The sequence below is a fragment of the Meriones unguiculatus genome, chromosome 17, assembly GCF_030254825.1.
Source record: "Meriones unguiculatus strain TT.TT164.6M chromosome 17, Bangor_MerUng_6.1, whole genome shotgun sequence".
NCBI classification, from domain to species: Eukaryota; Metazoa; Chordata; class Mammalia; order Rodentia; family Muridae; genus Meriones; species Meriones unguiculatus.
The window spans coordinates 66,990,754-67,062,842 of NC_083364.1; the positions used below are offsets into that span (position 1 = coordinate 66,990,754).

The window sequence follows — 72,089 nt, forward strand, 5'->3', positions numbered from 1 at the left end:
CAACTGAAGCACCATCTAAACCTCCCAAGTAGAGCTTCTTTGAGATCCGAAATAGCAACAACAAAAACAAACCTTTTCAATAACAGTTGATGTTAAAATGCACAAAAAACAATTTAGTATATTTAGGACTAAACTATTAGAAAAGATCTAGCAGAAGTTCAAAGTCAACAAGAAACTGAAGGTGCTTTGATTGGGAAAAGTTTTAAAGCCAAGGGAAATGTATAGTTTTGATAACTCAAAAACATATATGATTAAGTTGTTTCTTTGTGAAAGATCACTTGCCTAGCATGTATGAGGTCCTGAGTTTGATACCCAAAATTAAAAAGCAAATGTGAGTGGAAAATAAAGCCAAATAGTGGTAAATTAAAAAGGGTAAAATATGAAATCAGTTAACCAAGTCATAGATATAAATAGTTACTATAAATTTGAAATGATAGTATGTTGGCCACTCACAATGTAAATTAAAGACTTCCAATTCTATGGTCTCATGAGGTCCGTCAGGCCTACATGTTCATAATTTGTAATGCCATTGAGAATGTAAGGTGGCTTTCAGTTGTATGCTAACACACAGATGGTGTTTCTGTGTCAGCTACATTGCAGAGCTAATATTCTGTATCTTAATGCATCCTTCATTGCTTAAATGCTTGTGTATTTTCTAAGCACACTCACCCATGCATAAGTGTAGATCTTTCTGAGCCATGAGTGCATGCCTTGTCGAACCAATAGCACTGGTGAGCAAGAACACTCTCCTAAATGTAAATGCAAAGCTTGTAAGTGGTTCTTTGACTACCTGAAAACACAGGACATAGGATGTCTAATCAACCCAGGATGCTTTTTTGAGTCTACTTCTTTTTAAAGTTTTCCACATGCCCTGAATTATTTTTTAATTAACCTCTTCATGATGTCTGAAGCCAAAATTGTGTCATTATTTGAACTTTTTGCTTGTTTTTAAAGAAAACTAACTGTTCATGAATATAATCTCAATTATCACACTTCTCAGAAGTCCATCATATCTATGGGGATTGTCAGTAATCTTGTCGACATGTAATAAAAGTGTAACAGGGAAAAACATTTGAACAAAAGTGTTGATTGCATTATTGTTTGCAAAAGTGAAAAGCAGAAAGATTTGCAAAGAAAGAACATACAAATAAAATTAAATTACTTAAATTTAATTAGGGTTAAAATTTAATAGCTCTATACAAGTCAGTTTGATTTTGAGCTGGTTCAGTTGTAAAATCTGGGAATGGCAGCACACCCTTGTATTTCAGAAATAAGGCATGGGGACAGAGACAGGAAGATCTCAGCAGCTTGCTAACTAGCAATTCTAGCCAATCTGTGAGCTTCAGAAACTTTGAGAGACCTGGTCTTGAAATATAACCTAATATAGACCAATGGCCTTTACACATGCAAAGATGGGCTGGTAGACACACACACATTTATATGTGCTCATGCACACACACACACACACACATACACACACACACACCAATATACATGCTAACTTGGAAGGGGAAAAGCTGAAAAGGCCTCAACCCTAGACAAAGAACTACAGTCAAGAAAGGAATGCTGAGAGCGGGAGACATAGTTTTGAAGAGCTTATTGAATTAAATGAGAGACTGTAATGAAGACATCTATTTCTTAGCTTGCCTAATTTACATTTTATAAAAGTTGTATTACACTTAAATTTTATTTTCCTGATAATTATGTCTAATATTGTAATTTTGCAATAATAGCTATCAAAATTATTAAGTTTATGTTACTTGATAAGCAGAGTTTAAAATACATTTTTATTATTATTATTATTATTTTTCAATGCAGTTTATTCAGAAACCTTGAACAATAATCTGACCCTGGGGAAAGCCAGCCCACAGCTTAAATAGCCTCTGGGTAGCCAACCCCAGCGTGCCACGTGGGCAATGCAGATAGGTCCACATACATGGAAGCAAGCCAGATCCTCAGTCTTAGCCAAATGTGGAGTTGTTTGTGACAGAGAGCACTCACCATCGGGAAGGTGGAAGGCGGAAACCAGCTCCATCTTTAAGGCATAGCATTCCGCAGCTCTCTACAGTTCCCCCTTTTTTGTTTTGGACGCATCAGGCAAGAGTAGAGGTCTGAGCCACTCTCAACCGATACATTCGCATGCCTACAAGCAATGACATTCAAATGATTAAGGTTGATTTTTAAATTCTCACTATATGTCACTCACTATAATGTCACCTGGTATAATCATTTTGATGCATCATTTCCCCTCAAAAGTTATTTTTAATTTCCTTAGTGTACTCTCTCTATAAGTACACTCAACTGATCTTGTCTTTTTCACATCTAAAAAAAATTAATATTGTCTGAATTTTTAAAGAATGAAGTAAATAATTTTGATTACCAAAAGCTGTCTTCTATTACTAAAGACTAATGGTGCTTCATATCCAGAATGAGAAATATTTTATTTTTAAAGATAGTATTTTTCAGGTGATATCTACTATTTAGGCACTTTATTTTTATTTTATTTTTTTCATAATCAAGTAATTTTATTTATTTTCTTTTTTAAATTATTTATTTTTTAATAAATTACAGTTTATTCACTTTGTAGTCCCCTCCCTCATCTCTTCCCACGCCCCCCCACCAAAGTCCACTGATAGGGGAGGTCCTCCTCCTCTTCCTTCTGACCCTAGCCTATCAGGTCTCATCAGGACTGGCTGCATTGTCTTCCTCTATGACCTGGTAAGGCTGCTCCCCCATCAGAGCCAGCAGCCACTGAGTTCATGTCAGAGACAGTCCCTGTTCCCATTACTAGGGAACTCACTTGGACACTGAGCTGCCATGGGCTACATCTGAGCAGGGGTTCTAGGTTATCTGCATGCATGGTCCTTGGTTGGAGTATCAGTCTCAGGTGCCCTGTGCCCAGAATTTTTTGGTTCTGTTGCTCTCCTTGTGGAGCTCCTGTCACCTCTGGGTCTTTCTCTCTCCCCCTTTCATAAGATTACTTGCACTCTGCCCAAAGTTTGGTTATGAGTCTCAGCATCTCCTTTGATAGATATCTTGCTGGGTAGAGTCTCTCAGAGGCCCTTTGTGGTAAGCTCCTATCCTGTTCCCTGTTATCTCCCTCTTCCACTGTCCATCCTGTTTGCCTTTCTGACTGAGGATTGATCATCTTACTGAGGGTCCTCCTTCTTGCTTAGCTTCTTTGGGTGTACAGATTTTAGTATGTGTATCCTATATTATATGTCTAATATCCACTTATAAGTGAATATATACCATGTATGTTTTTCTGCTTCTGGGATACCTCACTGCACTCTAATAAATTTTTGTTCAAGATACCTGCTTGTTACTGATAAAAATGTCCAAGATGCTTGAAGATGTAGTCTTTTCAATATTAATAATAAATTTATCATGAGGCAACCAATTCAAAGTTTTCTCTAGATATTCTTTAATAAAAGCTGATGTGGGTGTGGCTCTCATTTCAGTACTTCCAAATACCTCCTATTACTTCTATTTTCTATAATGCCTTTGTTTTCACTGTATAAATAATAATGAATTCTTTCACTGCTGTGGTTTTGAATTAAATGGCCCCATAGGCTGGGTCCTTAAGTAACAGTTTTGGGACTTGATGAAAACTTTAGGAAGTGGGGCCTGGTTGGACAAAGTAGGCAGGCCTTTTGGGGTGTGCTTTTGAAGGTCTTGTTGCAGCCTGCCCTGTCATAACTGTCCCTCTGCTTCCTGTTTTGGTGAGAGTGTACCCTGATCCATCACACACTGACCCCAGTGACATCTTGGTTAACTTCAGTCTAAGCAACAGAGCCAAATGACCACCCACGGACTAAAACTTCTGAGTAGACACTCTTTATCAAAGCTGTTGTTTCCTTCAGGTGTATGTCACAGTGACAAAAATCAAACATAGCGTTCACATCTAAAAACAATCTAAATTAAAATATTTTGAGGCTAATATCTAGGTTGGAATTAATTGCGCATGTGTATACTTTCATTCTCATAAAATGTCCCTAAGTTTGTGTGCGAAGTTTGTGACCAGTACTAACATTGTTGCATCAAGTCCTTTGAAAGAACGGCTCAGATCCTAGCCACTGTCTCAGACTCGCTTCTTGAGAGGACAAGGTACATCACTTACCGAGATCGGGGTCTGCTTGATATATCTCTAGAAAATATCACTGAATTCCGTCCGCAGCTACAAAGAACTGCTAATTCTTGATGAGTACATTGAAATCAAGGAAAGCTGGCTCCACCATGCTTGTTTTCTCTGCACATTATCATGAATTATTAATACTCTTTCCACTGCTTTCTTATAAAAAACTTTAAAACGTTCTTATAGTTTTTCAAAAATTATGTACTATTGCATTTAAACGCATAACTGACAAGAACATGCATTATCATAGTTCACTTTGCAGGCTAGTCTAAATGCCAACTTAAACACTTCTTTTCTTTCAAACTCATTTCTATTAGTGGGAGCAGGGAGGGCTTCCATGCCATGGCACGCATGTTGAGGACAGAGGACGACTTTGTGGAGTTACTTCTCTCCTTCTACATTTACATAAGTTCCAGGTACAGAGCTCATATCACCATGCTCATGTGGCCAGTTCCTTAACCACTGAGCCATCTGACAAGCCCTTAAATACTCCACTTCTTAAAATTACATAGTGTGCTATTTGTAATAGCCAGAATCTGGAAACAGCCCAGATGCCCCTCAGTTGAGGAATGGATACAGAAATTGGGGTACATCTATGCAATGGTATACTACTTAGTAATAAAATACAAGGAAATCATGAAATTTGAAGGTAAATGGTGGGAACTTGAAAAGATTATCCTGAGTGAGGTTTCCCAGAAGCAGAAAGACACACAGGGTATATGCTCACTCATAAGTGGATATTAGACATATAATATAGGATAAACATGCTAAAATCTGTATACCTAGGAAAGCTCAATCCCCATTCAGAAAGTCAAAGAGGATGGACATCAGAAAAGGGAGAAAACAGGAAACAGGACAGGATCCTATCACAGAGGGTCTCTAAAAGGCTCTAACCTGCAGGGTATTGAGGCAGATGCTGAGACTCATAGCTAAACTTTGGGCAGAGTGCAGGGAATCTTATGAAAGAAGTGGGAGATAGTAAGACCTGGAGAGGACAGGAGCTCCAAAAGAAGAACAACAGATCCAAAAAGTTAAGGCTCAGGGGTCTTTTCTGAGACTGACACTCCAGCTCAGGACCACTCATGGAGATGGCTTGGAACCCCTGCACAGAGGTAGCCCATGGCAGTTTAGTGTCCAAGTGGGTTCGAAGTAATGGGGACAGGGACTGTCTTTGATAGGAACTGATTGGCCTGCCCCAATCAGTTCCTCTGATCACCTCCCCCTGAGGGGAAGCAGCCTTACCAACCCACAGAGGAAGACAATGCAGCCACTCCTGATGAGACCTGATAGAGGAGGATCAGAGGGAAGGGGAGGAGGACCTCTTTTATCAGTGGACTGGGGGAGGGGTACAGGTGGGACAGAGGGGGGGAAGGTGAGATTGGGAAGGAAGGAGGGAGGGAGCTACAGGGGGACTACAAAGTGAATAAACTGTAATTAATAAAAATAAATTAAAAAAATAAAATGATGTAATGTGTAGTTCCCTAATTTTTATTGCTTAGAATATTGTGTAAGAAGTTAGCAAAATGGAAAACATCTCATATTTAAGACTTTTATTATATTAGAAACCAAAAGACACCTATTTTTTTCTATTCGTTGTCATTTCATTATTTTGGGGAAGTTTTTTGAAGTTCTTGATTCTTCCCCAAAGGTCTCATTTATTGAAGGTGTAGAATACCGTCTGTTTTTGCCTTCCCCTCAATTCACACCTGACCACCAGGTTCGTGCTTGGGCACAGGTAATATTTGGGTAAGAAAGACAGTTCAGGCTGACAAAGCAGCACTCCTGGGAAAAAAACTATTAACATGTATAAATGGATTTCCTCACAGTATAAATGCTCGCCTGCACCCTCCTGGTGCCTCAGAGCCGTCCTGATGTATATATGCAGGTAGCGAGACGTGAATCGGCCCTTTGATATAGTAATATAATAAAAGTGATCTGGCAAGCGGCGGGGCTTCTTTTTCCTCTCTCTTGCGGGGATGAGTTGCCAGTCCTTCACTTCGGCTGATACCTTTATACCTCTGAATTCTGATGCTTCTGCAGCTCTGCCTCTGAGAATGCATCACAGTGCCGCTGAGTGTCTCCCAGTCTCCAACCATGCCACCAACGTGATGTCCACAGGTACTGACTTCCATGGCTGGGCCTACAGCTTTCAGAATGGATGCGATGAATCCTGTTAGTGAATAATCTCTTTGTTCCACCCCCCCCTTTAGTTTGCTTTAGTTAAATGTTAAGAATATTGTAAAAGTCCAGTTGCCTAAGAATTAAAAAAAAAAAAAAGTAAGGGAAATCACCTGTCTATTTATTAGTTTTACTTTACAACCTGGAAGAACTATTTTCTACATAAGCAAATAGTGAGCTAGAGTAGTTTTCACTCTGAAAAATGATTTTAATAGAAATGTTTATGGATAAAGATCAAAATGAAATATTCTAAACTAGTTTAATGTTAAGTAGGTACTGCTACTTTATATTAAAATGTATTTCATTTTTGAATTATATTTGTTACTATCTGTAAACAACCTTATAAAAATAAACTGAAAAATTCCTAGTAACAACTGAAGTGCACTTTAATGAATAAAATAATTAAATGCTTTATTAAACTCACATTAAAATGCATAGTCTTAAATGTAGAAAACAAAACAAGAGAACATTTAGAGCTGAGAGAGTTTAATTTTCTCAAGACTGAGTTCTAGAAATAACTCTATAAATTTGTCTTTACTTAACATTCCTAAATGGAAGTTAAACTGGGGATCAAAACAGGCAAGTGTATGCACTTTGCTAATACATTTGTACTTAATGCAATAACAATTGGTCTCAAAGACAATTTACAGACAGCTGGAGCCTTGGACTAACTAAATTTCTTCCATGAAACAGTATTCACCTTTCATTTGTTTAAAATCTAATTGTCTCACATGTAAAAATGAAATAAGATTTTATACTTGTGGAAATAAAATTTGGGGTTTATATTATAATTTAAAACAATCAAATAGCTTTTATGATACCTGGGTAATTTCCAAACACATATAAAGGTTTTTCATCTATCTCTGGCTGAATTTTAAATAATTAAAAGATTATATATTTGGACTCTGGACACACCACTTAATCTACTAAAGATTCCCATAGTTTAATGTAAAATGTAATTTTGGGAGTGTACTGAAACATATTTGATGAAAATATAACAAAGTAATTTGACCCTATAATAATACTATAAATGATCACATAAATAATCTAAATAATTAAAGTGCAATCATACTCTTAAAATAGTATATTTTATTGATTGAGACTTCACAAAAACTATATTTTGTTTCTCTAGTTGACTGTAGAAAAAATATTTGATCAGTAGGAATGTAAAATTTAAGATTAAATAATAATGTAGCAAAATGTCTAGCTTTAAGTTTTACTGATCTATTAAAAAATATGTAACAATTAATTTAATAAACTAGCCTGCCTTTTATACAACTTTCTAAAACCAAAAAACCTCAAATATTATATAGCTGTTATGAATAAAAATAATCTGTGACAGTTTCTTTAAATTATTTGTAAATGATTTATAAATTTTTTATAAAATTAAAGATATATAGACATCTAATTAAGTAAGGAATTAGAAATGGTTATTTTAATGAAAACCCTTGGATATTAAATGTGGTTAAGATTCATTAGTTTTTTTAAATAGATACTGAAATAGTTCTATGTAACCATTACATGGTAAAATCATGTTGTGTCTTTCTATATTAGTTACCTACTAGAAATTTATGCAGATACTTGTAATTAAGTATTGTTCTATATTTCGACAAAATGTATTGATTCTATGAAAAGATCTCATGTAGTTAATAACTACATCATGTGTTAATATTCTCAATTACTATTAATAATATATTCTATGCTCTTTATTTAAAAACATTTGTTATGTTTATTATAATAACCTACTTATAATATTATTATATTATAGTATAACTATTTTAATATAGTATAGCCTAATATTTAGGATATGAAAGAAATATGAAGAAGCAAATACATAGGGGAACTTTTTCTAGTAGTTTTACTGTTGAAAGTCTCTGCTGTTATAAAATGTTGATTTGTGTTTGAAACTTCATATATGTTTCATAGTTCATACCTTATTTATAAATATACACTAATTGTAGGAAGTATATCTTTATGTGTGAGATTATGTATATACACAGCCTTCAGCAATGAAGAAAATTACTTCTGACTGGCTTTATTATTAAGTTTGTTCTGTCAATGCATAGAAAACCTACAAGCCATGGTTTCAATATCGACATAATTGCAGTAGATATGACCACAGCGTTTTCATAAAACCCTGAAAACAGCAAGATTTTATGATCGTATCTAAACAAGAATGTGCTTACTCTGGCATTTTCTCCTTAGGAAAAGGAATTTATAAGGAAAATAATCAAATTTCTCAGCTATGGCTATTTAGGAGTCAATTTAGGTATTCACTGTTGCAGAGACACCTTCCGTAAAATACTGTGCTACACAGTGGTGTTCAGAGTGCTCTTCAGTGGCTGTGGTGAAATATCTACTCTAGATGGAACCTTCAAGAACCTTACAAATCCCAGAGAGCTGGGGTCCAAGCTCCCCTCACATCTTCACGAGATACTTGTAACCAGAACACAGACCCCACAATAGTCTTCTTTGATGATTTAGTGTCTCATCACTTGAGACAACCTTTGATTGCTTGTATTTGCTCAATAGGAAACTCCCAGTGAAGAAAAAAGTCCATATTGTTCTATAAGTTAAGAATCAAATAAGTGTGTAATTTTGGAATGAGTTGAATGTGTCTTGAATCCTCATGCATTTTCTTACCAGTCCCGTCTATTTTGTCTTTGATCCAAACTCCTAAATGTTTGCACACGTATTTCTCGATGACAACTATGGGAAACACAGCGGCAGGACTTCACTATTCTGTGCCTTCCTGTCATTATGGAAACCAGCCATCCACCTATGGAGTGATGGCAGGTAAGAAAAGTTGTCTTATGTGGTATGGAATTGGAGAAAATGAGTTGGGTTTCCTGGGCCGAAGGGTACGGTGACAAGACCATAACGCGACATTCTGACCTTTCTGCTTGGAAGTTAGTGGTGCATCTGCCACTTTCAGAAGAGTCCCCAGACTCCAGAGGCCCTCAGACACCTAAAGGTGTACAGATCTGTATGCCTGAGCTCCTGACACTTTCATGAGCTTTGTATGATTTTGTTGTTTGCTCACTACTGTTAAACTGCTAGCTGCCATGTGTTACTGCCTTTGTGGGGTTCCCCGTGGAAACACTCTAATGGCTGCTAGAGCCATTTCACATTTAAATGAAAGTTAACAAGAAAATTAACAAGAGCTTAAAACTCAGCTTCTCTGCTTTATCAGCTTCGATTCCAGTAGCCAATACTCTCCTGTATTTGGTGGTTACTCCATCATATACCACAGTTTATAGAACATCATTTTATTTTTCTCATAATATTGCTTTTCATATACTTGTTCCACAAAGATAAATATAAGATACATACTGAATGTATGGCCTGATGTTCAGAGATTTTAGCAATGGCTGTTTCAGGCTTTGATAATCCTTTCTGGGTTGTGTCTGATGCCTCACTAAGGTAGGTGACATGGCATACACTTCAGGAAAAATGGGCTACACATCTTTCATGTATAAAGCCAACACACTGGTGTCTGTGTAAATGCATTGGTAATATGGCTTCCTAGAAATGGGAACACTGCCCCATGAGTTCCACTCGTGCCCAAAATTCACTGCTTAATTTCAGGGCATGGCTAAAGAAAATATTTCAGTGGGTTAAAAAAAAATAAAGACACGACTGCTGTTCACAGATTTTCATTTTTCAGTTTGTTCTTACGGAAATTTTCTAGTAGTCTATATTTGTTATTTCAGCAGGAAAATAACTCTCATCAGGGATGAATCAAGACAGATGGAGGGATGGAGAAGAGAAACAAAGAGAAATTTTAGATAAAAGAATCAAATACATGGGAAATCTTTTGAAATTTACTCATGCTTGTACTCCAAGTAAACAATTACACAAGGAAAAATACAGTAATGCTTAGAATTTTGAAATGAAATGGAACAAGTAATTTAGTATATTAAACTCTAACTTCACAAAATTTTTCAGTAAAACATTATGATTTTTAATTTTAAATAAAATAGTGAGAATATTAGTCTTTCTTACACTTGCTCAAGTATCAGTCTAAGTAAATTACCATCCAAAGTAGTTATGATAAATGAAGGTTGGTATATCCTTTCTTAAAAATTATTTTATTTAAACTTTTTTATCCACCTACTTCACAGACTGGTTTTCTTAATGGTTGCTTATAAACCTTGATATTTTTTTTCTTCTTCTTAAAAAATATATACATGTTTAAAAAATTGTATTTGGTGATGATCCTTTCCCAGTCTGCAGGCTGTCATTTTTTTTTCTGACAACAGTGTCTTTTGCTTTTCAGTTTCAGTTTCATGAGGTCCCATTTATTGATTGTTGCTCTTAGAGTCTGTGCTGTTGGTGTTCTGTTCAGGAAGTTGTCTCCTGTGCCAATGAGTTCTAGGCTCTTCCCACTTTTTCTTCTAATATATTTAGAGCATCTGCTTTTATGTTGAGGTCTTTGATCCACTTTAGTTTTGTGCAGGGAGATAAATATGGATCTATTTTCATTTTTCTGCATGTAGACATACAGTTGGACCAGCGCCATTTGTTGAAGATGCTGTCTTTTTCCCATTGAATGGTTTTGGCTTCTTTGTCAAAAATCAAGTATTCATAGGTGTGTGGGTTTATTTCTGGGTGTTCTATTCGGTTCCACTGATCTTTCTTTCTTGTTTCTGTGCCAATACCATGCAGTTTTTATTACTATTGCTCTGTAGTACACCTTGAGGTCAGGGATGGAGATACCTCCAGATGATCTGTGGTTGTACAGGATCATTTTGGAGATTCTTGGTTTTTTGTTTCTCCATATGAAGCTGAGAATCTTACTTTCAAGGTCTGTAAGAATTGTTTTGGAATTTAGCGCTGATATCCAGTATATATAAAGAACTAAATAAGTTAAAAAGCAACAAATGAAGCAATCCAATTAAAAAATGGGGTACGTAGCTAAACAGAGAATTCTCTGTAGAGGAATATAGAATGGTAGAGAAACACTTAAAGAGATGCTCAACGTCCTTAGCTATCAGGAGACGCTAATCAAAACGATCCTGACATTTCACCTTACACCCATCAAAGTGGCTAAAATCAAAAAACTCAAATGACAACACATGCTGGAGAGGTTGTGGAGAAAGGGGAACCCTCCTCCATTGCTGGTGGGAATGTAAACTTGTACAACCACTTTGGAAGTCAATCTGGCACTTTCTTTGACAATTAGGAATAGCGCTGCCTCAAGACCCAGCTATACCACTCCTAAGCATATATCCAAAAGTTGCTCAAGTACACAACAAGGGCATTTGCTCAACCATGTTTGTAGCAGCTTTATTTGTAAAAGCCAGAAGTTGGAAACAACCCAGATGTCCATCAAGGGAGGAACGGATACAGAAATTGTGGTATTTTTACACAATGGAATACTACTCAGCAATCAAAAACAAGGAAATCAATGAAATTTGCAGGCAAATGGTGGGATCTAGAAAAGAACATTCTGAGTGAGGTTTCCCAGAAGCAGAAAGACACACAAGGTATATACTCACTTATAAATGGATAGCAGACCTATAAGATAGGATAAACATACTAAAATCTGTACATCAAAAGAAGATAAAGAAGAAAGAGGACCCAGAGTAAGATGATCAATCCTCACTTAGAAAGACAAATGGGAGGGATATTGGATGTAGGAGAAAACAAGTAACAGGACAGGAGCCTACCACAGAGGGCCTCTCAAAGAGTCTACCCAGCAGTTTATCAAAGCAGATACTAAGACTCATAACCAAAACTTCGGCAGAGTGACAGGGAATTATATGAAAGAAGGGGTAGTTAGTATGATCTGGAGAGTAGAGGAGCTCTACAAAGACCAAATATATCTGGGCATAGGGGTCTTTTCTGAGACTGTTTCTCCAACCAAGAACCATGTATGGATATAAGCTGGAACTTCTGCTCGGATGTAGCCTGTGATAGCTCAGTAACCAAGTTGGTTACCTTAGTAAGGGGAACAAGGATTATTTCTGACATGAACTCAATGGCGGGCTTTTTGACCTCCCCACCTCCAAGGGAGGAGCAGCCCTGGTAGGCTACAGAGGAGAACTTTGCAGCTAGTCCTGAAGATACCTGATAAACCAGGGTCAGATGAAAGGGGAGGAGGACCTCCCCTATCAGTGGACTTGGAAAGGGGCAGGGAGGAGATGAGGGAGGGTGGGATTGGGAGGGAATGAGGGAGAGGGATACATCTGGGATATAGAGTCAATAAAATGTAACTAATAATAAAAATAAAAATAAGTGCTGAGTAGTTAAAAAAACAGGGAAAAAAAGAAAATTGTATTTACAAACGTATGGTGCTTTCCTTGCATGAATGTCTGTGCATTATTTGCATGCACTGCACACAGATAGCAGAAAAGACTCTCAGATCCCGTGGAACTGGTGGTACAGACACTTGTAAGCCATCCTGTGCGTACTGGGAATCAAATGCGGTTTCTCCGGAAGAGCAGCCAGTGCTCTTGACCCCTGAGATGTCTTTCCAAACCAGATTTATTTTTCAACAATTAAGGAACGTCTAAAGCTAAGGCTTTTCCCCCTCTGAAAATTCATCACTTGTATACCATCTAATTAGTCAATATTGATATACAACAAAAGCAACTTTCTTGTTGATGAACAATATTTGCTGTGAATTAGTAATATTCATTCAAATTGCTGATGGAGGTGGGAGTGGAATGCTCTCTCTAGCCTTCACAGAATCTTGAGGGTGTGAATAGGAAGTACCAAGTGTGTGGTCACACACTGCTTTCTGCTGGAGGGGAACTCTGTCACAGGAATTGCCAGGCATCCCTGAACATCTTTTGTTTCCATGTTTCCTCAGGTAGCCCTTTGACCTGAGTTATCACAAAAATCAAACCAACGAATACACACACACGCACATGCACACACACACGCATGCACACATACATTGACTCACACATACACACATGCACACATACATACACAAATGCAGACACTCATATACATACAGACACAAGTGTACACTCATATACATACACATACAGACACATGTACATACACGTAAACACACACCAGCCACGTACCAGTGGTTAATGATGTCTTGTCCTAATTCTTTTGGGTACCATCTCCCTTGTACTGAATCAATGTGGCCCACAGTTATCTAGGAAATTTATAGCTAGCCTCAGAGTCCTGAACTAGCACTAGGGCAACAGCCCAGGGTCCCATTAAAAGGAAGCTGACAGCACTCTCCACACCCTCTCCCATCCTTTTCTTTCTTTCTTTCTTTCCTTTCTTTTCTTTCTTTCTTTCTTTCTTTCTTTCTTTCTTTCTTTCTTTCTTTCTTTCCTTCCTTCCTTCCTTCTTTCTTTCTTTCCTTTTCTTTTCTTTCTCCTTCCTTCCTTCCTTCCTTCCTTCCTTCCTTCCTTCCTTCCTTCCTTTTCTTTAATCTCAACAAAGTTAGTTGGAAAGGGCTGAGAGAGGCTTTTTACCAGATCCAAAGTCTGCTTTAGTGTTATCATGAACACAATTGTCATACCAAGATTTAGAGGTATCATTGTAGCCATCGGATTAAATTATATTTTGTCACTAAAATGAAATCTCACCATGGTGAACAGAGACTATATTTGAATATTTCTGAGAGGGATGTCATTAAAATATTATGTGCTTTATAATTCGTCAGCACGTCTGGTTCTTGACATATATTCAGCATTAGCATGCACCTCTTGGCAGATTAAATCTTAGACAAACTCATTTTTTTTTCTTCTGCTTTCATTCCCAGGGAAGCTGCACAAATTGAGTCATAAAATACAGCCATTCAAAAATGAGGAAGGAAAGGTATAAAAGGGGCAATAGAAACCTAGTTGTGTTGTTTGAATTTTCTGAAATGTTAGCCACTCCCTCAAGATCCTAAGAAGCATCTTATGGACAGGTTTGGTGTTATATAGTTTTTGAGGGACAGCTGCTAGAATAACTGTTTCAAAGACTGTGGAATCCTTTTGATATGGCTATGACATTGCCGTATTAAATGATGCTTCCATTTTAGTATTTTGTCAAATTAACCCACAGTAATGGAGGGGCTATAGCGATTTTTGTCAGGTATGTGAGGAGGATTTAAATCTTTAGATGAATTTCCTGCAGCTCAGCCCAGGCACCAGCAAGCTGAAGAGAATGGCTGGATGCACCGTTAACTATTGAGACTGCTCTACACTTACAGCCTGTTTGCATCAGCTCAGCATTCTTCCTTAACCCTCCTCAGCCAGACGTGTGGCCCTTTACTTCTCTCTCTACTGAGTATTTAGATATAATGTCATCATCAGTCTACAGAGTACAATCACAGGAGTGAATTACAAATGTCCTTCACAACCTCTGCTGGAAAATACAAACTCAAGCAAAAATCCAGGAAAAATAAAAACCCTCAATACTCGGATTCTGGGGTCTCTGAGGTTGCTTCTGCTCACGGCTTCTAAAACTGAGTTGAGTTCAGGAAGCAAATGTGGGGGCTTTTTCTGTCCACAATGGGAACTAGGCAAAGAACCAGACTCACGGCAACGAGCAAGGAACCCAGCACATCCATGTGCATAGTAGCTAAGCTTTCCTAGAAATGGAGGGCAAGTCCTAGTTTAAAAGTACGTTTTCGAGAGGAAAGAAAAAGAAAAAGATTTCTGTTTGGGAATAAAACAAGATTATAGAAACCTTTTCATTCATTCTTTTTGTTTTTTTTTTTCTTGTAACTTTTTATATTTTTCTCTCTCTCCATCCTTTCCTCTTTTTCTCCTCTCTGTCATCCTTCTTGTTTCCTTTTTCTTTTGTCCCAAAATGATAGGTTGGCCAGAGAAGAGCCTTCTGAAGACAGCTGGCTTTTCCTCAGGAAAGGCCTTCCAGCAACACTGTGGTGCCTTTGCCCTTTTCTGTGAGGTCACAGATTATAAACACCCTAATCTTTTTCTGCTTTAGCTACATAACTGTTCCTATTTCAGGAGAGCAGTATGTGTAGTCCTCAGAGAAAGGGAAAAAGACAAATTTGAGCAAATTATTTGCTTGTCATGTGTGTGTGAAAGGGAAGAATAAATAAATATTTAAATATTTCTTCTCATGCACAGTTGCAGAGCAGGCATGTGTTGGTGTGTCCTGCTTCTCTTGTTTGTTCTTTGTTTTTGCTTTAATTTTTAAAATTTCTTTTACAAACCCCAGAAATAAACAAAGTTGGTTTTTTTTGTTTGTTTGTTTGTTTGTTTTAAAGGTACAGGTCTTTAACATAATATTGCCCGCTAGCCACTTAAAAGAGAGCAGCTTGCCACATGGCATAAAGGGTTGAGTCAGCCTCTTACAGGGCAATTTCTACCTCTGTTCCCCATACCTGCCTTGAAAGATTTGTCTGTCTTCTGCCATAAAAAGACATAAAGACACATAAAGGCACACAGAACAATTCAGAGTGGCAAAGGTGGATCATTATGCATTGTGAAAAACTAAGGGAGTGTAGAGGTGGATCAGCATTTCAAGCTTTTCACATGAGTCCTTGTCCAGGCTACCTACGGTATTGCTTTATCAATGTTCTGAGAAACATGTGAGATTTCTGCTCTATGGGGTCACTAGGTTCTTCAGCAGTCCAGGCTTGAAAAGATTTGAAAAACAGTCTGTTACTCATTCCATACCATCATGCCCTATGCACCACAGAGACTGAGACAGACACTGGGAATGGAATTCTGTCTGATTATACTGATAACTCTTATGATGAATTACTATGAAAAACTAGTTGTATGAAAATCATGACCTTGGAACTTACTATTTCTTGCTCATTTTTCACGGACTCCATTCAATGTCTTTTCTATATGTCTGCTTTCTGAGAATATTTGTAATAAATACACTGCCTTTGAATGTCCCTGAAGTGACACACTGCTAATGAACTTTCTAAATTAGAGTTTTAACTTAAAGAGTTTGTTTAGAGACAAACAAATGTGTTTAAATTCAGGAAAATTTTGAGAGTTTTATTTACCCAAGTATAGAAGACTGGAGAATAAAGTAGCATTTGTTCTTGTGGAATTCGGTCTAGTTAAGACAGGTACTCATCTGAAAGGGAGTTACAGAGTTCTCTTTACAGAGATTTCTTACATTGTAAACTGTGGGGGAAATGCACATCCTTTTATCCTTTTCTTTCTTTTTTTTCTTCTATGCAAGAGGTTTATTAAGTGGGTATGGAGGGAGTGGGAAACAGGACATAGTGGGAAGAGAGAAAGAAAGGGGAATGGGGTGCCCTGAGAGAGAGAGAGAGAGAAAGTAAGAGAAAGAGAGAGAGTAAGAGAGAGAGAGAGCATGTAAGAGAGAGTAAGAGCCATCCTTTTCTTTCTAACCCATTAATTTTATATGGGAAAGGAGCCTGACTAATGTGAAATGGACAGATATATCTTGTAGAGGTCTTAAAGTACCTCAGGAAAGTGATGGCATGAGGAATTGAAAATAATGGGCAGGATGGTTAATATTCAGACCTTATAGTATTATTTCTTATTAAAGGATAACCAGAAATTTATTTAACTGAACAATTACAGTTTATAAAAGTAGCATATATTTTTTAACAATAAAAATAGTTTCTTTCTTCGCTTGAAGAAATGGGTCAATAGTTAACAGCATTTGCTGTTCTTGCAAAAGACTCCAAGAGTGGTTTATAGCGCTCACATGATGGTTCACAACCATCTCTGACCACAGTTCCAGGTTAGCCGATGCCCTCTGCTGACCTCCACAGACAGCTGTACACAAGAGACACACATATACATGAGCATAAACATTCATACACAAAAATTCAATAAATCTAAAAAGAAGAAATAGTTTATCTTAAACCTTTATCTCATTTGTGCAGTAGCTGAATTTATTTTATGCTATTTCATGTTTAATCTTTATTGGAAAAAAATAATTTATTCTTTTGAACAGAGATGAACTTTATTATTACATATTCTTATATAAATAATATAAACTAATAACTTGCTGAATTATATTACTATTGCTTATCAAATATTTATATATTATTAGAAGATTTACATTTATATTATTACTAATTTTTTAAACTTATGAATGCAGTTATGGAATATTGGTATATTTTTAAACATGTTTTGAAACTTGTTTTTGTATGCTCATGATACTGGTCAATTATTTGATTATTTTGCTTATGCATGGCAGCATTTAATGTATGCAGAAGTGAAATCTTCAGTAATAAAAATAATAATTTGTCAATGAAGAAAAAGTGAAATAAAATATGTTGACGTTTTTCTGCTGTGCCATCCTGGCAATAGGTTCCCAAACTGAGGTAGAATCTACTTTGCAAATGAACATTGAAATCTGTAAAGTTTTCAGACAATCCTGTTTACTATGATATACTACAGAGAGGTCAAGCCAACACAACAACCTTCATGGATAATTCCTTTTCATGTCTAGCATTGTCTCCTCCTTTGTGTTTTATTTTTGCTTTTCTCTAAATGATTATGAAAAAAGAAACTGGTTTCATTATATTGTCTACTTTTCAAGAGAGTTTGTCACAATATTTTAATAGAACATCTAAGGTTAACTTTTGTTTCTCTGACTCATTAAATTGACTTAACTACAATTATGTATTTTAATCTTATGCCTTTATCATACTTAAAAACATGCTTATTTTTTAATTGAAGTTAGGCATTTACTGTCAAAACTATATAGTGCTGTAAAATTAATATCCCAGTTATAAAAAATTCTCAGCATCATATAAAGTACAAGAATACATATATTTTTTTTTTGACAAAAAATCTGTCAGGAATACACATCTTTGTTTGTTTGCTTGCTTGCTTGCTTGAGACAGTGTTTCTCTGTGTAACAGAGCCCTGGCTGTTTTGGACTCACTTTGTATACCAGGCTGGCATCGAACTCACAAGAGATCTGCCTGCCTCCGCTTCCGGAGTGTTGGGATTAAAGACATGTGCCACCACTCCCGGCCAATACGTATCCTTTTACAAGAAAAATGGAATCTTATGCTCAGGTATTTAACAATTTTCTCCTCCTTTTACATTAACTTTGGTTTTGTTCTGAGAAAGGTGGACAGTAAATAATCTCATTCCAACTCATGACCTAATCTGTGTCTTACTTTAGAAGACTGAACGTGAGGTTACTTGTATAAATTAAACTTGAATCAGTGTGACATTACCAGTAATTCCAGAACCTGAGAGGCTGAGCTCGCAGAATTAGCAAGGACATGGTGAGCCTGGGCTGTACCTGCCTTGAAATGCAAACTGAGTTAGTTATACTCTAACAGAAGGTGTTGCTTGTGTAGAGATAGCCATTTTTACCAACACTCCTTTTCTCTCTCTTTATCCACAGGTAGCTTAACCCCTTGTCTTTACAAGTTTCCAGACCATACCTTGAGTCATGGATTTCCTCCCCTGCATCAGCCTCTCCTGGCAGAGGACCCCACAGCCTCTGAATTTAAGCAGGAACTCAGGCGGAAAAGTAAATTGGTAGAGGAGCCAATAGACATGGATTCCCCAGAGATCCGACAACTTGAGCAATTTGCCAACGAATTTAAAGTGAGAAGAATTAAGTTAGGTATGCCTTTGTTAACCCTGATGGGTCAAACTATTTGCAAACAGTTACTCTAGTTACCGTGGGATATTTTATACACTGCTTGTAGCGCAAGACACTTCACATTCTCAATCTTTTCTGTGCATTTATCCTAGTCAAATTGGGAAAACTAAAACAAACAGCAACATTCTTTAATTCTTTGTCAATTCTTAAGGATAAAAACATTTTTTTTAAAGTTAATGTTACTTCATAAGATTTAGCCTTCCTCTGGATTAGCTTTAAAGTGCTCCCTTTAATATTCTACTTGAATTTTTCAATAGATACTTCATTCTTATGATTTGACATGAGGAAAGAGTGTAACTCACATTACAGTCTTTTAAAAAAATTTACTAGCATTGAGTTCTTGCATATCTTTCTAGAGGTGTCTTACGATTTTATAAGGATATGCACGTATTCTTTGATACATACATATTTTGTAGAGTTTTTCAAGAGTTCACTTGGGGCTGTATCTGTTAACTACCACCTTATAAATATAAATACACTAGTTTATTTCTCTTACATGGTTTTAACTTCATAGTAATGAAAACAATGACACAATTGTTAGATCTATAAATACGCTTTTGCATCTATATAAACATGTGAACAGAAAACGTCGGCCCAGAATTGTTGATCAAACAATATTGTATTTTGATAGATGTTGTTAAACTCTACAAGATTTTACCACCACACATGTCTCTTCTTTCTCCAGCATAGAGCAAAAAACCAGAGTATGTAATAAGTAAACAGTATCTAAAGGACCAATGTGCTTCTAGTCACTGGGACCTTTTGAATCAGAAAAGACAAAGTGGCACTGCATCGCAGTTTGATTCAAAATGCAAATTTTATTTTAAGTCATCGTTATTTGTTCCTCTTTAGTGTTCATTTGTATTTCATTTCTTTGAATTGCCTATTCCAAACCACTGTTCATTTTCTACTGAAAAGCATTTTTGAAATAGAAAAACCATAACAACTAATTGCGGTTCAAATTCATGAAAAAAAATGCCCTTTTTAATGGCTTGAACCTGAAACCTCTGAACTTGTAGAATGAGCTGTAGGTAATTTATAATGACATTTATTGATGCACATTGTATGCAGTCATATTATGCACGTAGGTATATAGCTGTAGGCACTGAAATAATATGTACTGACTACATGTAATAAACAGCAGGAGGCATCATTATCATACTTATTTTCAGTTCTGTTTCTATTGCAATGGATGTTTAAAATTATATGTTGATGGCTTATTTTACCTTATATTCCAGATTTTTTTTTTTTGAGGCAAATGATAAGGACCTGTTACTGGGAAATAGATGTATTACCAAATAATATACTAAGTCTGTTTGGAGGTATGAGTAAAATGTGGGACCAACCATAGCCAGGCTTTTAAATAAAATGTTTTTAGGTAAAGTAAGCCTCAATCTTAGTTTTATTTGTTATAACAATCATTGTTGAAATTTTCATCTGCACATAAACATATGCTTAATCTACTTGGTGTACTATTAATTGATGGGTTAAATATTTTGAGCGTGTATCATATTTGATAATCCTAAAAAGGCCAACAATTTCTAAGTTCCTTATCAAGTGTCACGACAGGCTCGCGAGCATCTGTTCAGTGCTACCACTATGTTTACCTGTGAATCCTTCTGACGTTAAGAGGAAAAGTAATTTATTAACTAGAAGGAACATTTTTATGTAATTTATAATCCTACTCTGAGCCTAAATAATTGTAAACTGTCAAATGATGGAAGAATTTTTAAAGAATAATTCACCGAGATCCAACGTGTGCACTGACGGACCCGCACGGATCTTCTTGGTGGAGCTGGAACTAAAGCCGCCTCTCACCCTTCCACAGGATACACCCAGACAAACGTGGGCGAAGCTCTGGCTGCTGTGCACGGCTCAGAATTCAGTCAAACAACCATCTGTCGATTTGAAAACTTGCAGCTCAGTTTCAAAAACGCATGTAAACTGAAAGCGATTTTATCCAAGTGGCTGGAGGAAGCTGAGCAGGTCGGAGGTACTGAAGGGATTCTCTGCAGCATGGGCTGCGGCCACAACCAGGGGTAGCAGAATGCGCGCTGAGACGGGAGGTTGCAGGGCTTTTTAATCTCTTTGAAACGAAAAATGAATGTCTGGGGGTAGATCAAAGGGGGAAAAGACTAATGCAACTCAAGTGTAGAGATAAATTCACCGAGGAAACACAAGCCTCGTGGGGAAGCTTTCTAGGTAACAAAGCATTGTCAGGAATCCACATGTCTATTTCTGTTTTTGTTATACCTGAAGTAACTTATAGCAACTGCTTTTACAACCTGATACTAGTGTTCACAGCAGTCTGTTCGATAAACACCGTCATGAAATAGAAATACAATCTTGGAATTTCACACACACACAGTCACACACAGAGGAGGGACATATCAGGTACCCAGAACATACACTGCTCTCGAGGACTGGAATTTAGTCTCCAGCACTCACATCCTGTAGTTCAAACCACCTGTAACCCCAATTCCAAGGCATCTGATGGCCTCTGCTGGTTTCCATGGGTTCCTGCACTCATTAGCCCATACCTAGACACAACACACACACACACATACACACACACACACACACACACACACACACACACAAAATCAAAAATAAAAAAAAACCAAACAAAATTGGAAGCTTTGACAATGAGTGCTCTAACAGGACTAGGATTTGTGGAAAAATCATTTTTATGAGATTTACATTTATTTTTCTTAAGTACTTTTTTTCCTTGTGGCATGCAATATAAAATTACCTATTTTACACTTGAGACAGAAAGGCTTATAGTAATTATACATTGCATTATTTTATACAGAAAAAGAGAGCAAGGAGTGATAATTTAAAATTACCATCTCTTTATTATTATCTCTTTTCCACATTACAGCTTTGTACAATGAAAAAGTGGGAGCGAATGAAAGGAAAAGGAAACGGAGAACAACTATCAGGTATTCTTTTTGAGACAATAAATTTACTAGAGAAAGAAAGAAAGTGTTCACAAGGAGTCAACTGTTTTTCCCATCAGATCTGTAAGTTTATTTTGCTGCATGTACAGTGGGTACATAATGACTCACATTCGTGAATACTCCCCATCATTGAGGAAAACTGTTGAGAATGGTCCATGTGTGAATTAATTCCTTAGTGAAACGTGGAGTTGGGCAGGTTATTCCTAGGAATAACTTGATCAGACCTTGAAATTGGTTCACTGCATAGCATGACCAGAAAGCACAGAGGCGCATTCCAAGAATGTTTGCGGCGTTCTCCTACACTGTAATTTCAGCATGACCAACACCAGACATGAAAAGTAAGCTAACTCTGGTGTTTCATTTGTCCCCTCCCCACCAGAAAAACATAGGACTGCAGGTCACCATAGCAACATCCAAAACAATCAATTTGTCACAATCACAGCTACAGTGTGAGTTAACAAATGTCAAGAAATACAACAACAGCATGTACAATACTGTGTCAGTAGTGGGGGAATCAGCATTTTAGTATAAAAGCAACTTAACATATGAGGTGAATATAAATAATAGAAGGAATTTTTTTTTTAAAAAAAGCAAATTCATGAGAAACTAAGATGATAGTTTTAAACATTTAATGGACAAATGTGCATTGTTTGGTTAGCTGTTTAGATATTTTGGTTAAAAATGGAAACCAAGTAATTCACTGCTATCCTTGTAGATAAAAGTTCTTGTTTTACTAAGGCAGTACCATAAGTAAGAAATCAAAAGGAGTCACCAGTGTGTCTCAAGGTCTCATTTGGTCCCTATCACTGAACTGTGAAGCATGTTAGTGATACTTCGGTTCTGTGAGTTTCCAGTAAGTAGTAGTAAAAGGTTTAACTCAGCTAATTGTCAATTGCACACGTCCTATATTATAAATAATGGGGATGACTGGGGTACATGATGAGCAAGTGTGTGTGTGTTGGGGGGTGTAATTAGGCCTCCAATTCCTTTTCTTTGTCAAGAACTTGGTGCCCCCTTGTGGCATAAAATGACATCTACAGAGAGAACCTGGGTTCTCTAGTTTTTGCCTATGATTTTGTTAAGTTTATCAGGAATAAGATATGCCTCTGCATAAAAAAACAAAACAAAACAAAAAGAGTCACAGATTCTTCTTTTATGAGTGTTTTCAGAATCTTAGTTACTTCTTAGTGGTCATATTTATAAACTTAAACTTTATTTTATTCTTCCAAGAACTTAATTGAAAGAAACATAATTTTATCCTGCTCCTTCCCCTCCTCCCGTCCCCCGCCCCGTCCTCCCCAGTATTGCGGCCAAGGATGCCTTGGAGAGACACTTCAGCGAGCAGAGCAAGCCTTCCTCCCAGGAGATCATGCGGATGGCTGAAGAGCTGAATCTGGAGAAAGAAGTAGTAAGGGTGTGGTTTTGCAACCGAAGGCAGCGAGAAAAACGGGTGAAAACGAGTCTCAATCAAAGTCTGTTCTCTCTTTCCAAGGAGCACCTTGAGTGCAGATAAGACTTGCTTGCGGTAGCCAAATCAGAAGTTACTCACTTGGTTAGCTTAAAAAAACTAGATTAAATCAATAACTTCTGCAGTTTTGTTTAACTTTTTTTTGTTTTTAGATCCAAAGACTTAAATAAGACATTTATCTAATTCTTCTCAGAATTCATGGTGTTCACTTTAATCCTAAAACACTAACAACCTACCAGAAAACCCTGCTCACAATACCTCATCCATTCTGCCTCTGCAGGTAACACACACAGACAGGGATAACGGGGAGAGAGGCTAGCATGTATGTGGAAGTTTTAGTTTAAATTTTTCCTTTCTAAGCCAATTGACTGGTTTTAATTTTTAACCAGTAAGGACAAATATTTAAAGAATATGAGCCAGGGAAGGTCAAGTTGAGAGTGTATTGACTTGGCTGAGAGATGTCTCAATGGTTAGGGGCATCCATTGCTCTTCTGGAGGACCTGTGTCCCATACCCAGTACCCACATGGCTCACAACTGCCTGTCACACCATCTTCAAGGGGAATCCAATGCCTTTTCTGTCCCCCATGGGCATGAGGCATGCATGTGGTACACAGACATGCATGTAAGCAAAACACTCCTACACATAAAAATAAATCTAGAAATGAAGAAGAAAGTTACTGCTTTATCTTCAAATCTATTGCTTTATCTCAGTATGCCATCAACACTTTTTTTTTTTTTTTTAGTAATGTTAGTAATGTTTGAAGAGTAAGAGGTGACTGTCTTCAGTCAGAATCTATTGATATCTTTGAAATTAGCACTTAGGGCTTGCTCCTGAAGAAGTGTGTTTAGAAAGATTTGTAGAAACATCAAGGCGTGGTGTCTGCATTCTTTCACAGACATTAGCTTTCTGCTGCTCCACTATAGAAAATAGTGCAAGCTTGAACTAAACTCAGTGACTCCTAGTTTCAAGTCCTGGTGTTTTAATCCTGAGGAAAATTGAAATTTAAAAAGAAACAAAAACATGCGTCAGGGATTGCAGACGTCTATCATTAATCACTCTGTAAGCTGCCACAGGGCAAGACTCAGCGGTTTGTCTGTTGTTTTCCAGGGACTCCAGTGCTTACTCATAGCTGGTAGGTATGAACTGCGCTGCTAGGTGCACAACTGCTTCAAATATGAGGGACACAGCCAACTAGAAAAATCTACGGTGTTGGTCACTCTAGACCCTCGCCTGAGCTCCCTTACCAATCTGTCAATTTTGGTAGGATTGGTTACAACGTGATAATAATTATTAAAAGTTGGAAATACTGAACTTTTTAATTCTGGGAATATAACAAGGAAGATACTTATTGAATCTCTGAAAATGAACTCCTTTGAAACTTGTAAGTAGAAGTGCCCTGTAATGAGATGCTTATCTGTAACAGCAACTTTGGCATTTTTAAAGCCACTCCACCAGCAATATTCATCTAACCTATTCTGTGTAACACAAGTTGAAATTAGATGAGAATTTATCAGTCAAGAATACTTTCCAAATAAATTATGCCATCCCGTGTTTCCTTCTTTATATTATTAAACAGTACGAAAGGTGGGCTTTTTGGCAGCAAGCTTGTAATCCCAGCTGCTCTCAAGAACGTCTTGGATCGAAAACTTTGCCTGGCTTTAAGGTGAACTCAAAGCAGTGAGGTTGTATCTCAAAATATAAAGAGAAGAGGGCCAGTTTAGTAACACAGATACTTTCCAAACAAAATACTCAAACTGAGGCAGGGATGCAACATTTAATGCGTGTTGGACACAATTCAAGAATTCCAAATGATTGTCTTTCATATGTAAATATCTCTGGATAACTATTATTTTTTAAACTGTGTAAAACACACATTAGTTTGTAAATGGTAGTATTATCACATACACATACACACACATACATATACAAAACTTCACATTGCATTTTGAAAGCAGGAAACAGAAGCAAAATTCAATGCAAAATAAACCTAGACCAGTTGCTTTTTTATTTCAAACATGGATCTGGTGGTATGATTTATGTGAAAATAATTATGTGTCCATAATGTTATCTTTTCAAGTGTAGACAGTAGACTCATTTGCATTAATGCATTTTGAGACTATTTCCTAGCCGTGTTTAATATTTTATTAGATTTTAACCTTTAAAACAGAGAGGCTTTATGTCACTTAGAGTCCTAAACTGCAATTAAGGAAATGATAAATCCAATTTACTGTTACTATTCAGACTCTAGGGAATAAATACCAAAGACTGCACAGACTTTCTATTTTATGTCCTGTGGGCTACAGTGTATGCCTTCAGGAATCCAATGCGAAATCATTAAAATGGAAAGATCTGCTCGTCGCTTATGTCGACATTAAACATTTTGTAACAGAAGTGCCTGAAAACACACTCATGCAATGTACCTTGTCTCTAAGAGTGGAAAGGATTTCTTGGTGAAGTATTTTCAGGGTTTAGGGGATGGGAGGATGTGTGCTTTTAGGTCCTGAGGGACAATAAAGGACATGTGTCAATACTTAATAATCTTTAGGCTTCCCAATCCTTAGGCTTCCTTTACTCCTTTTAAAGGAATTAAAGTTAGAAGAACCATTTTAGGTTACCTTGTAGACTCAGCTTCTGCAAAGACAAAATTGGAAAATTAAGCTTTGTCTACTGCTGAGAAACTCTTTTGTAATAAGGAGAAAATTATAGGTCTCTTTTCAGACCCAGACAATCCTTGCTAAACAAAGGGTATCATAAATCAGAGCAGCATCTAAATCAGGCCAGAAAGTGGACACTGTGCTTGTCGCAGAGCATGCAGCCAACTGAAGGAAGGCTGTTCCTGTGGGCATTCAAAGGGAATAATATAAATTACTGTAAATATCAAACAACATAAAGCCCCAGCCTTTCCAAATTATTTCTGCCCTTTGTTTCATGTATTTCAATCTTGGGCTTCCTTATGCCAACCCCCACTTACCAGGTACTCCCTTCAAGATCAAGTCCACTCTGCTACACAACCTGCCACATGGTCATTTTATGCTGCCTAATACCAAGTGTCATTATCATGTGCATTAGCATGTCCATACTACATGACATTCCTTTGATATTCTGAAATCTCCTCCATCCATGGCTGGGATAGACCTCTTTTCACAGCAGATATATGGCTGTATTGGTCCACTCCCTGTCTACTGGCAAACCCATGCTCTTTGTGTATAAATGCTAAAGAAATCCTATTACCAAAAAATGGGATGGGTTTTAAAAAAATCATTTCTCTTATGCTCAACCAATAAAAGTCACTATTTCCTATATTTTAAGGGTCTAAAGTGAAGTATTTTAGTAAAACAGAATGAAATTACTGATGGAGTTACTGTGATTATAATGTGCCTCCGAAAACATTTATAATTGCAGTCACATCAGAATAATTTTACTATCAATTTTGGGTTCAAAGTTTTATGGATTTGTAGTTAACTAAAACAGAAGCAATTATATGATACTTGTGCATTTGAAAACATACCTTTTAAATATTCTTGAAGATTGCAGGAAAAGAATGATCAAGTGCATTTCATTGGAAACTAATGCTTGTTGAGTTTGCCTCCCTGCCAAAAAACAGTCCGGTAACAATTGTCAGTTCTTAAAAGAGGTATTTTCTGTTGTTTTTACAAATTTTAAGTTGCAAAGGTATCGAAATTTCCTTACAGAAAAATAAAAATTATCACTTAAACTATTAGATATACACAAAATTTCTAACCTTAAAAGCACTCAAAATCTTGCATATATACCACAGGCAAACCAAGGAGACCAACACCAAAAGGCCTGCTAACGCTCCCATGCCCACCCATTCCTTCAGATGATTCATGGCTGCAGCAATCCATGATGATAATCCTGTGGCTAGTCCTGCGTCCACTCTGGTAGAATTTACTGTGACAATGGCCACTCTCAGCTGCTCCATCGTAGTATCGAATTCTCCAGTCCAATTACCTAAAATATAGCTCGACAATTGTTTAGACAGATTTGCAGCACAGGAAAAATTCTCATAGTATAACCTAGAGGGGACAGGAAGCCCCACAAGGTCCAAATATATCTGAGCACAGGGGTCTTCTCTGAGACTGTTTATCCAACCAAGGACCATGCATGGATATAACCTACAACCCCTGCTCAGACATGGCCCATGGTAGCTCAGTATCCAAGTGGGTTTCCTAGTAAGGGGGACAGGAATTGTTTCTGACATGAACTCAATGTCAGGCTCATTGAGCTTCCCCTCCCCTCCCACCCGAGGGAGGAGCAGCCTTTCCAGGCCACAGATAAGGACACTGCAACCATCCTGAAGATACCTGATAAGCTAGGGCCAGGTGGAAGGAGAGGAGGACACCCCCTCTCAGTGGACTCGGAAGGGGGCAGGGAGGAGATGAGGGAGGGAGGGGAGGATTGGGAGGGAAAGAGGGAGCGGGCTATAGCTGGGATACAAGTGAATGTATAAAATTATTTAAAAATAAAAAAGTATTAATAAAAAAGAAAAAAAAAGCACTCAAAAACTACGTAAAGGAGTTCATAAAAATGGGTAAGAGCAATAAATCTTTATTGAGTTTTTTTTAAGACAAAATAATCTTAAAAATCAAAGCTCCCACATGTAAACAAGAAAGTAAATTAGGTTAGACAACATTATTATGTACATCTAATACATGTGTGGGTGCAAGACCCCATGATACAGTACAATGTTTGGACTTATTCAGAGACAACGGGAATTGTGCACTTAGACTGACATTATGGAACTCTCTGAACACAAATGGTTCTGGATTCTAAAGCAGCTGGTGGAACTTCTGCTCTCTGCACCTCTGTGACCCACGTATAAAGTCGTAGTACACCTTTGTTAACCGGCAAGTCTAAAGTTTATCTCTCAGGCTTTGCCAGCTTACACTGACTGGCAGTTCTACAGTTCTGTGTTGAGATGTGCCAGAATCCATATTTACAACATCATTCTTCAAAATTAACCTGTTTTCCTTTCAACTATGCGGCATCCTTCTCTTTCTCTTGCTCTCTCTATGATATAACTATCTTACCTTTAAAACTACTGCAAAAACAATGATGCACTTTAGGCAGCAATTTCTGACAAAGTTGCAGGTTTATTTACTAAACACATAACAAAACAAAAATGCTTTTACTTTAAAAATCTAGGTCAAGTATTGTCATGTTAGTATTACTTCATTTAGAAGAATGGCTTCAATTTGGAGGGTTTAACGTGTATATTAATACAATTCAAAATTCAACACAGGCTAAGTTATAATTCATATGGAGAAAATCTCAGTTCTTGGAAGAAAGACGAAAGTATAGTTTCATTACTATAAAATGTTATTAATTCAATGTCTTCTTTCTTCATTTTGCTAATTATATCCAATTCTCTTTTTATAAGCTTTACAAGACAGCTTGGGTAAGCGTTCTAAGTCTCAATTTTATTTTAAAATGTAATTCTTTTTTGCCAGTTAAAATAATTTAAAGATGTGCACAATATGTTTGTGCTATTTAAGGCAGGTGCCAAGCACATTTTGAAAGGTAATAAACTTACCAACTAGAATGTTCTCCCAAAGGGGGAAAAATGGAAGAAAAGTAAAAGCTCATGACAGTTTTTAAGACAGATGTTTAAATAGCACCCTTCTTTTAGAAGGTTTAAAAATAATTTGGCAGCTGCACTGTCTTCTGTGGTCCTAACATAACTGTCTACAAAGGACAAGCAACAGATACAAAATTAACAATATACCTTTAATATTTTTACAAATCTCTTTACGTTGGTGCCTAATAGCATTTAACAAGAATTCTGATCTTGATGTAAAAAGATTTAGAATACAACCCGACACTAAATAATGACACCATTTCTTTATGCCATGCAGAAAAAAACTCAGCTTGCACACATCATCAGACCTTGGTGGTTCTAGTTAAAACCCAATCTGTTCCCAATTTTGCATCACTGGCATTCTTTGGCAAAAGATTCAAAATAGCCATGGGTCAAGAAACAACTGTTCACTCATGGTCTTTTTGCAAAAATGAATGTATTTGTAAAAGGAATCTACACTGGACCCACTTTAGGCCAAAGTGAAAACAATATGGCTTTTTGATCTAATCTACCCCTAAAGCTTTGAGTTGCCGTTCAATCTCTTCATCGGAGATGGTAGCCTTTGAAGTGGAAGCAGACGGTAAGCTTCTTGCAGCCGACGGAGCTTTGGCCATCTATATGACAGACAAAAATGTGAGAGAAAAGTTAGCAAGCATCTGGATGAGGACAGATGACACACTTCTTCTGACACACATAGAAATCCATGCAGGTAGCACTAATGAACTGGCCAAACAACCGATGAAAGCTATTTCCATTATGAAAACAGGCTGTTCTCACCTTTCCAGAGATTTCAATTCCGATTTCGTCAAGAACTTGATTAACAATGTCTTGGCTTTCTTCTTCATCATCAGACCCATCAAAGATGTCATCAAGGGTATCATTGACTTGCAAGAAAAGAAAGTGAATAAAGCGATTATTTTCAAATATGTTACAAATTAGATTTATATTTTTGGAATATGATGAAACTATACATGCATATTTTTAATGTATAAGGAGAGAATTTAGGGGAACCAACCATCTAAAAATCTCAAGTTTCAACACTTGATAAACACATTTCTGAGCCAAAATGTTAAAATAATGCCTGTTTTAACATACAATCCTATAATAAAACAAATCCTATTAATACTGTGATTAATATGCAAACAGCCCTGAATTTAAGCTCCAGCACCAAAATTTAAAAAAAAAAAAAAAGATTTCTAAAACTGTATCTTGAATAAACAAAACCCATGTGACAGTTACAGCTATAGCCTTACAGTTTTTAAGTATGAGTCCACAACTGGTATCCAGTGAGCTGTTAAACCAAACCAAGAAAAAATTGCAGCAATCAGACTGTCCACTAATATCTAGGAGATAACCACCCATCTACATATTTAACATATTTGCATTATTTCTTATAACAAAATTGGATATCAGTTATGTTTTAAAATTTTTGCTGGTTAAATAGTAAAAAAAATAAAAACCTTATGACAAACATGAAATATCATAGGATATTATTTCTAAGAAATAAAAGCACACATTAATACACAAATTAGATCCAAATGAGGATCTCAGTTCTTTCACTTCTTAGCAAGCAGCTTTGAGAGCAAGTAATTTTGCATTTCTGTGGCTCAAAATTCCTACTGGGCCTATCAAATCCTTACTAAAAACTGCTTTTTATTTTATATGTGGGTTTATTGCTTAGTGTTGTCTTATTTACTCTATGGTCAGCAAGAACACACTGCTAGGATATGATTGGGATGCTCCAGAAGTAAGCTTCTACAGTATAAAGTCAGCAGGGGTAACCTTAATGGCAATGGTAGCCAGGCAGGTGAAAGGCCAGGCCAAGTCTATGGAGGTCTTAGTCAAGTGCTGCAGATGAGGTGAAGGAGGGACAGAAGGTGAACACCACAGAAGCACGACAGGGAAACAGAAGACATGAGACAACCAGTGAACACTTCCACAGGCCTTGTTCCAAAGCTTGAATGTGGCCACGTTTGAGCAATGCAGCACAAACACCTTGTAGGAGTAACTAACCTATATAAGATTTGACCTAAGACCCAGTCCACGAGATGGAACCCATTCATGAGACTGCTTGGGTGACCCAGAATCTGAGAAAAGACTTCCCAGGGACTGAGAATAAAACCAAAGATTAGTATTCTACTAAGAGAACTCAGTGATAAAATGACTCCTAGTGACATTCTGCCAAACTCAAAAGAGCCTTGCTCTTCAGATAAGCTTCCTCCCGCAGTAGATGGGAACAAATACAGAGACTCTCGGCAAGAGTAGAGAGTGAAAGAACTGGAAGCAATAAGGCCTCAACGGAATGTCCTGGAAACCCTGCAGAAGAGGTAGTGGAAAGTGTGTAAGAGCCAGAGGGGATGGAGGACACCAAGGAATCAAGGCCTTCTAGACATAACAGGGCTGGTGAACATAAGAATTCACTGAGACTACGGCGGCATGCACAGGCCTGCACGGGTCTGCACCAGATGGGGTATTAGAGCTGAAAGAAGCTGTGGACACACATCCCCATACCTAACCCTGGAGCTATCTCCAACTGATAAGCACTTGCAAATGAACATTTAGTTTTATCCACAGGCGTCTCACTGGGAAAATAAACTACTCATAAGGGCAGGCTGCATGCCCAGCATTTGATGGCCAACAGAAAACAAACTCAATGGTATCTTTGCAGGGTCCTTGTTTCTAATGTCATGTAGGGGTTTTTGTAATTTTTTAAAATTTATCTCTTTGTTTTTGTTTTTCAAGACAGGGTTTCTCTAAGTGGCTTGGCTGTCCTGGACTCACTTTCTAGACCAGGATTGCCTCGAACTCAAAGAGACAGAAAGGGGTGGATATAGATAGAAGAGGAAGTGGGAATGAACTGCAAGGAGTAGAAGGAAAGGAAACTATAATCAAGATATATTGTAGGATACAAAAAAAAACTTTCAATAAAAAAGTATGTTTATTTATAGTTTGACTTTGCAATGACAGTATTGTTAATGTACACTTTATAAGGCTGTTTTTAAAAATCAGTATTATTTTAGATTGAAAAATACTCAAATACAAATGGCATCAGCTCTGATAAACATATTGGCTGCCTGGATAAACTACAGCCCATTGTTACAGATTAACAGAAATTTAAGTAGATCTCAACTGTGCTATAACTGGAAATCTTCTAAGCATATCAGGTAATGATCATTATATAACTAACAATTCTCTTGCCATTAGAAATTTTTCTGTTAATGTTTGAAAGAGCCTTATTTGTGTCTTCCTAAGGCATGATACAGAAAGTAAACAACTGTTAGAATTATCAGTGATGGCACTCATCGTACACCCTCAAGAAGAGAAGGTGACACTCATGGAACACGAGACTGTTAGCCACTGTGCTAATCTACCCAGTCTAAAAGGTGCTGTTTGCTATATTAGATGATAAACTGAAATGTTGATGGGTGAGCTGAGCTAAGCTGTTAGATCCCAGTTAGCAAAAGTTAGAAAATGATATCATGATGCAAAGTATTGACACACAAATGCTTCAATATTGTGCAAAATGTGCTGAAGGGTCACTCTGTCATTATTGGTACAACACATATTAGGGTCATTTTGTTGGAAAGAAGTTTAGGACCTCATAAATAAATCTTAGTTTATATAATCTCAGCAGATTTAAGAACCAACAAAGTTTCCAGATTCTGACTATTACAAATAAAGCTGCTACGAACATGGTTGAGCAAATGTCCTTGTTGTATACAGGAGCATATTTTGGATATATGTCCAGGAGTAGTATAGCTGGATCTTGAGGAAGCACTATTCCTAATTGTCTGAGAAAGTGCCAGGCTGATTTTCAAAAGTGGTTGTAAAGGTTTACATTCCCACCAGCAATGGAGGAGGGTTCCCCTTTCTCTATATCCTCTCCAGCATGTATAGTCACTTGATTTTTTGATCTTTGCCATTCTGATGGGTATCAGGTGAAATCTCAGGGTCGTTTTGAATGGATACAGAAATTTTGGTATATTTACAAAATAGAATACTACTCAGCAATTAAAAACAAGGAAATCATTAAATTTGCAGGCAAATGGTAGGATCTAGAAAAGATCATCCTGAGTGAGGTAGCCAAGAAGCAGAAAGACACACATAGTATATACTCACTTAAAAGGAGATATTAGACATATAATATAGGATAAACATACTAAAAACTTTACACCTAAAAAGCTAAACAAGAAGGAGGACCCTGGGTAAGAGGATCAATCCTCACTCAGAAAGGCAAACAGGATGGACATGGGAAGAGGGGGAAAAGAGGACACAGGACAAAAGCCTTCCACAGAGGGCCTCTGAAAGACTCTACCCAGCAATATATCAAAGCAGATGCTGAGGCTCATAGCCAAACTTTGGGCAGAGTACAGGAATGAATGAAGGAGGAGATAGAAAGAACTGGAGGAGACAGGAGCTCCACAAGGAGAGTAACAGAAGCAAGAAATCTGGGCACAGGGATCTTTTCTGAGAGTGATATTCCAACCAAGGACCATGCATGGAGATAACCTAGAACCCCTGCACAGATATAGCCCATGGCAGCTCAGTATCCAAGTGGGTTCCCTGGTAAGGGGAACAGGAACTATCTCTGACATGAACTCAGTGGCTGGCTCTTTGATCACCTCTCCCTAATGGGGGAGCAGCCTTGCCAGGCCACAGAGGAAGACATTGCAGCCAGTCCTGAGGAGACCTGATAAGCTAGGGTCAGATGGAAAGGAAGGAGGACCTTCCTCATCAGTGGACTTGGAGAGGGGCATGGGAGGAGGCTACAGTTGGGATACAAAGTAAATAAACTATAATTAATATAAAAAAGAAAAAAGAAAAAAGAACCAACAAAGTAAAACATACTCAGTTTTAAAGAAAGATTGTCAAATACATTGAAAATTTGAAACTAACCCTATTGATGAAAGCAAAGAATTTAATAAAAGTGTACTGATAATAGGTGATATTCTAAAGCTAAAGTGATGTTCTTCTTTTGCTGCTGGAAAGCAAATCAAGGGCTCAGGCATGTTAGGCAAACACTGGAACTGAGCCACATCCTGAGACTAAAACTACTTTTAAGAGAAAGCACATATCTATGTTATACTATCATAGTTTTGAAAATGAAGAAGGCAGTCACAACTGCATGTGCTCTCACTTTTACAAATACAGGGAAACACCGGCAGAAATGTGCAGCAGCCACAGTAACAATAGCTGGGTGGAGGCCACTTCCTTTTATTCACCATTTTTCTACCACAGTATGCTCAGAAACTAAAATTTAATGATATTTTATGACATAAAAGTATAAGCAGGAGCTCCATTGCCTCTGCTCTAACAGGATACCACACTGAGACTTTAAAAACTATTGCTCTATACTATCCTGTAAAATTAAAAACTGTTAAGGCCACTAGGTAAATGAAATTATGGCATAGCATCTTTCTTAACTGACCATAGATTCCCCTCCCTCAACCCTCATGATCCTCCCCACATCACAAGACCCATCCAACTCCACTCCATCTTTCTCTCTCTTTAGAAAACAAACAAGCCAGAAAAAAAAAAGAAAGAAAAAAAGAAAGAAAACAGAACACAACAAGCACAACAGAAGGGAAAAAAAAGCAAAAAGCTTGAGAACCACAGATAATCTCTCTCTCATACACACACACACCAACATGTACAAACACAGAACAGATAAAATGCAAATTGGAAATTATTATATGTAAGCAAAATATTAGTAAGGTTAAAAAAATGCTCAAAGCATTATGAGACAAAAACCCTCCAATATTAATACTACATTTATTTTAGATTGGCCTTCTCCTGTCAGGCTTGAGGCCTGCCCTTGAGAGCAGTTTGTACAGGCAAACTCCACTGGAGAAAACTAACTTTCCTCTGCAGGTGGATGTTAGCTGGAGTTATTTTCCTGGTTGGTCATGGGAGATCATGTCCACTTTCCCTTCTCGGTATTGGGACCCCATCTGGCTTGGACCTGAGTAAGCCCTGTGTATGTTTGTGTGCTCTAGGCACAGCATATTTCATATGTCCCCTTCAGCTACAATACTGACAGAATACCGAGTCATGACATGACTGTCTATCACACTGGTGTCATTTCTATCTTCCTTACCTGTACCAGAACATGGGATTTCTGTGACATGAACTTGGTTAACTCAAAGAGGAGAACACTACACATTTCTTAAACTTACTCATTTCTTCAGTCATTTCCATTTTCATGTTTTCCTTCTGGAAATTCTGCATTGTTTGCAGTGTCTTCTGTGGATCCATTTTCTTATTGACTGCTTGCATTGTCTTTAAGAAATAAGAAGAGCCATGTTAGCTACCTAATTATGAAAGCCATACTAGGGAGTAGGTTTAAAGGCAGCACATCTAATACAGTCTGTCTTCTGACCTAGTGTTAAATCTAATTCAAAAACATCTGAGACCTAAGAACTGAAATCTTTTCCAACAAGACAGAGCCATTCTCCAGCTCTGTTGGCACAATGAACTTATGTCCTTAAACGTGTGTACTGTCCCTGGCATAGAACTGTTACATATACCTGTCCTTTAGTGCTCCTTTCTGTTCTAAGTAATTTGCATATACTAAAATTAAAGTTAAATATAGTAGTAAATAAAAGTGTTGGGCTATATATTGTTTATTATTAATTTCCCTATGATTATCACGGCAGTATTATCTAACCCGTCATCACAAATAAGACATAGACACCTGTTAGACTTTATAATTGCCTTATTTACCTTGGTCTGGGCAGATATTCCTACCTATGCTGTCAACATCCATCTTCCAGCCCCCATGCAATGTCATTCTCCTTAACCATCCTATTTCCATATATAATATTATAAATACTTGTTTTTATTCTTCTTCGGGGCTTTTTCATGCCAATATGGAAGTCCTACCTCCAGGCCCCAAGTGATTTCTTCTCCAGGCTAAGCCACTGAGCTGTCCTCCTTCTCCCTCTCTCCCTGACTGCCTGGCTCCCATCATTCTCTCCAGCCAGGGAACCTTAGCCATGCCTCCCCCATTCTGACTTGCCCAGGTATAGGCTGTTTAATGAACCAATCAGATATAATGACTTCGGCAGGTTTACAACACAAGGATAGGCATAACCAGATCTTGAGGGCCAGCATTAAAACAACCCCCAGGACAACCCCCAACAGTTAAATGAGATTTAAGACACAAGAACTACATGTGCTAATTCCTTCTTGTCCCACTCTCATTACAAAGAAAAAGCAAAGTCCCGATGGCTGAATAACTTGCACAAGGTCACACTATTCAGTGAAACATTATCTGAGCGTGAGCAAGGTTTTAGAGTCCTGTATGCACTACATCTCCTGTGAGCTGTCTCTTAAAAAGGCTCTTAAAAGTCCATGGAGGTGAGGTCCTGGCTTAGCCATTTCATCTGAGCTACCTGAATATCTGAACAAACACCTGACCAAATAGGATGATCCTAAGACACTTAATTAAAAATTTCAATTCAGATGCCCATATATGGCAAAAGCACACTAGATTTCATTTCTGAGCCTATAATTTACAGAAAAGTGCAAGGTAACTGTTTCGAACCTCAACATGGGTTCAAAGTTACCAGTGTCACTATGAGATCTTCATAAGACCTTGTCCCCAAATTAGTAGACTTTCAGTTCTGTAAGGCTACAAAGGAGACCAAAAGTATTTGCTCTTATGTATTTTTATCAATAACTGAAATGCTCAGAGTCCCTGAAACCAACAATTAAAGCACTGATTATACAAACGCACACAAACACACACTACATATATATTTATGTGTGTGTGTGTGTGTGTGTATATATATATATAAATGTAAGTTTCTAAGCTCCTGAAATATAAACATTTTCCATTTACAATATTCATATGTGTGATTCTAAACATTATTTATAAGTGAATCAAAAGGAAATTATTACTCAAAAGTAGTCACAAATAATAATAAAGAAACCCCCAAATTTTCTGACAATTTTTTGAAACAAAACACTATTTTAAGTCAATCCCACATAAACTTTGAGGTGTACATGTGATGTGGGGAAAATGGTAGTGTTCTTACTTTTTAACATACCAATAACTAAGTAAAAGCAATTACTTAGTATTATTACTTAGCAATTACTTAGTATTATTACTTAGCAATTCTAGTCTTATAACCCATTTTATTAATAACTAAGATTTTCATACCACAAATGTACCAGCAAGTGCTTTACAATCTGACTTGAGTATCAGTGTTTATATGTCCTTGATAAAAAGCCATCGAAACTCCCAGGTACCTTTGCAGTGGTAGACATGGCACCAGCCATCTTCATCTGTGAGTTCATCACTTTTGTTTGTGTGGACATAGATGTCACTTTGGAACTCACAGCAAAAGTTCTTGTCTTCTGTTTCCGTAGATGGACAAGTTGCTTAGCTAAAACCCTACAGGCTTCTTTATTACCAATCTTGGCCATCTTCTTAATTTCTAATTCCTAGGAAGATGAGGAATTAAAATTAAGGGGCAGCCCTCAGAGATAATCAGGAAGAACATATATAGTAGACATGAAGTCACAGACAGGAAGGACAGCTTGAGAGGCTTGGCCACATGTTCACACAGGAAGAACCGCTACTGTCATCCTTGAAAACAATGCAAGTCTACAAAACAATATGTGCAGACAGTCCAGGAGAAAATACAAAATGAAAATCCAAAATTAGGGAAAAAAAAACAACAGTATGTCAACAAAAATAAAGACTGAGGTAGTAAAGTTAATAATTCCAGATAGCTACCTTGAAACAGAGAGCTGACCTTATTCCTCGATTAAAAGGAAACTGTTGGGATGTATAAAAGCAAATCTAAATATATTGTACCTCAAAAACAAACTTAAACACAAGATCAAAGGTGTCTTAATAGGTACGAAATTATAATCCCACTTACATGTGATGTGGGGAAAATGGTAGTGTTCTTTTCAACATACCAATAACTATAATTATAATTACCAAATTAATTATAATTATAATTACCAAAGTCTGCAAATCTGAAGTGGCTATACTAATATCAGAGCAAACAAACTTAAGAGCAAGAGATACTGCCAGAAGTAAAAAGGATCATGTCATAATGATGGGACTAAAACATAAAATTATCACTTCACTCCTAAGTATGTACATACATGTTAACTTTGTTTCACAGTGTTAATCACAACTGACAAAACTAACAGGAGAACAAAGTCAAATATACAATGCCTTCCAGAGAGAGACATCAGCCCTTCTCTTAAACAGACTGCTAGAATGTTTCAAGCAAAGTGCATTGTGATGCGTCAAGACCCCAATGATGCCAAACCATCACTGTACCATGTTTATTTTTTCCTATACACACATAACTAAGATAAAATTCTGCCTTCCCTTTATGGAAAGGAATGCATAGCTTTCTTCTGCTATGTCATCACTCTAAGAATTCACTATTAAGATAACAAAAGATTTGCTTGGCCACAAGCACTGTAGCACCTCATCTGAGAAGGTGATCAATGAGTAGGCAGTGTCTGTAGTGCAGAACACTGGACAAAGAGAGAGCGGATTCACTTCTTGGGTGGGATGGAGTAGGGTGACATGTGATTTAATTAAATAACTCAACAGTGCACAACTTGTAAGTTATTGTGGAGGGTGTGGAAAAGGACATAAAGTTGAGGCAGAGGCAATCTGAGAGGAGTTAGGGGCACCAGAGTGGGGTGAATACAATCAAACCACGTTGTATGAAATTATCAAACAATTCCAAAAAATATAACATAAAAAGGTTCCAAGACAGGAAATGAAGACATAAAGCCTTCCTTATTTATGATGTCACAACCCACTGATACAAAAATCTCATGGAATGTACAAAAGGCTACAAGAATAAATGAGCTGTGGAAACTTGTAGGATTTAAGATAAGATACACATAAAAAGAATTTGGCACATCTCTATGTATACTGATCAAAAGTAATCAGAAATTCATTTTTTCTTAAAATGATAGCATCTAAGGAAATAAAAGGTCTATATGCTTACAAGTTAAAAAATTAAAAATTTTAGAAATCCAGAAACACGAAGATATATAAAACCACTAATGGACAGTAAAACTTATTGCTAAGATGTTAATTCACCCAAATAATTCACACATCTAATGTAACAAATCAAAATCTAGCCACTTCTGTAGAAGTGACAGGTTTATTCTAAGTTCCTAGGAAAGTGTGAAGCACCTGAAATAAGCTAAAGCAGCAGTTCTCAATCTGGGTGGTAAGCCCCTTTGAAAACTTCCATCTCCAAAAATCTCCACATTATGATGTATAATGTAGCAAAACTACAGTTATGAGGTAGCCAATAAAAATAATTTTAAGGTTGGGGTCACCACAACATGAAGAACTGTATTAAAGGGTCCCATCATTAGGAAGATTAAGAACCACTGCCGTAAAGGATTCTGAGGATAAAAGAAGCGTCAAGGTGAATGATGAATTCACCTAATTTAAAATTAAGCTTAAAATCCTCTGATTTTAGGTTGAACTATATATAACACAACAGTAAATGAGTGCAGTGCTGGCCTGGGCTTGAGAACGGTCCTATCAATGCAGCACAGGGTCAGGAGGAGCCGCGACTGAGATTGGCCTTGCTACAGACAAGACAAGTCAAGGTGCAAAACAGGTTACAGATCTCTGTGTGCGCAAAGTGCTCTCCTCTGTCTACCAGCACAGAAAAATCAGGCTCTCAGAGCACCAAACACAAGAAAAAAATCTAGTTGTTATTCTTTAGGCGGTCAGGAATAAAGCAGAAGAGAAATTATTATTCAATTTTGCTAGACCTTTGGTCTCCCCACCCCCGAAGGGAGGAGCAGTCCTGTTAGGCCACAGAGGAGGGCTTTGCAGCCAGTCCTGAAGATACCTGATAAAACAGGATCAGATGAATGGGGAGGAGGTCCCCCCATCATTGGACTTGGAAAGGGGCACGGTGGAGATGAGGGAGGGAGGGAGGGACTGGGAGGGAATGAGGGATCGGGACACGGCTGGGATACAGAGTTAATAAAATGTAACTGATAAAAAAAAAAAATTTGCTAGACACAGATTTCTTAATACATTAAACGTATTCGCCAGAAAAGAAAATGGTAATTGCTTTCATCATAATAAATACCTTTATCAAAAGACATCTAGGAAAATGAAAGAACCTACAGAGCACATCTGCAAAGTGTGCTCTTAATGAGGCACTTCTCCCCAAGCACAAACAGCTGTTATGAGTTATTTAAAAAAAAAAAATAGGTTGGTGAGGAAGGAGAGATAGCCCAAAGGCTGCTCTTGGTTGCACTTGGTTCCCAGAAGCCCCTTGGATCCCAGAATCCACGTGTTCAAGGAGAATCACAATGGCTTTTAACTCTACCTACAAAGTAATCCCACCTTTTTTCTGGCCTTGCAAGGTGGTGGGCTGTACCTGTCGGCATGCGCAAACATATGCACAAATCCATACACAAATAAAAATAAAAAATAGATCATTAAAAACTAATTTGATCATGGAGATAACCTAGAACCCCTAGAACCTCTGCACAGATGTAGCTGATGGCAGCTCAGTTTCCAAGTGAGTTCCCTAGTAATGGGAACAGGAACTGTCTCAGATATGAACTCGGTGGCTGGCTCACTGATCACCAACCCCAGGGGGTGGCAGCCAAGCCTCAGAGGAAGAAAATGCAGCCAGTCCTGAAGATACCTGATAGGCTAGGGTCAGAGGGAAGGTGAGGAGGACCTCCCCTATCAGTGGACTTGGGGGGGATGGGAGGAAGTGAGGGAGGGAAGGTGGGATTGGAAGGGGATAAGGGAGGGTGCTACAGTAGGGATACAAAGTGAATAAACTATAATTTATAAAAATATAAATAAATTTTTAAAAATGAAAAAAAATTACTTTGATGAAGGAACATGAAAAAGGTTAGGCATTTTGGCAAAGAATATCTGTAAATGGAAATTAAAACAGAAGCACAACATCACTAATGACTAGGGAGATATAATTTAAGGTCACAATTCATGGAACTGCCACAGAATGGTTCAAATTAAGGCCTACACATCTGCTATCTACAACGGTTACAATAGCTGCAATTCTCATCAACTGCCAGTGCAAAGAGAAAACATTAGAGACACTTTGCAAACTGTTTCTCACATTTTCATATTAGGTTAAATATGTATCTCACTTCCAGTAGTTAGACAAAAGAAAGAAAGAAAGAAAGAAAGAAAGAAAGAAAGAAAGAAAGAAAGAGAAGAAAATGTATAAAAACTCATTTGAATACAGTTAGTAACTTCACTTAATGGGAAATCTGGAAATAGCCATTTGTCTTCTTGGGGAGCAAACAGATAAAGTAGGAAACATGCATCCCCATCATACATGCAGCGGAAATGATTACTCAAAATAACTGCTGAAAGAAACGAGAGAGAGGTCTGCTTGTGAGTCTACCATTATCCAATTTTAGAAACACTGACCTAGGGCACTTGGTAAGAGAAACAGTGAGGATCGCTAGGAGGGATTTCACTGGGGAACGATGGCTGTGTTTATTACTTTTTCTAGAGAAACTATTTCAGGGAATATACTTACATCAAACTATCAGTGTTATAATCTAAATATGTAGAATTTATTGCATGTCTCTTACTGCTCTGTAAGCTGCTCTAAGATAAGGGTTAACATGCATTTAAAAATATAGCATGAAGAAAACTTTAAGATGAGCCATAGCCATCTAATTAAAATAAGCTGTCATGGAATAATCATATTTAAAGACCATGTAAGACACTATGAGCTATGATTTTACTTATCACCCTCTTTTGTCTTCCGTGACTATTTTTACTTTTACTGCCAATCAAGAAAGTGGATCTGTATTAAGAAATATTTATCCCTAGACTATTCAAAATAGAATAATCTGATTTTCTATCAACAGAAAAGAGAATTCTGATAAAGCTAACAAATGACATAATAACAAAAGTAGAAAATTCAGCAAAGGATGAAGTGCTATTGCTTAGCCAAGTAAATCACTTACCTCTTGTTCATTGTCTTTTTTGTTAGCTAATAACTCAACAGTAATTTCCAAGTTTATTTTCAAGTTTTCTTGAAATCCAATGTTCTACTCACCAGCTGTTTTTCTTGTTTCTCTAAGGCTGCTCGATCCCTGATGATAGCCCTCTGTGTACCTCGCAACTCTCGATTCTGTTCCTTTATTACATCTAGAAGAACCACACACACAAAAGAAAACCTTAAATCTATGACTATAAAACTTTCTCAATACCACTTAAAATACTGGACTAAGGGAATGTATGACTAACAAAACTATAATTTACTAAATTTAATTTTCCTTTCAATTTAATATCCTACAAACTAATCAAATATTAACACGCCTATTATAACCACAGATTATATAAAGAATACAAATATTGGTACAAATATGCATGCTTTTGAAGTTTTATCCAATGCAAATTACATAGAAATAAAAATTTCTGGAGAATTATTAAACAATTGCATATGGCACATGTAACAACCTCCACCAAACCCAAAACACCTTTTCATCTCTCTACTTCAGCACTATATGGATGTCAGAAAGGGACACACATTAGATATTTTAGTGAATCTTTTTTTTTTTTTGTATAGTTTAAGTCTTATCAGTATGAAACAACAGATTTTTTCCAATGATGCAGATGCAGATTTTAACTACAACTTACAGAACAGGAAATTTACAAAGACTAGAAGAATATTCTCCAGCTATGTATATGGCAAAGAACTGATATCCAGAATACATAAGGGATCTATTTCTTGAGACAATATATACAAGTGACCAATAAGTAAATGAAAACAAATCTCAACACACTACCAGGGAGATACAAATATAAGACAGACACAAATATAAGATGGTTGGTGAGGAGGGCTGTTGAGAAAAAGGTGAGGCCAGTGAGGGTGTGAAGAACAGGTGCTGATACACTGCCGGTGGAAATGTGTATCAGTACAGACATTATCCAAAACAGAGCTGAAATTCCATAAAGCCTTCAAACTTTAGTGACCAAATGAGTCAACAGTTCATTTCTGGTTATCTATCCAAAGCAAATAAAATCAATGTAAGAGAGACATCAGCACTCACATTTGTAATGCAACACTATTTACAATAGCCAAAAAAATGGAAGTAACTTAAGTACTCATTACTTGATGATGTAGAAAGAAAATAGGTATGTACTCCCTTGACCCTCACTAGCAGGAGAAGTAAAGGGGTCTGGGACCCCACACCCACTAACCTTTTCTCTCTCCTACTTAAGGTTGGGGGCTGGTGGAAGGAAGGTAGAGGCCTAAACAGTCCAAATAAAGAAGAAGTTTAAAAAGAACATTAAAATAATTCTTTGGGGGTTGTACATCAGATATCCTGCATATCAGATATTTGCAGTATGATTCATAGCAATAGCAAAATTTTAGTTATGAAGCAGCAACAAAAAATTTTATGGTTCGGAGTCACCACAACATGAGGAACTGTATTAACGGTCACAGCACTCCTTCCACCACCCCTTTCCTGTCACACAGTGAGACAAAGTAAATCCTTTCAGAGCTGCTTCTTTCAGGTATTTGATGCTTTAATGATACACGTTCTAGGTTAAATTAGAAGTGAGCAAGAAGTTCCGGTGTAATACTGACAGCAATGATGGACTGCATATTTCGAAGCTAAAAGAGTGAAGTATGCAGGGTGTCACCATCTGAGTAGTTAGTTACCTTAACTAGACTTAAACATTTTTTAAGGTATATATGTATATACTGAAATGACACTGTAGAAGGAATCTCTTGTGTCTGTATGGAAGCATCACCTGTCAATTAAAAGCTAATGGCCTGTTAGCTGAGGCAGGAAATAAGGAGGTGGGAATTCTGGAGACAGAAAGAGAAACTCTGGGACACTGTCAGAGGTGGAATTTACCCCAGGATTCTAAAAAAGGTGGAATATGATACTGAGCAGAGGTAACCAGCCATGTGGCAGAACTTAGAATAGAATAAATAAATATTAGTTATGAACAAGTCAGAGAACATGCCTAGCTATATTGGCCTAGGGTTTTGTAAATATTGGCCTAGTATTTTGTAAATACTTAAGCCTCAGAGTCCTTATTTCAGGAGCTGGTGTGTAGAAAAAAATCATGTGATATTCTTAATGATATTATTATGATATAATAATCATAGTAAAAAAGGAAGCCATTTTCCTGAGTTCTGAGAGCTGTAGAATATCTGGAAAGAAACAGGTAAGCACCAGGGACACATGGATCCATCTACAGAGGAGCAGGCTCTGGATGAGTCCTTATATCATGTGTGTTCTAAGGCTGGATAAGTAGTATCCACACTAAAATGCTGAGTTTGATACTCAGTCCTGTCTAAGAATCAGCCTTCAGGCTACATAAGGTCCTCTTAGATAAGAAAAAACAAACAAACAAACAAACAAAACAAAAACAAAAACAAAAAACACAGTATAATGAAACCAAACAGTTTAATGAAAGATAATTCAATTTTACTTTAATTTTATGTAACTATGCGTACATTAACTGACACAGTATATCATAAAAGAAAAAAAATAAAGAAAATTAACTACTGCATATTCCACAGCCTCACAGTTGTTAATAGACCTATTAATATTTAAACAGTTCTAAGCTATAAACTCAGAGCATCTAATGTTACATACTAAAACATAATCATAACACTTTAAAACATATTATAGTAAGTAGGAAAAGACAGTAAAATGTCTTTTCATATAAGGCAACAGGAGCAGTCTATAAAACAAACAAATTACCCTTCCACTTTCCTTATGTAATCCATACGCAAAGCCCACATTTAATGGTTTGGTCTTCCGGATAATTCAGAATGAATAACATGAAAAGGTTGAAATACTTTTAATGTTTTAAAGGTCAACTTTATTTTTCACTTGCTTTACTTCTTATTGCTTTGATTTCGTCCTAAGATACATGCTCTTTAAGAGCAGAGAATACATATGATAAAAGCCCTGTGAAGTCCCAGCTTAATTTCTGGGGTAGAAGATGAGAGAGGGAAAGATGGGATAGGTGAAGCATCAACAGTAACTAAAACTGCTTCCCGCCTGTGCATGTGTTAAAATTGTGTGTGTGTGTGTGTGTGTCTGTGTGTGTGTCTGTGTGTATGTCTGTGTGTCTGTGTTTGGAGCCAAAGTCAAACTTGGTGGCTCTTTCTCAGGAGCCACCTTGTTTTCTGAGCAGGGGTTCTCCCTGGCCTAGCGACGCCTAGAAATTGCTAAACAGCTAGGCAGGCTGGCCAGTGAGCCCCAGGAATCTATCTGCCGGATATCCTTCTCTCCAGCACTGTCATTACAAGTATTGCCCTCATGTTTGACTTGAGGTGGGTTCTGGAGATCAAACTTTGGTCTTCATGCTTATAAGACACACACATTACTCCCTACCCCTGTGTGTTAAAACATGAAATGCTATCACTAATGTCCAGGCAGCATGTGCCCTGCTTGTGTCCCAACCACTTCAAAGGTAACAATTACTTCTTACAGAATGTAAGCTCTAAACTTCCCCACCTCAACGCTATCCAATGCAGGACCCATGTCAACAGCCATGCTTTCCTTCCTTGAATTTTCCGCTTTAAAATACATTAGCTTTAGGCCTGTGAACAGTTTCCAACTGCTACCCAGCTTTGCAACAGGAAGTTGCAGAATCCTGTCTCAGGATGTGGTCTTTTTTAAAAGGCTAGTACCTATAAAAGCTCTTTTATTTCAGAGATTCCTCAGGCTTAATAGTTTTGCTTTCGGCACATATCACTGTATGTTTATTTGTGTGTATTGCCACAATATCATCTCAATATATGGTATCTAGAAGTGACCTTATGACATACAAATAATGTGATATATAAAGGGATTTGGCTAGCAAGCATATTTAACTTATTACCTTAAGATTTAATAAAACCTAATGGTTATCAGGAAGAATGATTGATAATTAACATTAGTAAAATCTAAACTATGACCAATATCTTTGTACAGTCGAAACATGGATGACTGAAATAATGATCCATCCCCCTTAAATTTGGATTTGTGACAGTAGCTGCTCCTTGTGAGCAATCTCTGGAAGGTTAAATACCCTCCCTTCCCTCTGCTACATTACCCCTCTTCCCTTTGCCTCTTGTAAAGACTGTATCCCTAGTCTCTTCATGGCATTCTCATTTCTAAGGAAAACCACGTACATGGTCATAAGATATGAAATTATCACTCTTCAGAGTTCTGCAGAACCCAGCCACCTGTAATAACTTTCAGGTAATAGGGGACTCTAAGCTCTTCTTATGCCCTAATTCTGTGCATCAGCTAAGGTTTAGCTACCAGAAAAGCAGTGTGACGATTTAAAAAAAAAATACTAGAAGTCAACATTGCTTACACTATTCCTGCTACAGATTCAAAATGCAAAAAGGACACCCACCCTCTAGTTGAAGAAAGCCCACTCAGCATACTGCCTCTCTGCTAATTGTCTTTCACCTAGAATTTCCCTTTCTAATACTTCCATTTCCCAAGACTGACTTTTGATAATTACTAGCTCCTCCACCTATCTTCTCGGGGCCAAGTGAAATAGCCTGATTCCTTGCTGAGTCTCTCCTTCTGTGTGTTGTCTTTTGAATGCAAGCTCAGACACAGTCCAGTAGAATGTTATTTTCAGTCTTGGCCAAGAAAATGGCAGAAAAAAGTAGAGGTCCCTGCCGACATGAAAGAGACACTGTTTCCTTTCCATATATCCCTTGCTTCTTTCTTTAGGCAAAAGGGTGTACCCTGGAATTCTTAGAAACCACCCCTTCAGCTACCTTGGAAGGTTGTTGTGATGTACTTCATAATGGGTGGCATTTGCAAACTGTGAAAATGTCTAAAATGTGTGGAAGCGATACAGTAAGCCACCTAACCCCCTCTCCAGGGGGTACTTAGTTATCATCCAGGTCAGCTCCAGGTTGGGTATTAAATGCCTATCTCAAGCTTGGCAGGATCTTCTCCTAATGAAATGCTGGTAACTAGACCTGGGTGGCAAGATCACAGCCTTAAGTTTTGAGACTCTGTAAGATATCAACTGAAGAGGCATTTTTGACTTCCTAAGTTCCAACTCAGTTAAATTTATAGGTTTAGGAAAATAAGTCTAAAATATATAAATTAAAATTAAAGTCTTTCACTATACTTTTCTACTGAGAAAAAGTATTTCTACTTGAAGGCAAGTCCTAACTTGACTTAGAGCTTACTTCCAATACATATAATTTGCACATTTGAGTATAAAACCAAAAAGTGATAATAAACTATAAACAGAATCTCATTAATTTGTTACAAATAGAGTTTGATGTACCTTTTTTTATGGGGGGGGGAGTGGATTCATTTCAGGCCTAAGAGCAGCTCAGGATTACTGTCAGTAGAGCCTGTCACATCCCTTCCAGATTCTACCTGGTCCGTAGGCAGCCATGTTGCTCTGTCACACAGCATGCTGTGAGGTATTCAAATGGGGACTTTAGTCTGAAAACAGACTTTTATACTTTTAAATGAATTTCTCTGGGAGAAATCCTTTTATTTCAGCAGTTTTGCTGGTTAGCAGTTATCCTAATTAAGTAGTACATGAGCTGAGACTGAAACTTAAACTACCTGGGATGAGAAGCTGGCTCAGTGGTTAAGAGACCTTGTTGCTCTTGTAGAGGATGTGGGTTTCATACCCAGCACAACTGTTTGTAACTCTAGTCCCAGGGGATCCAATGCCCTCTATGGGCATGAAGCACACACACTGTACACAAACATGCAGGTGAAACCAATACACATAAACTGATAAAATTAGTCTTAAAAAAGACATGAAATATCCCTCTAGTCTGGTTTATTGGAAAACAGAATTTTGGACTTGGCCTGGAAACTGCAGCTATGACAAGAGTGGGCAAAACGGCAGTGGTACCAGTACTGTCAAAACCCCAGTGATATCTGCGAACAGAAGAAAAGCTCTGAATGTTGAGTTCAGCTAAACATGGATGGTATAATTCACCAAGCAATCCAATGAATGTGGGTCCTGGATATACAGATATATAGTTTTCTAGAGTCAATGAGAGAAAGAAGCCTCGAGAAAGTAGTGTAAACTCAAAAGAAAGAAAAAGAAGCATTGAGGGTCAGTTCACAGAGGGTCTAAAAACCAGACTGACTCAGGCAGAAGACAGTAAAAGTGAGGAAGAATCAGAATTTCATATGCAAGCAAATAAAACTGATTGTTGAGGCTTTTGAAAGAGTATAAAACAACAATGGAGGAGAGGCGCAGTGTCCTCTTAATTACATTCTAATACACAGCACAGCAAAAACAAAGCCAAAGGAGACTAAGATTCAGGATAGGAGAGGACCATGCCAACAGCATTAACCTGGCCAAGGGAGATAAACGAGTAAGGTAGTTGGTTGGGGAAATGATAAAGAGGGGGGATGGGGATGAATATGATCCAAGCATGTTAAAGGCATGCATAAAAATATAATTAAGCCCATGAATATTCACCAGATAAATTAATTAAAAAACAAAACTAGGTTCAAGTGAGATAGTAGGACTAGTTTGGAAGGGAGAGCTAGAATACTAATGATGGTATAGGAGAGAGAGCTCCATGGTAGCATAAGAGGCAAATTTTTATTTGATTGTGTCAGTTATTAAACCCTGAGGGAGTCACTCTAGCAAAGTTTTAAAATGTCAATGTTAAAACTTAAATGTTCTATAAGAGCTAAGGAAGTTAAAGTTAAATGTTCTTTAAGAGCTAAGGAAAGCTTCTTGGATGTGGATATGCCTGCAAATATAGTCTCATTTGCTCTTGTCATGAAGTAGGTAGGAAGGGGAAATAGGAAGGAAGATATTTTACTAGATTTATCTGCTCTGAAATTGCAGAGAACTTCTTTTAGGAAAGGTTAGAAAAATCAAAGGCTGGTACTTGACAATGCTGGTCTAAAACCATTTATGAAAAACTATATGACAAGATTAGTGTGCCCTTGAATCTCACATTCAGTTAGTTGTTTTTCTTTGTTTTGTCAAGAATGCAGAGTAAATAGAGTATAAAATGTGATATCTAAAATATTCAGGATAATATTCATTAAAGAGACACTCAGCATTCTATGCAAGACTTAAATAGTGTAAATACCACAATACTGCTGTCTTTTATCCTAGAAAAAAATAAAAGACTTGTTTTTTTTTTTCCTGAAAGGGATTCAGTTGCAATACACAGTACTTTCTTTCTTAATGGTCCATAAATGTGGGACCACAGCAGACTTCTTGACAGATTTATTCCAACTTAGTCAAAACCTGCCAGCTGTGGACAACCAGCATGCATGGATGAGTCAAAAAGGCAAAAGCCAAGAAGCTCTGTTCCTTCCCTGGAAAACTTTTTTAAAATCACTGCAGGGCTCACAGCAAGTGGTGTCACTGCTGTCCACATCATCAAGCTCTGGGTCTAGGGTACAGAACTTCTGACTGTTAAGTACAATCATTTAAGAACTGTGGTAATATGGCTGAAGACTCTGAAACCAACGTGGCAGGTAGGGAAGACTTAGAATAAGCCTCCTTTGGTAGTACAGGAGTTTTAGTCCCAGTGAAGCCTGATAGGGATATGCAGATGTCAAACTGTAGGAACAGAAGTCCTGCAGTACTTCTGCAATTGGAGGAGGCATCAGGGTAGACTTCCTAAGTAAAGCTATGTTAGAGCGAGAAAGACTAATTTTCAGTATACTGATGAACAGCAGAACATAAGTGAGGAATAGTAAGACTCCAAGATATGGCAAAAATAAAAGCACGTCAGAACAAAGGAAAGCAGGCGTTAGGGAAAGATCTTATTGTAAGGTTACAGAGAGTCATTGAAAAAGCATACTCTGAGGAGCAGCAGAGACAGATTTGAGCTGCCCTAAGACAATCACACAATCTTCTGCAGATAAAGGAAGTAAAGTGCTGAGAAGTTGCAGGAAATTAAAGCAGAAGGTTGATTGCTGAAGTGCAAGACAAGCAGGATTAGAATTAGAACAGGGAGCTGCAGGCACACAAGAAGGTGTCAAACGTGTAAGGAGCAAAAGAGGAAGAGCTGATAATTAGTGACTGTAATTAGGCAAAGGTAGGGAGTGAAATAAACACAAATTACACTGGAAGAGGCAGCCCTGGAAGGAGTGGGCTTTAAGAGAGTTAAGCTCCCTTCAGGATCTCTGATTTTACTGATTTAGAAAACTATACGCAGTCAGCAAATTATTGATGTACTGGTTTTAAACAAAAATAGAAAAACAAATTTTATGTATAATTGCATGTAAATGGTAACTAAAGTGAAAAGTAGATGACGTCCAGAAAGACTGTAGCCCAAGACAGACCCAAGAAAAACATCCTAACATGTAACAGATAGTTTTATCTCTCTCTCTCTCTCTTTGTATCAGCATTAAAAAAAAAAAAAGTGATGTTATTTCCAATATGGAAATTGAGCTTTCACTACTAATTCAAAGAGAACAATCAAGTTTATAGGCAAAAATGAACAATTTCACAAAATCAATAAGATTACCAACTTAAACTGAGCATGCCATGCGATTAACCTCTAAGAAAAACAGCAAGGATATGAGATCCGGAATGACAATCCTACTTCTGCTACTCAGTACATTCCTGACCTTAAGCAACTCACTCACTTAGGCCCTTTGTACTCAGTTTCCCCATAAATACAAAGGTGGTAATAGCAGAGCTACTATTGCAGAGTTCATGAGAACTGAGTAAGTTCAGCACACACAATTCCTAGCTCAGTACTGATTTGCAGAAAGACCCAACATTGCAGGGATTAAGCCCAGCACTTGGGAGGCAGAGGCAGGCAGGATCTCTGAGTTCGAGGCCAGCCTGGTCTACACAGTGAGCTCCAGAACAGTCAGCGCTACAAAGAGAAACCCTGTCTTGAAAACCAAAACAAAACAAAGAACTAAAACTTAAAAATGTGTCTTTACTGAAAATCATAGGTAAAAATATACTTTTTTAAAAGATTTATTTATTTATTCTGTATACAGTTTCTGCCACCACATATGCTTGCATGCCAGAAGAGGGCACCAAATCTCATTATAGATAGTTGTAAGAAACCATGTGGTTGCTGGAAATTGAACTCAGGGCCTCTGGAAGAGCAGCCAGTGCTATTAACCTCTGAGCCATTCTCTCCAGCTCCTTTTAAAACAACTTAAGCAGTTACCTATTTTTGCTGGGCATGGTGACAAATGCTGGTCATTTCCCTACTGAGAAAGCTGAGGTAGTACAGTCATGAAGAAAAGCTAGGCTACATTGTCAGACCCTCTCTCAAGCAAACAAGACATAAAACAGAATGCCACTGTCTTCCAGTTCTGGGGTCAAACTCACTGCCTTGTTTCACCAATTAACTACTCCTAGCTCCACCCCTGTCTCCAACACTTCACTCATTCAAAGACTGGAATAGTTATCCAGTTATGATAAGTCCTAATGGAATGCTGGCCGAACAGGTTCATAATTCTCTTCAATAAATAGGTCACTATTTGTCCACAAAGAAAAAAAAAAACCACTAACAATGAATAGATGATAAAAGTATATGTACATATAATACAACTCAGAAAGGGGAAATCACTTGCTCAATTATAATTTCAAATTGGAAGGAATCCTCCTTTTCAGTGGCTTTGAGATACACCTCTCATTAATTTCTGTAACAAAGTATACACTGCAGAGACTTGTTCATCTTTGTGTCAAAATGAATTAAACATAACTCTGAATAGTAATATGTTGTAATGTTGTCTGTTTTAATTTACATGTGCAGCAGTCTTTAATGATATAGTATATAATTCTTGTAGCCGATCCAGAGACAAAAAGATTCAATTATTCCCCAGATCCATAAGCAGTTACCTACTTCCCTTATATATCAGAATTTCATTACTGGTAGAACAGATAAAATGGCAGTCTACAGTAAAAGATCTTATGATCAATAACATGCCCAAGGAACTAAGAGAAATGCATAAAAATATATTAAATTTCATTACATAGTGTCTCATTACTGAGAGGAATGCTGTCACCTTTTACACAAAACACAAGGCCTTCTCTTTAATTTAACAAGGGTAACAAACATCAGTAAAGCTCTGAAGTAAAATGAGGACAATGTAGATACAAAATTAGGGCATGAGTAAATGATTTAAATTAATATGATAATTTAAGAAAATGTCAAGTCTGCAAATTGGTAGACAGAAAAAATGTACATGGGGTCCAAATTTACATTCATAAATGTCACATATAAGATTTCTAATTTAGTGGTATAGCACCTAGAAAAATCTTTTAGACTTTTTTTTTCCCTAAGCAATTCTGTTCAGAAAAGGAGCCCCCCCCAAAAAAAACCCCTTGTTATTAAGCTTAACCCAACTGCAAAGGAATGTGCAGCCACACGCCTTCCCTGCACATCTTCACTGTCTGTTTCCCTTGCCTCTAAACGTCAAGTATAAGTCACGAGGTAGCCAGAAATACAAGAAGCACAAAGCTGAGTTTGTCTTTAAAAACATCTAGAAGATATTACACAATTAAAACTAGAATATTTGGAACTTACTATTAAAAATTATTTCAATTTGTGGCAACAATGTGAGAAAGGAACCCACTTTTTCTATGCTTAGAAAATTCTAATTATAATTATATAAGATTATAGGGAATATGTATATGTTAAAGATTATTACAATATAAAACTTAAGCAATGAGGAGAGTACTGTTTCCAAGAGGGAGTAAAATACAGTATCACAATACTGGTACTGAAAAACTTAAAAAAAAAAAAAAAAGCCCAAATCCAAAGTGTCATGTTAATGATTAAACAATATTCTAAGGAAACCATGCGCATACACACGCACACACACACACACACACACACACACTTCATGTAATTGTGTTATACCACAAATCAAGTTAGTAGCTATTCTGGAGGCTGAAAATGGTGCTTCTCAATTAGTAAAAAGTCAATATAATGAAGAAAAAAGAAAGTCACTCAGAACAAGCAAAACTGCATTATGCTGTTTTATATTTAGAGATAAAATGACATCCTGTTTTGAAATGAAATGTCTTGTCGCAGGGTAGAGATGGTGTCTTTGTTATCCTCCCCCCAAATCTGGCACTGGAACAGTGAACACAAAGAAACGAAGGAGTTACCCCAACTCCGGGCTGAGCTCTGGGTTTGCACCAATCACGGTCTAGCTACCACTGCTCCTTTTGTGGCTGGGTTAGACCCTTACAAAGGCGTGATTATTTGGTGGAACCAACAACCTGTACTAAACGTGGGATGGAAAGCAATTGTTAAATAACTTGGTGTGAATTTAATACCTGTGGCGGCCACGTATAACATACACACTGCATGTTACCTATCAATGCCACTGAACTTGTACATTCCAGCACAGTCACTTTTCCCCTCCTCACAAGATGCCACTGAGCCACCTCAAAAAACATAAGTGTTTTTAAAAATGCGAACTTCTATGCAAATCCTACATCCCTCCCTTTAGTTGGCAAGAGATAAAGGAAAAATCTGCACTGTGAAAACTATGTCCGGACCTTTCCCTTGAACTCATTTTCCTGCTGGACTCGTCCTTATCTGTAATACTGAGGTATTCGTAAAGATCCAGCCGCCTTGGCCCCAAGTTCATTTCCTAAGTGGACCCTGCTGCCACCTCCTGCCTTGTCCTACACTAAACACCATCCCTTCCTGATGTCAGGAAGTGGGGTGTCTCCATGGAAGGAGCAACCAACAAGCAGGGAAAACCAGCGAGAAATTGACCAAGTCGCCAAGTCTAACGACACCCGAGGGCCGGCAGTGATCTGCCTCCTGAGACTGCTCGGAATGCCCCCGAAGAGGGGAAGAGAAAAGAAAAAGAAAAAGGTGGGCGGGGTGAGTGCACCCGGCCAGGTGAGGCTCTGGAGACGGAGTGACACCGCCGCGGTCACCTGTGGGGCCGCCGACACCGGGCCCACCTCCGAGGACAGCACTCGGGCCGCGGCCGGAGACCCCCGAGACCCCGGGGCAGCTGAGCCGGGCCCTGAACTCACCGTCCACGGTCTTCTTCTTGAAGAGGGACGCCATGGTCAGCGGCCGCGCCCGGGCGGCCCAGCTCGGCCCGGTTCGGTCCGGCCCGGCTCTGCGGAAAGGACAGGAAGGATGGAAGCCGGGGGAGGAGGGGGGACTCGCAGTAGCGGGCGGAGGAGGTCGGGGTCCCCGGGAACGACCTGCGGCGGGTGTGGTCCGGAGAGGCTCGGGGAAAGGCGTCCCGGGCGCTCAGGTGACCGGGAACTCACACACTTTTTGGAGAAGTCACTTGGCGGCGACGCCTGCGCACAGGGCGAGCGCGCCTGCGCACTGCGCGCCTGAAGCCGCCGCGCTGCCCTCACTGCAAAGGCTGCCCGCTCCTCACGGCTGCGGCTGGCGCCTGGCGAGCCGCAGAGCCCGGGGCCGGCGGGGCCGGCGGAACGGGAGTCTCGGGGTGGGTGTCCGGCTGGTTTCTGGGCTGACCTCGTGCAGGTGCGAAGCCGGACCCACGCTTCCCTCCTCGCTCCAGGCAGCGGGGGTTAGGGAGACTGTGTGGAGGACTGCGGACCTGTGACTGCCGGACTCTTGACGGTAGAGCACCAGGGCAGGGTTCTGGGTGTATGCCCGAGGGTGCTCAGCTCCCCGGGCAGCCCCGATGTCGTCTCCCTCCTGCCGGACCAGTTTCGCCAGCCGCCCGGTTCCGGTGCCTCCACCAGCCTGCAGTGTCTCTGGGGCTCCGGGCTCCGGAGACTGTTCCACCAGGAAAGGAGTGACAAGCAAGTTTCTTAAGGCCACACTATTGTTTATCGTTCTTGGCCCGAAAAAAAAAAAGGTGAAAAGCTACTCATTTGTATTCTTGCTTAAACGTCGCCAACTCTTTCTAGATGCCATATAAAATGTTCAGGAACGTCGCCAACTCTTTCTAGATGCCATATAAAATGTTCAGGAAAAAGCACGCAGTCACACACACCCACAAATTTGGCTATGCAGTGAATCTATTAAAATGCTATATATTTGATTCCAAAACTTGCCATACTGTATAAAAAGAAGAGCACAATTACTTAAATTCTTGAGTGTATAAAATAATCTGTGTGTCAACGTGTACACCTCTCCGATTAATGTATTATTTCTCTGTTTACAATCAAAATTTTGTTTTGAACATATTTCCCAGCAACACTGCCTTTCATGGGCTTAAAAAACAAAATAGTGCCAGGTGATGGTGTATTTAATCCCAGCACTCGGGAGGCAGAGGCAGGCGAATCTCTGTTAGTTCCAGGACAGCCTCATCTACCTAGAGAGTTCCAAGATAGCTTCACGGAGAATTTTTTTTTCTCGAAAACAATAACAAAAACAAACACACAAAATACAAAACAAAATACCTGAGCCTGGAAGTGTTCAGTGGTAGAATGTATGGTTGTATGTCAGGCCCTGGTTCAATTATTTGGAGCTAATAGCAATAGCGGTAATAGCATGTTTTCCATATATATGACTTTGGATACCTCATATAACATCAAAGCCCTCATGAACAGTGGTATCCCTGCTGCTGCTCCTGTTAGTAAAATTTAGCCAAGAGTTTAAGAAAACTTTCTGAGACAAACAGAAGTAAGCGAGTTACTATTATCTTCAAGTTATTTAGTCGTTTTTAAGACATGAAGTAAACAAAACTGGAAATACGGTGGAGGAGAGATACTCTACCCGGGGCCTGGCCTTTTCTCACGGAAACACCATGGTAAAAAAAAAAAGGCTTGCCTTAACAACATAGAGCTACAGAGCTGTGCTTGAATGCATGAGAGGCAATAAGCTGCCGCCTGGATAGGAATCTCACTCCTCCCCGCTGCAGTCACCCTTGTTTTATTACTCCTAAGCGATCCCCCCCACTGACCCAATTGTAACAGTTGGGAAAATGCCAAGTACTTAGCAGCAACCATATGGAAGACCCTCCAAAAGTGCACAGCAGGAGCTAAAGACAGGGCTTGCTCATTACAATAAAGATAAAATAGAAATATGTACCACTGAAGCTCGGCACTCTAATAGCTTGCTGCTCCCATAGTTTGAAACAGGCTGATACCCAGTTGATATGTCTCAGTCTGCCTGGCATCATTCTATTTAGTTGATGGCCAAACTCAAACCATACATACTGTGCATATGACTTCTTATATAAAGAGCAAGGTATATTTCAAAACAGCTGAGGATTAAAAAAGCTTGTTAAGGGCACTAACAAGCTTTAAACTGAAATAAGATGTATGTATTTTTAAATCACCATTGTCATACACAAATCTGTTGAATCAACAAAAGCATGTAAACATAATATATAGCAGTCTTTCAATTCTGTTCTTTAAATCTCTTTAAGAAACAGTAAATTAATATCCTCTGATGATATCTTAAGGGCTCAGCATTGTTCCTTCAAGTTGCTCAGACACGGAAAGCTATATAGTTCATACCTTGCTATATGATGGGGATTTCCCAGGAAAAAAAGAACAAACATGCCCTTGTACCCTTTCTCTTGTGTTCCTGCTAGTTTTCATCTTCTCTCACTCACTCAGGAAGGTGAGTGACTCAGAGTAAGAAAAGAGGTCATAAAACCACACCTATCTTGAAGTGGAATGAAAGCTGTGTACTGCTGAGTTCCTTGCCACTTCCATGTTTAAGAAAAACATGGTTGAGCCTGGTGTGGTGGTGTACACCTATAATCCCAGCACTAGGGAAGCAGACAGGCTGATCTCTGTGAGTTCAAGGCCAGCAAGGTCTACAAAGTGAGTCCAAGACAGCCAAGGCCACACGGAGAAACCCTGTCTCAACAAACAAACAAATATACTAAAGTGCCTTTAAAATACAAAGTAGTAAAATTTAGCTCAGGTAAAGATCTTTCTTACATATGTTACAGTTCATACCACAGTATCTTTGATCTTGTTTAATTTACTTTGTAATACAATGAGGCCAATATGTCACAGCATTCCATTATTTTGAATGATTTTGTTCAGGTAGCCTTCATTTTTTTTGGAACATACACCTACCCACCCACCTACCCACATTCACACACACACACACACACACGCACACACACACAGATGTATGTGACATTTTATAGTATAATGACATTACATATTGCCTAATGTTTCATTATTTTAATTCCAAAATGACATGTTAGCACATTTGCACATATTGTGTATATTTAAGTCCTTTTGTATCTGTAATGCAATTGATATTATCAATTATCAGTTGCAGCCCAAGGTTAGAAATCTTGGTTCAGTTAATAGTTAAATCTTGCTTAAATGTAGGTTAGAATTTAGTGTGGACATCCACCTTTTCAATTCCGATTTCATTAGATTTAGATTTAGGCATAATAAAATCTGTTTTTTGTTTTTAAACTTTGCTGACAACCTCACTTGTATTTTGTTTTCTTTTTAATAATGCTAACAACAGGATAATTTGTTCCTAAGCAAAACTAATAATTACATAGGCACTTATATAGTATTTAAAATTATTTTTAGAAATAAAAGCCTTGGACAGAAAAAGTCATGATACTTTTACATTTATTTATTTATTCATTTACTTTTAGTGTGTGTATGTGTGTGTTCATTTCTCTTCTTCTACGCTGTGAGTCCTGGGAGTTGAACTCGGATCCTCAGACTTGGCAGCAGCACTTTTACCTAGTAGGACATCTTGCAGGCTCTCATCCTTTTTTTTTTTTCCAATGCAGTTTATTCAGGAACCTTGAACAATCATCTGACCCTGGGGAAAGCCAGCCCACTTTAAATAGCCTCTGGGTAGCCAACCTCAGCATGCCACGTGGGCAATGCAGATAGGTCCACATACATGGAAGCAAGCCAGATCCTCAGCCTTAGCCAAATGTGGAGTTGTTTGTGACAGAGAGCACTCACCATCGGGAAGGTGGAAGGCAGAAACCAGCTCCATCTTTCAGGCGCGGCATTACGCAGCTCTCTACAGTTCCCCCTTTTTGTTTTGGACGCATCAGGCAAGAGTAGAGGTCTGATATCTGATATTAGAAATAAATTGGGACTTTGTACTGATGTTCATTTAGGTGTCATCCACCCAAAGAGCATCAGACCCGTCCAATACCTTTTTCTCAGAGGCAGGACCTGGGGCATCAACCCGCATGCAATCAGACATGCTCTTCTCTGGGTCCAAAGCGGCTGACCCTGAGTGCAGTGCTTAGCCTCGCATCCTGAGCATAACATTTTAGCTTTTTATGGTAGCCAACCATGCTTGGGGAGACTGTCCTGCTTCAATGGCTGTAAAGGCTTGAATGGTCATGGCTGCATTACGCTGTTGTGAGACTCTAATCTTGCATATATACCACAGGCAAACCAAGGAGACCAACACCAGAAGGCCTGCTAATGCTCCCATGCCCGCCCATTCCTTCAGATGATTCATGGCTGCAGCAATCCATGATGATAATCCTGTGGCTAGTCCTGCGTCCACTCTGGTAGAATTTACCGTGACAATGGCCACTCTCAGCTGCTCCATCGTGGTATCGAATTCTCCAGTCCAATTACCTAAAATATAGCTAGACAATTGTTTAGACAGATTTGCAGCACAGGGAAAATTCTCATGTTGTATGCTAGTTACTCAAAGTCCAGCATACTTTCATTGACAGCCAAGTTGAGCAATTTGCCATAGGGTATCAATTTGCTCCTGTACGAGGTCAATCCTCTGATTGAACACCATCAAACCTCCTTTTAGTTGAGCATTAATTTCTTTTTGTACATCTAAGGCATGAGCTACATTGGCTAAAAGGTTATTCAGGGTCTGAGCAGTCTGCCTAGTATGACTAATGCCGTGGGGGTAGCTCCAACAGCCGCCAATGAGATGGCAGTAACAATGGCAGCTGTAATTCCAGGATCCCTTTTCTGTCTGAAGAGAGTCATAGCGTGAGGGCATCAACGGGCACAGGCACCCAGCGGGCTCTCATCCTTTTAAAGATTAAAACATGACGCTTTCTTGTGTTACCTGCAGTATCCAGGCACAGAGGAGTACACTACGTGGTCTCAGTAAGGGATGAGAAAGAGACAGTGAGAAGAGAGGGGGGGAGAGAGGGAGAAAGAAGAAAAGAGAGAGGGTGGGAGGGAGAGAAAGATGAAAGGGAAGGAAAGAAACAGGAAGAAAAAGAACAGAAGCTTTCCTTTGTTTCCCACCTCTAGTTACTACCTCAACATCCACACTGGTCTGGCTTTGTCTCTACTTCTCCAAATACGGAGCAAGAAGGTAGCACTTATTCCTTCTAAAGAATAACACATAAATAATATCATCTTCAGCACAACCACCATTTTCATACATTTCAAGTGAAATAATGTGTGCTACATTTTCTACTTCTTAGTATTTTATAATTTAGGTGATTTTTGTTCCATAAATTCTGTATCCATGTTTTCGACAGCCCCAGAAATTTACCTCGTCTCTCTCTTTGTTGCAGCCCGCTCTAAAAAATTATACACCATAAAAAATGAGTCAGGCTATTGAGACGCTTAGTCAATGAGAAGCTAAATGAGTGCCCTAAATGTGTGTGGCTGCACATCATTGGCTTTATGGTCTAAAAGAATTCATGTGTTACTTGGTATATGTAACAACATGATCCTTTCTGAAAAACACACTAAACTTTGCCCTGAATTTTCTAGTGCTAATGGGAGTTGCACTTGAGTAAATCAAAACAGAATCTGTGCCCCCTGGCACAACATCATGTGTATATATTTGCTCTTCAGTTCAGGAAGGGCTCTAGAATACAGAATTACAACCACATGAAACAGAAATGCCTTTAAACAGGAGGGTAATGGGGCTAGCTCTTCAATAAACTAAAAGTGTAATTGCTCTCTCACTTTATAATTTCAATGAATAGAACTTACCCGTGTTAGAGCTTGCTAAATTAGTAAATATGAATAACTTACGAAACCAAAGGCACTGGATTTAGTGCACAAACAACATGACATTTTTAAATTTTTACTTGAACTTCCTATAAATGATTTCTCTTTTCCTTGTTTATTGAGTCCTATAATATGTCTTTATGGAATGCACTGTGTTGTTCTAGTCGTGGGTTCAGAGGGAACGGAAAACAAAGTAGACTTGTGTTCAGAAGCTGTGAAAGGTCAGTTAAGCCACTGGGAGTTGCAACCAGAATTTAATGACAACGTATGACATATAACCACACAAATTAGGTTCACTAACAGAATTAGCTAGTTAGCTGGCTATGGAAATAGATTTTATTTGGATATCTTTTCCAAAATTGGAAAAATAATCACGTTACTATATATTTAAATATATCTCACTATCTAAAATGTTTTCTCTTAAGTTTGTTTCTTTCATAGACAAGAAAATGCTTCTAAAGTTCAAAGGTGTTTAATGTAAATATTTCAAACAAATTTCATTTTTACCCCATAAAAGCGAAACTCTGGGTATTATTTCTACATTCAAATTTTAAGTTAATCATTTGTAGATAAAAACCTGGTCTTTTAATTTGTTAGAAATTTATTGGTAATGTTGTGGATTGATTTCTACCTGAAGCTACCATTTAAAAAGGCCATCTCAGATTCCCAGTCCTTACCACAGGGCCCCAGCAGGCGGAGCAACCTGAGATCACACTTCTGCTCCCTCATGCTCCCACCCCAGATGACCCCTGGCCTGTGCCACATGGGTGAGACATGGCATAGCACACCCAAAGGCCCCAGGTGCAACTAAGATGAGCAAGTAAATCATAAGGAGATGGAAAAGAGAGAGAGAAGCGGAGAATTGGACTCCAGGGCAGTAAAGAGCAGCCTGCTGTGAGTAGCTGCTGATGCTATCTAAGGCCATGGTGGATCTTGGTCAATGCTCCACCTAGGCTCATGTCTGGGTCCATGAATTAATGCGGGGTCTTTAACCACCAAAGGTCAGGCAGACATCCTTAGTCTGGGCTGCAACCCGGGGTTATGTTGATGAGTTAGGGCTGTGCAGAGCTGGCTCCACCCCTTGCCAACTGCAGGACCATACCTCACCAGAAAGCACAGTAGTGCTAGCTCTAGTTACAGGTGTTTGAGTTGTGGGTGAGCCGGGCCTTGAAGGCATGAGAGCATGAGAGCTGGCCCAGCCTCTAAATTGCTGCAGCACTCCAGAGAGCAGGCACTGCAGTTTGCCTGGGCCCCTCAATAGACCTGGCCCTGCTGGCATGGACAACACGTAAGCATGGCTGGAAGGCAAGAGAGCAGGCTTTCTTTTGGGTCTGCCCCTTGCCAGGTATTATGTCGGGTGATTTAGCCAGGACAGTGCTGCATAGCCCACGCTGGTGGTGTGGGCGCAGGAGAGCTGGGCGCAGCTGACCAGCTCAGCTAACACACAGGCCCAGGTCCAGGGCTTTGGTTTGACCCACCCGAACATCTACCCCATGGATGAACTGCTGAAGTGCATGAAGGGGCCAGTCCTACAGATCCAAGGATCTCCATAACATAGGGCAACAACAGGCTATCTGAGAGGAGGGAGTCCCAGTGAGGATCCAGATTGATAGTGTAGCAGAAGCCAGAGGCCTAGAACCAGACCGATGATTCATTGCAATGAACATTTGCAAGTAAAAGAAGTATGAGCAAAAGGGTATACTGTTGGAACGCTGTCACACACTACAGCTTCCACAAGATATTTTTTTCTTTGTGGGGGTTGGGAGGAAAGTTGCAAGGGTGGAGGGGGGGTCTGCAGTGACAGGGAAATGAGTGGGATTGGGGTGTTTGATAGGAAATTCACAAAGAGTCAATAAAAAGATTTTTAAAAGGCCCTACTAACAGTATTGTAGAAAAATTAGTATTTTTTTAGATGTGGAAAGTTTCAAGACTATCTGGGTTTATTTGAAAGGGGAAACTGATATATATAAGAAATAGTATCATGATTTGGGTTCATTGTGTCTCTCACAAGTGCTTATGCAATTAAGGCTTGGCCTCCAGCAGGTAGATGACCAGTCATTGAGAAGTGATTGTATCAGGAAGTTTCTCACATAATCAAATCAATTAATTCACTTAGGGCTTCCCAGTTTAATGGCACGACCTAATAAGAGCAATCAGTTCACTGGGACATGTCCCAGAGTTTACATTACGTCCTGGGCTGTTCTTTGTCTCAGAACTCTGATTCTCGGCCCTGTGAGATAAGTAGCTGTTCTCCACTATGCTAGGCTATCCTGATGTTTTCCTGTACCACAGGCCCAGAACTATAAAGCCAGCCAGCTTTGCACTGCCTCTAAAGCTAGGAGTTCCTATCAGTTCCTCTTCCATTTCAAGCAGGTTTCAATTGTCAGAGTGATACAACAGAGACATTTCAGATTTTCTATCAAGGACACAATAGCTCCCTTTTGCTACTCTCCAAAATGTTCACAAACATTGTGGCTTAATGAATCCAGATTCTATTATTTTGTAGGTACAGAGGTCAGAAGTATGAAATGGGGCAACAGTGGGCTAAAACATTGGGAAGAGGGACTAAAAGTGAACCCAAGTTGGTCTTTGGGGTCCTAGAGTTTAAATAGAGGGCCAAAGATATGCAAATCTGTGCAATGTCCATTAAGGTGTGGTCCCCTTCACCCGTGACTCAAAGTTATCTGGGCTTTAGTCTCACTTTGTAAGAATCAATTTGTTAGAAATGCCTGAAATATCTCTCCCTAGAGCAGTGGTTCTCAATCTTCCTAACACTGAGGCCCTTTCATAGAGTACCTCATGTTGTGGTAATCCCTCAACCATAAAATTATTTCATCGCTACTTCATAGCTGCAATTTTGCCACTGCTGGGAATTGTAATGTAAATATCTGATATGCAGGGTTTCTGATATGTAGGAGTCCTGCCTCACAGGTTGAGAACTACTTTTCTTGAGACAGGTTCTCCCTCTGCCTCTGACTGGGGTGTTCTCCTCCCTCCATATGACCCATTTATGACCCATTTCCTTGTGGTCCATTGTTTCAGCAGTCTGACAGAATCAGAGAAATAAGTGTTTCTGTAAAATATCTTAATTTCTGCCAGGCCAGTTACAAAGTCACCTGCGTCCTTTGGCTCTTTGTATCTTTATCTTCAAATCCTGCAGGGAGCATCTTACAGTGTCTCTCTGACTTTGACACCTCTGTACTTCTACAGATTGCATCAGGAAGAGTCAGATGGTCCAGATATTTTGTTTTAATTGAAAATATTTTTGTCATGCAGTATATTCTGATTATGATTTTCCCTCTCCCGATTTTTCCCATATCCTCCCCCGCCAAATCCTCACTCCTTTCTATCTCATTAGAATTCAAATAGGGCCTCTAAATATAATAATGAAATTATATGAAATAAAAGCAAACAAGCCAGAACAGAACAAAGCAAACTAACTTGCAGAACAGCTCCAAAGCAGAACCACAAGAAACACATAGAAGTAAAGATACATATAGAAATTCCATAAAAAGACATCATAAAATATAATAGTTATGCAAAAGACATGTAAGAAAAAAATAGAAAGTGGGGAGGGAGCAAAAGGTAGGTAGTGTCCCAGCAAAGTATTATGAGACGTGGAACCCTCTAAAATGCCATTGAATTCATTTTGTGCTAGCCATCTACTGCTAGCTATAGGACAAGTCCTTAACCTTATTTTAAGGGACACTTAGTAACAAACATCATTTGAGCTGCAACTTTAATATCACTTTCTACATAAGATATATTCTCAGAGCTCTTAATTCTCAAAGTTCTCTAAAATTCCTTGTGAGATAATCTGATTCAAGTAGTATGGTAAGGATTGGAAGAACGTTCTTACATTTCTGTTAGACATATCCCTTACTGAAGAAGAAAAATAAATAAAAAATAAAGTAAGTTTATTAGTGAAAAGTTTGTGAAGATTCTGTATGATCTGAAATATGGTTTCAAAATGAAAAAAATTACAAGTATTTTTTCAAAAGAATACTTAATAACTAGGAAGGTCTTTTCTAAGAATCTAAACCGTTGGCCTAAAAATAAGCCGTTAAACTGATACACACAATACGGTTAACTTTAGTCATATAGCAATATCTGACTTTATAAAGGGCAGTGTGTTCTTTTTTGTGTATCTTCTGCATGGTCCATTACGTGGAAAAGCAGACTGAGCCCAGGGTTGTGTTATCAAGGGATGTTGGGAACTCTCTCATCGGGGGTCATAAATACAGTATTCCATCTGTGTAAAACTGCTTAGGTGAGGCATGCCTGAAGTCAGGGCTAGCATCAGAAGATCTCTGGGGGGTCCCTGCCAGCCTTCTGAATCTTTGAGAGAAATTTCTAATCAGCATGTTAATGAGTGCTTTAAATCTGTGTTCTGGTTTTTTGTAGATAATTATGAGAAACACGGTGTGGAGAATAGAATCTCTGCATGTGTGTCTAATAGATGAAAAAGAAGAAAGAACGGTGTATGGGACTCTCCTTGAAAAAAAAAAGTACGGGTGGTTTAAAAAAAAAAGCGCAAGATAGAAGAGAAGGCAATTGCCTGGGAGGTGAAGGGCTTAGGCGTCCTGGTAACAGCTGGGCAGAGAGGGCTTCTGTTTACATGGCCTGTTCTTGGGATGTTTTGCTGGGTAACTCAGGGCAAGTAACTTGACCCTAGTTTCCTCATCTGAAAATAGAAGAGTCCCTCCCTGGTTTTGCTTGATCACCTAACTAATATGAAACTACAGGAACTGAATGAAGGGTAGAATTTCATTTTGGGCTTCATCACTGCTGTGGTGATGACAGATGGGAATCATATGAATTCTGTTAGCCCTTGCGCTTCATTAACCAACAGGAAAAAAAATGCCAGAGTGACATGGATGTTAAACTGAACTTTGAAAACTCTTTAGGGAAATCTTAGTTTTGCATATTGTATAGATTATATAACAATAACTTTCTGTGATTTCTGCATTGTGGATAGCCATTTGTGATTTATCCTTTGTGTTCAACTATCTAACAACTCCACAGTTGGCCCTGAAAGAGGAATAATGAGGAAAATGAATACCTGATTAAGTCAATATGTTTCCTTCTGTGCCTAACTTTTAAAGACAACACCTTCTTATAAAGAATGAACTATAAACTTTTCTACGAGTATCAATAAGAGTGTTCTGACCCAAATGTGTTTCTTGCTTCTGTTATGCCATTTGTAAGTTTAATTTAAATGATCATCTTTCTTCTCACAAAATGTCATTTTTTTCTGGTTAGCTAAACCTGGAAGTTTCCTAACACAGAACATAGGACGACATGCTTCAATCCATCTATTTTCAAAGGCATTTTTTTCTTCCACACATTATTGGTTTTTTTTTTAATAAGCATGACCTAAATTTAAAAAAAATCAAACAAAAAACAAAGAAATGAATGCAACCATAGAAGACAACACATTCTAAAATAAACCAAATTTTGTATTTCTGACACACCCTTCAGAAAGGACAATAACAACTTATTTTAAACACAGGTACTATAAAGTTAATTGGCATTTTAGCTGTATCCAATCTTGCAAACCTGAAACATCATTCCAAGGTAGGACCACTGTGTACTATTGATAGCAATTATTTAGTTTTTAAAACTTACCATATATATCCATTAATTTGAAAGACTTAGAACTACCCTGAAACAAACAAACAAACAAAAAAAACAGCTGGCATTTTGGGCTAAGATTGAAATTATATTCAGGCATTTTTGCTTACAGACATTAAGGAGAGGGCAGGGATACCAGAAAATACTGCTCTGCATGAGGTTTGGGGAATCGTAAATCCTGTTTCCAGCTCTGCTATTAGCTTTTAGATGGCATTCTACCTTAGTCTCACCATCTGTACACTATGAATAATCATATTTTGCTAACTCACAGGTGTGTTGTAAAGAATAGGTAATAAAAAGTAACTCTGTACAAGTGGTCTCAGAGCTAAGACAACAGGGAAAACAAATGGTTAAGAGACACAACACAAATGGATTGAAATTCCAGTAAATGAGGAGGGTCTTTCTAAACCTAGAAACAGAAATATTTTCTAACAATATTTACATTCCTGCGTGTTCAGGTGACTTCATATATCCATATTCCTGAATCTGGGAGGGACAACAAAGCCAAAAATCACACGCTGGCGCTACGAAGTGTTTGGTTAGACTTTTGGAGGGCTCAGCTACAGTAGAGCCGTATATGTGGCATTTAATAGTGACTGACAACTTTAACCAAAGAACGGAACCACCTAGTTACCTGTAGAGTAGAGAGTACAGCTACTCTAAAGAGATCAGGAAATTTCTTCCCATCTTTTGATATTGACTTTTGTTAACTAGCACAGAAAGCCTTTTTGTCCTTATAAATTCAATTTCCAAGGAAATCAAATTCATTTGTCCCATGTAGATCAAGGTGTACTCATGGATATTGTTTAATTGGGATAGAGATCTCAGAGCACATATGGACTATAAGTACTAATAGATATGGAAAAAAAAATCATAGTGAGCTGAGAAATCAACCAAGTTGGTGACTCCTATATAGTTTTTTAGTTTTTGCTAAATGCTAGTAACCACAAGACTTAATATATATATATATATATATATATATATATATATATATATATATCAAAGAAAGATATAAACTTGCTTTCTTCTCTTTGTGCTTGAAAGAATATTTCTTATCACCTACTGCCTTATACACATCTTTTTGTCTTAACACTTTTCATTTCATGAAGAAAATTGGAGTTTGAAAATGCAGAGCTGAAAGTTATTTTTCACCCCCCCAAACATTTTGCTCTTAAAATGACCACTTAAAAATAAAACAATACCCGTTGGCTTCTTCCTTTCATAAAGTTTGAGCTCCTTACAGGAAAGATAAAACAAACAACACAAGCCATTGGCTTAAAAGCATGGGTTTAATGGTAAGAAAGTCAGGAGGAAAGAGAATTTCAAGGATGGGTAGTCAAAACTGTTAAAACTGTGCACAGTGGGTGAAAAGTACAAAGCAGAGAAAAGCCATTTTATTCTGTGATTATCATTTGTGACATTCAGAAATGCAGTTTCATTCATGTGGGGGCAGAAGGTCAGAAGACATTGAGTTCAAGAGCAAGTGAGACTGAGAACAATGGGCAGGCAGCCAGGGCAGAGTATCCCTCAAAACCGACAATGAAATGAAAGGGGCTAGATTAGGAGAGACTTGAAATAGGGCCTTTCTATCATGTCTCATAACTTCAGGATGCATAGCTCCAGAAATACTCTTTTAATTAGAGGATCTGAACATGCATAGTTTACAGAGAAAATGAGAAACCTGGCAGGCTTATTTTTAATGGTTCAATCTAGTCCAATTCCTATGAGCTCTCAGCTATGTGTATTCCTTTTTATCATCCCTATGTCTTGTTTCTTTACCTCATCTTCTTTCTTTCCTTCCCTTCTTTCTCTTCTTCATCAACATTCCATTTTAATCCTTCTCCGTTGATTTATCCATCTTTCTAATTCTTCTCACCAGGAGGGTTTAAGGTCTACCATATACATTGCACTCAAGGAAATTAACACTATTGATTTGATAGTTCAAATCTCCTATATAGTTGAGAGCATTTGTTTAGTGGAAAATCTAAAAAAACAAACTTCTATTAATATTGATTACTTCAAAGGAAGTGAAGAAAAGGAACAGGAACCGTATATATTACAATAGATATATTTATAGCAATATGAAACCTGGGATATGTAGAGGTGCGAGATAGTAGCACCATTATTTATCAAAGTGATATGAAGTCAGTCAACAAGTAACAAAATGAAGTACATCTTTTGATAGAACAAAGACTATCTTTGCCTTGGAGATGCAAGCAATGGAAGATCATTCTTTCATAAATGAGTATCTAGTTTTGTAAAAAAAAAAAAAAAGAAAAAAGAAAAAAGAAAAGAAACTATATAGGCTAACAGTTCTTTTTCTAAGCTGTGAGTGTTTTAATTCTGTTCTGTAGAGTAAAATCACCTACTGGAAAAGAAGTAAACAGGTGAAATTACAACTTGGCTTTAGAAGAGAGATGTTTTAGAGTGGTTGTGATGTTGAATTCCTGAGGAATCAACAACATTTTGCTGCTTATAAGCTGCAGTTCTAACATTTCATTAGCTGATGGCAATGCACAATCACCACGGCCTAAATCTTCATGTAATTGCTATTTCTGTCATGTGCATTCATACTGTCACTTGAGTTATGTGCATTGCTGAAAATGTCATCAAAAAGATTACTTTGTGATTCAGCATTGGAACAGTAAGTTATTTTTTTACTCAGAAGGCCATGGAAACAGCAGTGGGGGATGAATGTGATATTAATAAATGAAATATTCATCAGAGGAAGAATAAAGCACAGATCCACAATTTATGCAAACAACAAACAAAGCTCCAGTGATAACAACATACATATAAGATATTCATGTGTTTACTTCTGAGCTGTTGGTTAAAAAGTGGGTATCATATTCCAAGAGATGCTGTAGGAAAGGGATATTATTATCTAGCTCAGGAGAGATTGGTGAAATTTAAGAACAATGATAAGATGTTATGACTAGATAAATTATAACACAAGATTATGTTTAAAGCAACTGGAAACCATATAGGTATATTTCCCATAGCATTTTTACATTTGGAAACATGGTTCAACTGAGGGAAACAGGACATATCAGTTGAACAAAAATAGATTATGCTTATAAATCATAAAAGTGTTTGACTACTTACCAGTTATTCTGTCAAAACTGTACACAATATAAATATGAGGTTCATGAATGTGGATGGGAAATGACAGTTGTGAGTTTGTCCATGACTACAGTAGCCAAACACAGTTATTAAACTGAAACTTTTTTTTTTTTTTCAGAATAGTTTGGGACTAGGTGCTTTATTTTCTGGGTATTTGATTGTGAATGTAAATGCAAATTGTTTGCCTTTGGCAACAAAACATAGGGAAACTGATCTTTTTTTTTTTCAATGCAGTTTATTCAGGAACCTTGATGAAATGTTTTCCTAAAATTGTTACTCTCTACTTTTCTGAGTGTCTGTGCATGTGCACATATACAGAAACCTATGGGTGTACACACACACACACAGAGAGAGAGAGAGAGAGAGAGAGAGAGAGAGAGAGAGATGAAAGAAAAAGAGAGAGAATGAGAATGGCTGAACTAACAACCCAGCTCTGTACTCCCTCAACTAGACCTTGAAGAAATTTTTTCAGTATGATGCCCTACTCTCTGAATTTTTATTTCAGTTAATGACTATATAGCTGCTGTTTATAAAAATAGCTTTCAAAAATCTATGCAATTGTTGCTGCCAATATAAGCAGGCAAAATTAACCTCAGAATTTTGACCAAGTCACCTTTTAAGTACTGCTCAAGGAAAGACAAGCGTGAGCTGAGACATTGTTAAAGGAAAACCATTTCTGTCCTAACACTTGATTGTAGAGCAATGTGATCAGACTGACAGAATGTTAGGTACTAAAACCCACAGAATGAGGGTCAAAGCTTAGAACGAAAATTTAATGAGAGTAGGAAGGAATTATTTATAATAATTTTGAAATGTTTCTCTAAGTCTAAAATTTAAAATTTTTTCCAAAATCAAATTTCAAATATTTAAAGAACATGGAGAAAATCATGAATGTACAAGAAATGATTTGGCATCAATAGCACAAGACATAGTAGCACAAAGGTGAGTAAGGAAACAGCTACTTTGAGCATATTAGTTACTTTTCTTGTAGTTGTAATAGAATACCACTGAAACACATATAAAGAAGGAGGGGGGTTTATTTTGTCTCACAGGTCAAGGCATCATACACCATCTTATAAGGAACTCATGGCAGCACGAACATGAATGAGACAGCTGATCACACCTCCCTTCAGGAATTTGAGATAGATGAATGCTGATGTCTAGCTGGCTCTCTTTACTCAGTCTCGAACACCAGCCCATTGTACGGCGTCACCCATTTATAAAGTTATCTTGCCCCCTCTACTAACATAACCGAGAAGCCACTGCGCTGGCATGCCAACAAATCTGTCTCTAAATGATTCTAGATCACCAAATTGATGATCAATATTAATCACCATATTGAGCAAATGAAACAGATTCGAAACACTAGGAGTGTTGTACAAACTTCATCATTTTTGAGATGGAAAGAATTTGGGATTGAGTCATGAATGAGAGTTCATTAGATAAAAAAAAAAAATGAAATTTGGCCACAAAGAGAAATGTGTACAATGTGGTAATGGGGAGACCCGGCAAATGCCGTGAATTGTGAAATCCCGAGTGCCAGAAGAGTGAGTAGCAGACTGAATTGGGGTGATCAGATGGAGCCAGACTCCAGGGATCTTGTTTGCAAAGGAAAGGAAGCTGTTGTAATAGCAATAACAGTGGAGTTTCCCCAAACATTTGAACCACATTTTTAAGTATGGGAAAATATATATACTATTTGTCTTTGGCAAATGTACAACACAAACAAAGTAAAGTGAACTCATGTTATGGTAACTTTATTTGATTTCTTTAAGTCATTACTTTGGAGCATAAAAGATGAAGTGAAAATAAGAGATGAACTGAATATTTGAGTTGAGTTATGGTAGGTTAAAATTAGAATTGCAGACTATCACAGATAGAGATGATTAGGGTAAAATTTGTAGGAGGAAGATTATTTGGGAAGAATACAAATGAGTCCCACTGTAGACATTTTATCTTTGATATGTATATGAGACACCTGTGAATCTTTCTAGGTATGCAACAGAAAATATAGTCTGGGGCTCAGGGAAGACATGGAGTGCGAGTCATTAGCTTTGTTGAAGTAAAGTGTATTAAGAAACATGCCAGATGAGCAAAACCTAGAATCAAGGAGGAGCCTTGATGAGACTCAGCAAGAAGTCAACAAAGGGCACACAGTTCACAAGGAAGAAGACAGAAGACTTAAGAGAGATACATGCTGAAACACAAGTAAGAGAAATTTTGCAGGTGGCAAAAACATCTGGCAACATCAAATACTAATTTAAAATAGGCGGGATGCTTTATATACGTAGCTTTCTGAATTTGACAGTTAGGGTACAGGCAAGTGTAACAAGTGATGAGACGGGACTTTGAGGAAGAGGTTCTGGGCAGAAGAGGATTATAGTGATTTGAAGAACAGTGGTAAAAATGTATAAAAATTTTATACACTGGGGTAAGAATTATGGTAAGAGTGACTTAGGGGCACATAGCTGTCACGCATTGCCAAGCATTTTGTAACTTTGCACCATTTGTTACACGACACCCACATTTTAGAGAATAAGAAATTCAGACTGAAGAGTTACCTGTTCAAAGACACAGCCTTCTATATCATGTAATACATAAGTGTGCATACCAGGTTTCTAGGACTAAGTATACCAGCAAAAAGGAGTAAGTAAAATTTCATAATATTAAGAGAAGTAAATATTCTTTCAAGAAGATGGGTCACAAGTAAAGTAAGAAAAGGAAGAGGAAAGATTAAAGCAAAAAGAAATAAGATCATCCATAATTGGTATGCAACATTTTAGAAATAAGTACTATGTACTAAAGAGTTGTTTTAAATTAAGTTATTCCATGATTTATTATCCATAAATGTTTAATTTCTATTTTCGTACCTATATGCTTGGATTTAGTAAAATTTTCTCTAGTAGAATGAGATTGAGAGCAGAAAAAGTTTAGGAATATTCTATTTCATAGTCATTTGGTATTATTTTACCTCTTATGTAGTCTTTTTATTTTTTTATCTTTAGCTATCATATGGGTTAAAGAAAAAAGGTGTAAACACAACAATAACAAAGGCACCAAGTGTTGGTGTTTAGACACTTTCTTATGTGTTCTGTGACTATATATGTGTTCTGAGTAATATGGCAAGAAGTTTCTTATTTAGTGGCGCCCTAGATCACACTTTTTTTTGTCTCAACAAAAAAATTTAACTATTTTTTTAATAGTTGTGTAAATTGTGTGTCTCTTCTGGGCCTAGCCTAGCTTCATGGCATTGGTGTATAAGATGACAAGCCTTTCCCACGCTTCTTAACATAGTCTGTATGCTACTTGTCCAAAAGTCATCCCTGATTTCCTCCGACACAGTTAATTGCTTCCTTGCCTGTGTTCGTGAAGGACTCTGCTCACGTATACCATCTATCGCTTTATCACATTGCACTGTACAATCTGTTTACTGCTTTGGCTCTTTAGACTTTGACTTGCTTGAGGGGTGAGGCTGCCTTATACACCTTTATTACAAGAGCAGTGTGTGTTTGTGTGTATCTTATGTAATTTGAAACAAGCTTCTGCACATTTCTCTAACACTATAAGATACATAAAGGAAGGTGAACATCCAGACTG

The 72,089-nt window shown here is 38.0% G+C and overlaps 2 protein-coding genes across 2 annotated transcripts; one reads left to right on the top strand and one right to left on the bottom strand.

The window, feature by feature from the left end:
• Window positions 1–6,035: 6,035 nt before the first annotated feature.
• Pou1f1 (POU class 1 homeobox 1) lies at window positions 6,036–23,341 on the top strand. Its single transcript, XM_060371007.1, has 6 exons — window positions 6,036–6,253; window positions 9,038–9,109; window positions 18,605–18,829; window positions 20,697–20,861; window positions 21,750–21,810; window positions 23,131–23,341. The coding sequence occupies exons 1-6, from the start codon at window positions 6,112–6,114 to the stop codon at window positions 23,339–23,341; spliced, it is 876 nt and encodes a 291-aa protein (XP_060226990.1). The 5' UTR covers window positions 6,036–6,111.
• A 4,510-nt stretch (window positions 23,342–27,851) lies between these two features.
• On the bottom strand, window positions 27,852–54,197 carry Chmp2b (charged multivesicular body protein 2B). The gene is made up of 6 exons (XM_021627949.2): window positions 53,883–54,197; window positions 41,971–42,062; window positions 37,151–37,345; window positions 35,074–35,176; window positions 29,675–29,781; window positions 27,852–29,511 (listed from the first exon to the last, which is right to left on the bottom strand). Exons 1-6 carry the CDS (start codon window positions 53,914–53,916, stop codon window positions 29,401–29,403), a joined length of 642 nt encoding a protein of 213 aa, XP_021483624.1. The 5' UTR covers window positions 53,917–54,197; the 3' UTR covers window positions 27,852–29,400.
• Between the last annotated feature and the right edge of the window lie 17,892 nt (window positions 54,198–72,089).

Excerpts from the sequence above, each read along its gene's own strand:
- Pou1f1 (XM_060371007.1), top strand. The coding sequence starts at position 6,112 with ATGAGTTGCCAGTCCTTCACTTCGGCTGATACCTTTATACCTCTGAAT. Across the intron at positions 6,254-9,037 it reads CACCAACGTGATGTCCACAG|CGGCAGGACTTCACTATTCT; the intron begins GTACTGACTTCC and ends TGGGAAACACAG. Across the intron at positions 18,830-20,696 it reads AGTGAGAAGAATTAAGTTAG|GATACACCCAGACAAACGTG; the intron begins GTATGCCTTTGT and ends ACCCTTCCACAG.
- Chmp2b (XM_021627949.2), bottom strand. The coding sequence starts at position 53,916 with ATGGCGTCCCTCTTCAAGAAGAAGACCGTGGACG. Across the intron at positions 37,346-41,970 it reads AGAAACAAGAAAAACAGCTG|GAATTAGAAATTAAGAAGAT; the intron begins GTGAGTAGAACA and ends TCATCTTCCTAG. Across the intron at positions 35,177-37,150 it reads CCATGTCTACCACTGCAAAG|ACAATGCAAGCAGTCAATAA; the intron begins GTACCTGGGAGT and ends TATTTCTTAAAG.